General features: G+C 44.2%; 1 protein-coding gene and 3 long non-coding RNA genes across 10 annotated transcripts in view; 3 read left to right on the top strand and 1 right to left on the bottom strand.

Annotated features, from left to right (window-relative positions):
• Positions 1–763: 763 nt before the first annotated feature.
• Positions 764–20053, bottom strand: LOC105712282 (uncharacterized). 2 transcript variants are annotated; one of them, XR_010344800.1, is made up of 4 exons: positions 19760–20053; positions 19183–19320; positions 12478–12568; positions 764–5132 (listed from the first exon to the last, which is right to left on the bottom strand). It is a non-coding gene; the product is annotated as an uncharacterized LOC105712282 (long non-coding RNA). The 2 variants fall into 2 exon arrangements; XR_010344799.1 differs by lacking the exon at positions 19760–20053 and adding an exon at positions 19644–19718.
• On the top strand, positions 19924–29912 carry LOC135268131 (origin recognition complex subunit 6). Of its 4 annotated transcripts, none has more exons than XR_010344797.1 (8): positions 19925–20285; positions 21796–21925; positions 23122–23285; positions 23825–23914; positions 26479–26591; positions 27014–27082; positions 28490–28592; positions 28735–28793. XR_010344797.1 is itself a non-coding variant. In XM_064382980.1 (8 exons), the coding sequence occupies exons 1-7, from the start codon at positions 20080–20082 to the stop codon at positions 28860–28862; spliced, it is 900 nt and encodes a 299-aa protein (XP_064239050.1). In that variant the 5' UTR covers positions 19926–20079; the 3' UTR covers positions 28863–28879; positions 28974–29912. The 4 variants fall into 4 exon arrangements, 3 of the variants coding, with proteins under 3 accessions (XP_064239052.1, XP_064239051.1, XP_064239050.1); XM_064382980.1 differs by lacking the exon at positions 28490–28592 and adding an exon at positions 28974–29912 and having other exon boundaries at positions 19926–20285; positions 28735–28879; XM_064382982.1 differs by lacking the exons at positions 23825–23914; positions 28490–28592 and having other exon boundaries at positions 19924–20285; positions 28735–28965.
• A 16269-nt stretch (positions 29913–46181) lies between these two features.
• Positions 46182–48488, top strand: LOC135277221 (uncharacterized). The gene is made up of 3 exons (XR_010344796.1): positions 46182–47055; positions 47195–47257; positions 48016–48488. It is a non-coding gene; the product is annotated as an uncharacterized LOC135277221 (long non-coding RNA).
• Positions 48489–48543: 55 nt separating this feature from the next.
• The window catches only part of LOC135277220 (uncharacterized), a 20182-nt gene continuing 7777 nt past the window's right edge, over positions 48544–60948 (top strand). For 2 of the 3 annotated variants that reach the window (XR_010344794.1, XR_010344793.1), the window contains exons 1-4: positions 48544–49603; positions 54953–55053; positions 56649–56684; positions 59375–60948. The exon at positions 59375–60948 is cut by the window's right edge and continues 1060 nt beyond it. This is a non-coding gene — a long non-coding RNA (uncharacterized LOC135277220). The remainder of the gene's footprint in view (positions 49604–54952; positions 55054–56648; positions 56685–59374) is intronic. The other variant, XR_010344795.1, reaches the window with a different exon arrangement.

Raw genomic sequence — 60948 nt, 5'->3', positions numbered from 1 at the left:
TATTGCGATTCAACCGTGGCTAGACCAAAGAATCATGTCCCTCTCTGCTCACTTTGTCCCAGTAAATTTGTTGTCATTAAATCTGTTTGACCTACTGTAAATTACTGCACTCTCGCATGAAATATACTCATTAAGCTGAAATTTCATTCAGTTCCAGCATTAATTTCAAGTTACCAATGTGATGTTTTTTTTTTTTTCTTTTTTTTTAAAGAGAAAGAGAGAGAGAATAGGAAGGAGGAAAAAGGAAGAGAAAGAGAGAGAGAGAATGGGGAGGAGGGAGAAGGAAAAAAAAGAGGGAGAGAGAATGGGAGTATTGCTTTCTTGCCCAGGCTAGAATGCAATTTAGTAATGGGTATTGAAAACCTCTTTTATACTGATAATTATACTTAATGATGTAGTCAGGAAGGAATAAGGGAAGAAGATAACAAACAAACAGCCAACCAATATTTAATTTAAACCTATGAAATGCTATGCGATTACTGAGGAGTGATTTACTTCCAATTATATAGTCACCTTTGGAATAGGTGTGAGGTGGTAATGTATGTTTTGTGTATTTGAAGTGGAGAGTTCTATAAATGTTTATTAAGTTTACTTGTTCCGGGTCTGAGTTCAAGTTCTGAATATCCTTGTTAATTTTCTATCTCATTGATCTATAGAATCGTTAGCTCTTCTTGTTGCATTGATCCTTTTGCCATTATGTAATGTCATTCCTCGCCTCTTTTGATCTTTGTTGCTTTAAAGTCTACTTTATCAGAGGCGAGAATTGCATCTCCTGCTTTTTGTTTATTAGTTTATTTTTACTCTCTGTTTGATTGGTAAATCTTCCTCCTTCTCTCTGAGTCTTTGTGTATTGTTGCATGTAAGATGGGCCCGGATGCAGCATACCGATGGGTTTTGGCTTTTTATCCAATTAAAATATATATAAGTTTAATACCGGCGTTTGATGCTAGCTGGCTGTTTTGCCCATTAGTTGATGTAAATTTTTTATTGTGTTAAAGTTCTTTGCTTCTTGATATATTTTTGGAAAGGCTGATATTGGTTGTTCCTTTATATGTATAGTGCTTCTTTCAGAAGCTCTTGTAAAGCAGGCCTGGTGGTGGTGAACTCTCTAAGTACTTGTTTGTTCGCAAAAGATTTAATTTTTCCTTCGCTCATAAAGCTTAGTTTGGCTGGATAGGAAATTCTGGGTTGAAAGTTCTTTTCTTTAAGGATGTTAAATATTGGTCCCCACTCTTTTCTGGCTTGTAGGGTTTCTGCTGAGAGATCTGCTGTAAGTCTGATAGGTTTCCCTTTATGGGTAACCTGACCTTTCTCTCTGGCTGCCCTTAGTATTTTCTCCTTCATTTCAACCCTAATAAATCTGGCGATTATGTGCCTTGGGGTTGGTCTTCTTGAAGAATATCTTTGTGGTGTTCTCTGTATTACCTGGAGTTGAATATTACCCTGCCTTGCCAGGTTGGGAAAATTTTCCTGAATGATATCCTGAAGAGTATTTTCCAACTTGGATTCATTCTCTTTATCACATTCAGGTACACCTATCAAACGTAAATTAGGTCTTTTCACATAGTCCCATATTTCCTGGTGACTTTGCTCATCCCTTTTCATCCTTTTTTCTGCATTCTTGTCTTCTCGTTTCATTTCACTGAGCTGGTCCTCGACTTCTGATATCCTTCCTTCTACTTGATCAATTCGACTGTTTAAGCTTGTGCATGCTTCGTGAAGTTCTCGTGCTGTGTTTTTCAGCTCCATCAATTCACTTATATTCTTCTCTAAATTGTCCATTCTCGTTAACATTTCGTCAAACCTTTTTTCAAGGTTCTTAGTTTCTTTGCATTGGGTTAGAACAAGTTCTTTTAATTCACAGAAGTTTCTTATCACCCACGTTTTGAAACCTGCTTCTGTTATTGGAACACACGTGTAATCTATTAAGCCTTGTTCTGTTACTGATGAGGAATTGCAATCCCCTGTAGAGGGAGAGGCATTCTGATTTTGAGTATTCTCTACCTTTTTACGCTGGTTTCTTCCCTTCATTATATATTTGTCCGTCTGTCGTCTTTATAATTACCGACTTTCTAACTGGGTCTCTGACGTCCAACTTGTTGATTCCCTGCGCCGAAATCTGAGCAATCCACTGAGCCGGCCAAAACAGCGGTATTAAGATTGATGGTGCTTTTCTGCCCGGGAATCTCCGGACTCTGCACCAAGAACTGGCGTGCTAAGACTCCAGCAAAACTGCCACGCCGGCCACAAGAGTCGCCCTGGCGACCTGTGGAGCTCCTCCACTGGGAATCTCCTGGTCCGTGAGCAACTAATATTCGTCTGAAAGTGTGGCGTCCTCTCGTTCTTTGCGCTTTCACTGGGAGGTACGTGCCCGAGCTCCTAATCATCAGCCATCTTGGATCTCTCTCCGTGATGTTTAACTGAAGGTGGAGTTGAGACAAGATGCACAGTGATACACATATACACTTCCTCCATGGAGGTGTAGTAAAGGTTAACAACCTTCACACCATAGATATGGTAAAATGTAGAAAATCAATTAGAAATCAAGAAATCTAGGCTATTTCCTTTTTAAAATATGTATTTAATTTCAAGTTTATATAATTTAATTTTTAATTATTTCCCTGTTTAACAACATGCTTGCAAAATGCCTCAAGTATTAACAATTGATTCCAATAACCTAGTACTAGCTAATGTCAACACACCACTGGCCATGAGGAAGCTTTCTACAGTGATAGTCGTATTCTGTATCTCGTTACATGGGTGTATTCCATTATCAAAATGTATTCAGTTTAACAGACACAAAAATACATGTTAAATTTAATGTATGTCTTTTGAAAAGGTGAGAGGAAAATCAACATCTTTAAAATACTCATTCTTTTCATCCAGGATTATGATATGTCTGTCTTTTTATTTTTATTAAATTTGAAAAATGTTAGTTTTCTTTATTCATTCTTTTCTTTGATATACCAGCTGCAGAACTACTGATTCATAATTATCTTTTTATCCTACTGACTTTTATTTGTAATTTTAAGACTCAGTTAATTCCTTGATTCTCTGAGAACTGCCAGGTTCTATTTGATGTAGATGTATCCCAGCACCCAGGACAGTGCCCTTGGCAAGGCCAAGAAGTTCTATCCAATCTGTTCATGACGTCTAGAAGGCGATCCTAGTGGATCTGTGTGGCTCGCAGGAAACAGAGGGCCCACGTGGACAGGATGATGGGGCAGTTAGTGACACCATTTTTAAAGGGACTGTTAAGTCAGGGCTGTGGAAACTCACGAGGGTGTAATGAGAGGGAGGCAGCTGGAGAAATAAACACCCACCCTCTCTCCTCTCACCCTCCATCTCCTGCCAGCTGAGCCCAACCAGAAGCTCAGCGTGACAGCCAGTGATGAAGGGGGGGGCAGGTCCGGGGTCACAGGATTGGGGAGGTGGTGGGCAGGGGATCTGTCTGGAAGGGAAACAGAGGACAGCCAGCACGTGGAAAGGTTTTTTTTGTTTGTTTTTTGTTTTTTGTTTGAGACGGAGTTTCGATCTTGTTACCCAGGCTGGAGTGCAATGGCGCGATCTCGGCTCACCGCAACCTCTGCCTCCTGGGTTCAGGCAATTCTCCTGCCTCAGCCTCCTGAGTAGCTGGGATTACAGGCACGCGCCACCATGCCCAGCTTATTTTTTGTATTAGTAGAGATGGGGTTTCACCATGTTGACCAGCATGGTCTGATCTCTTGACCTCGTGATCCACCCGCCTCGGCCTCCCAAAGTGCTGGGATTACAGGCTTGAGCCACCGCGCCCGGCCCTGTTTTTTGTTTTTAGGGTTTTTTAATTTTAATCTTGTCTTTCAGAGGTGATAGGAATACCTAGAAGTGTTACAGGAAATAGACTAGATGGATAAGGCAGAATCTAGAACACACAGAAAGTGCAGCGTCATGAACCGCTGGTGCACTAAGGGCTGGAAGGCGCCACGGCGGGAAGTCAGCTCTGGCTGGTGTCTGTTCAGGGCTTGACATGGGAGCACTCTGCCTGCTCTCCAACTACCAGGAGCACTGGGAGTGATCTGTGGACAATTCACAGACCAAGGAGGTTGCGACCCTGGGGCTGGAGGGATTGAGGGCCTTTGGGTCACAAGAACACACCCTGGGTCACTAGCCCGAGTAGGCGGGAACAGCTGACAGTGGTCACAGACACCAATTCATGTCCGCTTTTTAACAGAGGCCTTCTCTGTGTCAATCCAAAATGAGACTCATGGTGGCAAGCTCAGGCAGGCAGGTGGCGGTGAGAAATCTCCCCAGTGGCTGGGCACAGTGGCTCGTGTCTGCAATCCCAAAGCTCTGGAAGGCCGAGGCTGGAGGATCACTTGAACCCAGGTCAAAGCTGCAGGCCACTGTACTCCAGCCTGGGCAACAGAGTAAGACCCTGTCTCCAAAAGAAGAAATGTACCTAGGTGGGGCACACATGTTCCCTCCCCTTTACCTCTGCAGCCAGTGCGAGTTCAGGCCCCGAATCTCTGCGCCTTGGTCTTCAGCCCCAGGAGGTACTAGAGATGTTCCCAACTCTCGGGTACCCCCAGACCCATATGATCTACCCCTGGAAGCTACAAGAAGACTCCCCAGGAGTAGGGGCTCCAGACTTCCCTCAGGGCTCACGTCTAGCCAAGCAACAGCCCCACTTACCCAGAACCACGCTGCCAGCCTCAGCGTCCAGGGATGTCCTCCTTACTGCTTCGGCTCTCCCTGGGGCCCTGGCTGCACGGTCCTCCCCAGGCTCAGGGTTTCCCGCTCCTGGGCCTTTGTCCCGCTGTATGTCCAGGGCCCCAGTCGCGTGGTCGCTGTCATCCCTCCTGGCCAAGCTTGGTCCCGTGCCAGGCTCGGCCCCAGCCCTTTGCTCCTCCTCTGCCTTCGCCCCCCCGGGGCTGCTGCTCTCCTGCAGCAGGGAGAGCTCTCTGGCTCCTTCAGGGGTCTATTCTCTGGACTCAGACCCAGGGGCTTGGAGGCAGCGCCTGGCCCCAGGTGGGCCCTGCCTGCCTGGCTGGGCAGCTGCTGGAGCCTCTGTGGTGGGGGAGGGTCCGAGGCTTCCCCTGCATGTCACCAGCATCTCCCCAGGAGTATCCATCTCTCGCGTGTGGATGGAGATCCTGGGGTGGAGAGAAACAACGTGCCAAGGTTAGAGGCAAGGACTCCAGAGTCAGAACAGACCTGGGTTCCAATGCCCACTGCTGCCATCACTGACAATGGCCCTGGGGCCCTGCCAGACAGGACGCCAGAGCAGGAGCTGGCTTCAGTGGCAGTTAGTGCCATCAGCTCTCAGGGTCCCACTGGATGAGGGTCAAGGGAAGCTTGAGGGTGGACAGGGGTGAGGACCAGACACCCCTGAGAACCTGCTTCTGCCCCAGGAGGACTGAGGCCTGTAGACGGGAGACCCGGGTAGCTCTACCTTCCCCTGGGCCCAGTTTCCCTTTCGCTTAAATAAAGAGAAAGAGAAAGCAAGTCAAACATCACATTGGAAGCCCAGGTCAGAAGTATTTGTTTAAAATCAGTCAATTCCAGCAGGGCACAGTGGCTCACACCTGTAATCCCAGTGCTTTAGGAGGCCAAGGTGGGAGGATCCCTTGAGGCCAGGAGTTTGAGACCAGCCTGGGCAACATGGCGAGATACCATCTCTACAAAACAATAATTTTAAAAAACTTAGCCAGGCTTGGTGGCACCTTAGGTTCCAGATACTTGGGAGGCTGAGGCAGGAGGATTGCTTAAACCCAGGAGTTGGAGGCTACAGTGAGCTATGATCATACCACTGCACTCCAGCCTGGGTGACAGAGTGGGAGACTCTGTCTCAAAAAATAAAATAAAATCAGGCAATTCTCATAAAAGACTAGACTTTCTGTTTCTCTTGAACAAATGTAAGAGCTGGCTGTGCTGGACCCACGTGCCCAGGTGATTGAAGAACAGCTCTGCACCTCAGCACAGGCCCTGCACACCCTGGCAATTCCCCAGCTCACTTCACTCATTTTCACTGCCCAGACCCTGCAGAACTGGGGTTTGTGAGCCCAGATAGAGGTGGGAAAGGCTCTCTGAGCTCCGATCTCCCGAAGGAAGAATCCTGATCCTGGCAGCCACATCACCCAGGAATCCAGACCCTCCCTGTCCGAGTCTCCCCACCTCTGGCTGCCTCTTGGTGGGGCTTCTTTTTGCTGGGCCACAATCCCATAGCATGGGGTCTATGTGTGTTGTGGGGTAGGGTGATGGTGTCTGGCGGGGACTGAGTCTCAGCAGGGAGGCAGGTGGCCTGGATTCTGGGCTTAGCTCTGCCATCGGGTTGCCGGACAGCTTTGGGTAAGTCCAGCCTCAGTACCCTCTTCTGTCATCAGGAACAGTGATACCTCACAGATGCGCCGAGTCAACCAAGAGAGGAAGTCACAAATGCAGGGGTTCAAAAGGCCTAAAATGGCACAACTGCTGTGGAAAACTGGAGGCTCCTCAGAAATTAAAAGTAGGATTACCGTATATTCCAGCAACCCCACTTCTGGGTATATATCCCAGAGAATCCAAAGCAGGGTCTCCAAGAGATATCTTCACACTCATGACTGTAGCAGCATTACTCACAACAGCCAAAAGGTGGAAGCAACCCAAATGCCCAGTGACAGATGATGCACAGACAGAAGATGGTGTGCACATACCTCAAAATACTATTGAGCCTTAAAAGGAGGGACATTCCGACACACACTACAGCGTCGATGGACCCTGGGGACACTGTACTCAGTGAAATGAGCCAGGCACAAAAAGGCAAATCCTGCGGCTGGGCCCAGTGGCTCAAATCTGTAATCCCAGCACTTCGGGAGGCCAAGGGGGATGGATCGCCTGAGGTCAGGAGTTTGAGACCAGACTGGCCAACATGGAGAAATCCCATCTTTACTAAAAATACAAAAATTAGCCAGGTGTGGTGGCATGTGCCTGTAGTCCCAGTTACTTGGGAGGCTGAGGCAGGAGAATCTCTTGAACCTGGGAAGTGGAGTTTGCAGTGAGCTGAGATCATGCCACTGCACTCCAGCCTGGGTGACAGAGCGAGACTCTGTCTTAAAAAAAAAAAAAAGACAAATCCTGTATGATTCCACTGATATGAGGACCCTTGAATACTCAGATTCACAGAGACAGAAAGTGAAATCGTGGCTGTTAAGGGCTGAGGGGCGGGAGGTGTTATTTAGTGGATGATGAATCTCAGTTTTGCGAGATGAAAACGTCCTGGAGATGTGTCTCACAACAACATGAATCAACTTAACACTACTGAGCTGTACACTTTAAAAAGGCTAAGATGGGGCTGGGCATTGTGGCTCAGACTGTAAATCCAGCACTTTGGGAGGCTGAGGCAGGAGGATCGCTTGAGGCCAGGAGTTTGAGACCAGCCTGAGCAACACAGTGGGACCCATCTCTACAAAAAAATTAAAAACTAACCAGGCATGGTGGCACATGCTTGTAATCCCAGCTATACCACAGGCTGAAGTGGGAGGATCACTTGAGCCCTGGAGGTGGAGGCTGCAGTGAGCCGAGATGGCACCACTGCACACCAGCCTAGGTGACAGAGTGACACCCTGTCTCAAAAAAAAAAAAAAAAAAAAGAGGGGGGTGCTAAGATGTTCAATTTTACGTTATGTGGTTTTTATCCCAATTTTTGGAAAGAAAATAGTGACGCCCTTCTCCAGCAGCTGAAAGCCCCGTCCTCATTTCTGAGCTGCTGGACCTCTATGACACATCTGTCCCTGGGTGTATCTGAAAGACTCATTGGGTGGGAGGTAGAAATTCTTCTAACACAGTTCCTTGGGACTGAGCATGGTTCGGTAATGACAGGTAGGAGGGGAAGTGTGGCATCCACGCCAAGCCACTCCAAATGTAGCTCGGGATTCCTGCAAGACCAAGGGACACAGGAAACTGCTGCCAGCAATGGTCGGCAGAGAAGGCCAGCAGTCACGACTTCCCTTTGGGTCTTCACATCCAGAGGCATGGGGTGAAACCCCCAAAGGCACTTCCAAGCAGCTCCTGCCACCTTGAGCACCCAAATCTGTCCACTTGCTGTGCAGCAGACCCATGGCAGACATACTGACCAGTTCCAGCTCAGGGCTGCCCAGCCCAGGCATGGCCTCAGCATCCCTTGGGTTTGTTTGTTGTTGTTGTTTGAAATAGGGTCTCCCTTTGTGTCCCAGGCCAGAGTACAATAGTATGATCATAACTCACTACAGCCTCAACCTCCCAGGCTCAAGTGATCCTCCCACCTCAGCCTCCCCAGTAGCATGGATTACAGGTGCTTGCCACCGTGTCCATGGTAGCCCAGCTAATTTTTGTAGAGATGGGGTCTTGCTTTGTTGCCCGGGCTGGCCTCAAGCTCCTGGGCTCAAGTGATCCTCCCGCCTTGACCTCTCACAGGGCTGGGATCACCGGCATGAGCCACGGCGCCCGGCAGGATGCTCTGCACAGGCAACCACTGCCTGTCAGAGCTGATGCTTGACTTCCAACCTATTTTCCTCAAAATACACCCATGTCCGAGGTGAGGAAGAGCAGGTAGTGATCTCACTTTCTGAGGCCGCCGCAGGTCTGCTGGGTCTGAAATTCAGCTGAAGGCTGAACCTGAGATAGAGAACTTTTCTTCTCTCTCAGAATCTTTTGTGGGCCCCTAACAACTTCATAGACAGTTCACTCCCAGGCCCAGATTCCACATTTAGGTCCTGGTTCTGATCGCAGGATGCCTGCCAAGAACCCCTCCCACCAGCCTGTTAGGCCTCCTGAGGCTCGCATTTCCTAGAACAAAGTCGGACAAATGATTTGGATTTCTGCCTGCCACCACGGCAAACACAGACACCAGATCCACTCCCTGAGCCAGGCCTGCGGTCTCCGAGACAGGTCAGGGCTGCTGCAGGTAGGCGCAGGGAAGGCTGGGAAATACCAGGTCCCTCCAAGAGAAGCCCGGGGACACGGTGCCCTTCAGCAGGGCCGCCCTGGTGACCAGATGCACTGGGGAGGGCGTCGGATTCTGCAGGTTCTTGACTCTGCTACAGACATCTGCCAAGAGCAGGTCCTCAGGCTGCATCCTAGGGGCACGGCAGCTGCCACGACTCTGCCTCCGGGACTTCCGTGTGAGCCTCCCGAAAGTACCCGGGGCTGACTCAGCCTGCACCCCTCTTGCATTCCAGAGGGCCATGTCTTTCTCTCCCCACCATATTATTTAGAACGTAATTAAATGCCGACTTGAGGAAGCAGGATGTGCAGTGATTGTGGCACAGATTCTGGAACCCGGTAACCTGGATTCAGATCCCAACTCTGTGAATTCCTAGCTGTGGGGCCCTCGGCACTAGGAGCCGAAGTGTCCTCATCATGAAATGGGGATGACAACCACATTCACTTCCTGGGGACGGCTTGAGAATAGAAGGTGACGCCGGCGAAATGCCCAGCCAATGGCCAGCACGGGGGAGGTGCTCCGTGAGACCCATCTTTTAGCTACTGTAACTACCGATCTAAGAGCTCGTGGTTCTCAACCTTGTTCCCCATTAGAATCACCTGTCAAAAAAAAATCTAATTCCTGAGACTCGCTCCAGACCAGTCCAATCAACAGCTCCAGGCATCTTTATTTTTCAAACTCCTTCCAGGTACTTCTAGTGGGTGGCTGGTGAGCAGCGGTGCTCTAAGCCCCCAGAGGCAGGGCCCGGGCCTCTCCCTGTTCCCCTCGTGTGGCCAGCCAGGAACGTGTACACAGTGGATACTGTCTGCAGCCGAGCTCCAGTGAGGGGCGGCAGTCCATCCCCTCCCTCGCCCAGCCTGGAAGAGCTCTCCTTACCTTGGAGGTGTTTCTCCACCACTGTGGGCTGCCCTGGCCTGGGCTGGCGGCCCTGGAGGCCCTGGGCACTGGGGGCCGGGCCCTGGAGTCAGCCTCGTGCCTTCCTCTAAGGGCTCAGGGTCAGGCCTGCTGGATGATGCTCCTTGTCCCGCACCTGGTGCAACCTCCAGGCTCGAGGAGACCACACTGACCCTGCCGGGTGCTGGAGCCAATTCCAGGCCAGTCCTGAGGTTCTCTCAGGAGCCTTGGCTTCCACCTCTGTGGGCAGGTACAGGTGGCCAGGGAATGCCTGGCCTGGGCCAGGAATGCCATCTCCCTGGCCTGATGAGGCCCCTGCCTGGGCAGGGTCAGCTCCCAGCCCTGAAGCTCTGATGGGGGGCAGCCTCTCCACTGTCCCCTCCAGCACGTCCACCTTCTGGCTCTCTACAGGAAAACAGGCAGGACAAAAATGCACTCCCATGTGGAGGAGTCTGCCACAAAGATACTGCAAGGAATCTGCACAAGCCATTCAGTGCCCAGGTTTATAACAGCCAAAGACTGGAAACAACTCAGATGAAGGGGGCTGGTTGACTAAACCATGATGCACCCAACAAGGAGAGAGGCATAGCCATGAAAAAAAGAAAATTAATATTCCTATGGAAGCCTGGGCAACATAGTGAAAGCTTGTCTTTACTAAAAAAAAAAAAAAAAAAAAAAAAGAGTTGGGCATGGTGGCATGTGCCTGCAATCCCAGCTACTTGGGAGGCTGAGGCAGGAGGATCGATTGAGCACAGGAGATAGAGGCTGCAGTGAGCCATGTTCATGCCACTTGCACTCCAGCCTGGGCAACAGAGCGAGACCCTGTCTCAAAAACACAATCTCTAAGCACAGCTATGGAGTGATCTCAGGATATACTGTAAGTGGAAGAAAGCAAGGTGGAGAATGGTGTGTCTGGTGTCCTGTTTCTCTAAGAAGGGAGCAGGTGTGAGTGTGCATGTGTGCACGTGTGCACATAACCACCAATCATGTTGTCTAGGTAGACTGGTCCTCAAGGGAAAGAGAAGACAAAAGCTTTTTAAATAGTTACATATGGGGGGAAGAAGCAGGGTGCAGGGAACAAAGGTAGAAGATAATCTTCTCTTTTTATTTATTTATTTATTTTGAGACAGAGTCTCACTCTTGTCACCCAGGCTGGAGTGCACTGGCGTGATCTCGGCTCCCTGCAACCTCTGCCTCCCCAATTCAAGCAATTCTCCTGCCTCAGCCTCCCGAGTACTTGGGTTTACAGGCATGTGCCACCATGCCTGGCTAATTTTTTTTGAGATGGAGTCTCACTCCGTAGCCCAGGCTGGAGTGCAGTGGTGCGAGTTCGGCTCATTGCAACTCCCGCCTCTCGGGTGCCGGTTCAAGCAATTCTCCTACCTCAGCCTCCCAAGTAGCTGGGATTACAGGCACGAGCCACTATGCCCAGCTAATTTTTGTATTTTTTAGTAGAGATAGGATTTCACCATATTGGCCAGTCTGGTTTTGAACTCCAGACCTCATGATCTGCCCTCCTTGGCCTCCCAAAGTGCTGGGATTATGGGTATTAGCCACCGTGCCTGGCTGCTAATTTTTATATTTTTAGTAGAGACAGGGTTTCACCATGTTGGCCAGGCTGTTCTCAAACTCCTGACCTCAGGTGATCCACCCATCTCAGCCTCCCAAAATGCTGGGATTACAGGTGTGAGCCACTGCACTCGGCCTCTTTTATTTGTAAATAAAATAAATTTTCATAGTGATGGAGTCTCACTATGTCGTTGCCCAGGCTGGTCTCAAACTCCTGAGCTCAAGCGATCCTCCTGCCTTGGCTTCCCAAATTGCTAGGATTACAGAAATGAACCACTGTACCTGGCCTCTAGACCTCTCTTAATACACATTGTTTTGTCTATTTGACTTTGGAACCACATAAATATCATGCAAAATTATACAAGAAAATTAAAGGTTAAATGTTAAGCCATAAACATTTAAAGCATTTGAGTACCAAGATGGTGGCATAGCCTGCACAGAAAGGTACTACAGTTGACCCTTGAGAGACACAAGTTTGAACTGCACTGGTTCACTTCGATGCAGATTTTCTTCCTCCTCTGCCACCAAGACAGCAAGACCGACCCCTCGCCTTCCTCGTCCTGCTCAGTCTACTCAATGTAAAAATGACAAGGATGAAGACCCACTTCCACTTAACGAATAGGGATATTTTATCTTCCTTGTGAACATCATAATAACATTTTCTTTTCTCCAGCTTACTCTCTTATAAGAATATCATATTTAATACATAAAATAGTACAAGCACGTGTTAATCACCTATTTATGTTATCAGCGAGACTTCCAGTCGATAGTAAGCTATCAGTAGTTAAATTTTGGAAGAGTCAAAAATCATACTTGAATTTTCAACTGTTCAGGAAGTCAGTGCCCCTAACCCTGGAGTTGTTCAAGGGTCAACTGTATTCCAAGTGGTTTTGAAACATAGCAATTGATTATGTGTCTCTGGTGGGACACATATGACAAAAAAAACCCTGCAAAAACAAAAAAAAGGAAGCTTCGACAGTTGCCCAGGAATCATTCTGTGGGCCATGTTGTTGGGCCCTTTATTCTGAAGCTCTCGTGTCTGCAGTGTTGGATAAAGCAAATGGGGTCCCACTCACCTTCCCCAGGCCCCCTGGCATCAGCCTGCAACCCCCTGGCGCTCAGCACATGCTTTGGTTTTGCTCCCTCCTCTTCCACTCGCTCTTTGTTCTAAAATAACAAGCACAAAAAAAGGTCATCATTATCATCAACACTGTCATTCAGGCCACAGACACTTGTTGAGCACCTCCCGCGTTATTTCGCACAGTCTCACGGTGACATTGGAGAGTAGACACCGCAATTATCACTTTAGAGAGGACGCTGAGCCCTTCCCAAGGTCATAAAACTAAAAAGAGGAGGCGGCCAGCTTCACACCCAGAAGCACCTCCTTTCCAGGGCTTCACCACATTCCCCAAAAGGGATGAACCCAGCCCTGGATACAGGGTTCAAAATAGGCTTGACCCCAAAGGGCTTAGACTAGAGATGGAAAATAATCATTAAAAAAACTTTTTTTTGAGACAAGGTCTTGCTCTGTCACTCAGGCTGCAGTCCAGTGGCACAATCTCATTTCACTAAAACCTCTGCCTGCCAGGGCTTTTTTTTTTTTTTTAGACAGTCTTGCTCTGAAGCCCAGGCTGGATACAGGCAAGTGATCTCGGCTCACTGAAACCTCTGCTCCCGAGTTCAAGTGATTCTCCTGCCTCAGCCTCCCGAGTCAATGGGACTACAAGCTTGTGCCACCACACCCAGCTAATTTTTGTATTTTTAGTAGAGACAGGGTTTCACCATATTGGCCAGGCTGGTCTCGAACACCTGACCTCGTGATCCTCCTACCTCAGACTCCCAAGTACCTGGGACTACAGGCACGCACCACCAGCCCTGGCAAATTTTTGTATTTTTAGTAGAGACGGGGTTTCATCATGTTGGCCAGACTGGTCTCAAAGTCCTCACCTCAGGTGATCCACCTACCTTGGCCTCCCAAAGTGCTGGGATTATAGGCGTGAGCCACCAGGCCCAACCTGAAAATAATCTAAAATGCCAACCCAGATCAACTGGTCATGGTTACTATAGCACTGATTTCAGTTGAATTCTGAAGTCAAATCCATGCTCGGGGGAAACAGCGCCAAGATCAGTTAGTAGTGTGTGCCTGGGAGCTGGGCTGGGGAATCCCACGGTCACCTTGTCACGGTGTAGCACTGTAGCCAGGGGCATGGACTCTGGAGCCAGCCATGCTGGGTTGGAACCCTACCTTCGCCACTTGGCCAAGATCCTGAAATTCTCTGCATCTCACTTTCCTTGTCTGTAAAATGGGATAATCGTGCTGTCAGCGTTGTAGAGTCAGTGGGAGAAGTTGAGAGTTATGTGCAAATGTCCTGAGAAGTATGCCCAGCACATAGTGGGTGCTCAATAGCTCTGCTGATTTTGACCAGCTGGAAACCAGGAGCTATTAGTGTTACATGAGCCCAGTGTAAGGACACTGGCCCAGGTAAGCTCTCGGCAACTTTGCCTTAATTCCAAATGGTCCACACCAGACTCATGCCTGGCCTGCCCATGCTTTCACCCATGCAACGGCCCAGAGCCCTCAGTACGCTTAGCTAGTCCACACTCAAGCAAATATTTCCAGATGGTCTGACCTCTTGCTGGGTTCCCATGCAAGGGCATGGTGCTTCTGGGGGTTTGGATCCTTTGGCGAAGTCCCTAAGACGAATCCTGGCACATGTCACAGCAGCAGTGCCAGCCACAACCCAGAGCCTGGCTTAAAGCACTCACCTATCCTGGGGCTTCTGCGGCCAAGGCAGGAGAGGCCCCTGTATTGGTGAGTGCCTAATGCCTGGGGTACCAGCCAGGGCCTTCCCCGGACTTGCCACAGAAGCCCTTAATTAGAAAGAAGCCTAGAGGCCAAAAACAGCTCAGGACGTATTTTGTTGGGCTTGCAATTTTTTTTTTTTTTTTTTTGAGACAGAATCTCTCTCCATTGTCCAGACTGGAGTGCAGTGGTTGGATTCCAGCTCACTGCAGCCTCGACCTTCCAGGAGTAAGTGATCCTCATACCTCAGCCTCAGGGGTAGCTGGGACTACAGGACCGTGCCGCCACCTCCAGCTAAGTGCTGTTGTTGTTTTGTAGAGACAAGATACTCACCTTGTTACTCTTGTTACTCAGGTTTAAATTTTTCAATTTGTTCCCAACTTTTAAAATCCATGAGATTTTCACATTTAGGATCCCTTTTGGGGTGACATAATTGTTTCCTATTTTTACTGTGGTGACGGTGACAGGTGGAAATGTTTGTGGAGCTATATATTTGAAATGTGCATATGTGTGTATGTGCAGTTTATTATATGTAAATTGTACCACCATAATTATTATGTAATTATTATAGCTTAATAAAACGAGCTAGAAAAGAAATGTAAGTTCCCAGTTTTTCTTTAAAAATCTGAAGATGGGCTGGTGCAGTGGCTCATGCCTGTAATCCCAGCACTTTGGGAGGCCGAGGCAGGCGGATCACGAGGTCAAGAGATCAAGACCATCCTGGCCAACATGTTGAAACACCGTCTCTATTAAAATACAAAATTAGCTGGGCATGGTGGTGCACGCCTGTATTCCCAGCTCCTCGGGAGACTGAGGCAGGAGAATTGCTTGAACCCAGGAGGTGGAGGTTGCAGTGAGCTGATATCATGCCACTGCACTCCAGCCTGGTGCCTGGTGACAGAGCTAGACTCAAAAAAAAAAAAAAAAAAAAAATCTGAAGCCGGCTGGGCGTGGTGGCTCACGCCTGTAATCCCAGCACTTTTGGAGGCTGAGGCAGGTGGATCAACTGAGGTCAGGAGTTCAAGACCAGCCTGGCCAACATGGTAAAACTCTGTCTCTACAAAAATTAGCTGAGTGTGGTGGCAGACACCTGTAATTCCAGCTACTCAGGAGACCGAGGCAGGGACAACTGCTTAAACCTGGGAGGTGGAGGTTGCAGTGAGCTGAGATCGCACCGCTGCACTCCAGCCTAGGGTACAAAATGAGACTCTGTCTCAAAAAAACAAAACAAAACAAAACAAAAAATCTGAAGATCTCGCAACTCTAGGCCCAGATGGCAAAACTCGGCTAGGGCAGTCCCCTCTAAGTGGGGCACGACAGGCCTCACCTGTCCCGAATGTCTCCCCAACCCTAAGGTGCTGGTTCCACTGTTTGTCTACACCATTCCCACTCCTCTCAATTACTACCTGCTCATCGCTTTGCGATTCTAGGATACCAAGCTTTGACCTCTGAATGATAAGGACACAGCACATAGAGAACACACAGCCCAGCACCTGGCGTGGGGGAGGCACTTCATCAAAAATGCTTGCTGCCACTGTCACAGTGATCGCCAGCATCATCAATGTGGCCCAGATCCCCTGCTGGGCAGATGGCTTCCCGTTATCCTTCTGCAGGCTTTGTCCTGCTGCCCCCGGAGCTGGGGGAACTGGAGGCATGAAACAGACCTCCTCTTCTTTCACCCACTGGCAGAAAGGGACTTGGACAGACTGTCCTTTGGCAGACCTTGTTGGGCTCAGATTGTCCTCTCCCTCCCCCATCTGTAGGGTAGGCAGGAGAATATGCATGCACCCCCCACCCCCAGCTGGGTTCTGTCTTCAGGGCTCCACTTGCTAGTCCCTGCCGAGTCTGTGCTTCCTCACACACCATCTAGAGTACTGGTGCCTCTGAACACATACGCCTGGGGCTGTTTTCCAGGAAAGAGCACCTGGCTCCCAGGGATCATTTAATTCACTGCTGGAACCAAATGAAGTGCCGCTGGGCACTTCTGAAGATCTCAGGAGGGCCTTCACAAAGTCCTGGAACAATTTTCAAATTTAACCACCAGTGTTAGGATTTAATTGCATTCCACAGATGGTTGCCATGCCCCACTCTCCCGGGAAACACAGAATCCCCAAGAAGCCTCCATAATGCACGGTGTTCAGCACTGACCATGTGTTTAGCAGCTGTGGCTATGTCTCAGTTCACCGTCCATTCTCTGAGCGCTTCTTGCAAAACCTGCCCTGGCCTCAGAACACGGAGGAAAGAAGAGTCTTCCTGTCATGGGCCAATCAGCAGCCGACAGCCTGATGGGGACACTGGACCAAACCCGAAGACGTTCCTGACATGGATATTAAACGCAAGGAACAAGGAGCGATCCAGCAAGTGCCAGTGGGGCAGGACAGACAGGAAACGGCACAAGAACTCAGAAAAGAGAAAGTTCTATGACTTCCCTTACCCAGAAATGCCTTCATGCGACATGTGTAACAGCTAATTTCATTAATACGTGAAGCGCTCTTGCAAATCAATAGGAAAAAGGAAAAAAAAAATAGGAAAGAGGGGAAAAGATATGAGCAGGCAGTTCACAGAAAATACAAAAGGTTTCAAACCTGTGTGTGAATGTTCAGTCTTCTAGTAAGAGAAATATAAATCAAAACTACGAGACATATTACCCTACCTTTGGTTATATTTGAAATTTTCCATAATAAAAACCTAAAATGTTTTCATAAATTCAAAAGGTTAGCTTTAACAGATATATAACTAATTGTCTTATTTGAGTCTCATGCAACTAAACTGTAAAATTATTTTTTTTTGAGATGGAGTCTCGCTCTGTTGCCCAGGCTGGAGTGCAGGGGCACAATCTCGGCTCACTGCAGCCTCCACCTCTCAGGTTCAAGCAATTCTTCTGCCTGAGCCTCCTGAGTAGCTGGGATTACACGTGCACCCCACTATGCCCAGCTCATGTTTGTTTTTTAATAGAGATAGGGTTTCACCATATTGGCCAGGCTAGTCTTGAACTCCTGATCTCATGATCTGCCCACCTCAGCTTTCCAAAGTGCTGGGATTACATGCGTGAGCCACCTCACCTGGCTTTTTTGTTTTTTTTTTTTATGCAGTTTGCGGCCGGGCGTGGTGGCTCATGGCTGTAATCCCAGCACTTTGGGAGGCCAAGGTGGGTGGATCATGAGGTCAGGAGTTCAAGACCAGCCCAGCCAAGATGGTGAAAACCCATCTCTACTAAAAATACAAAATTAATCGGGTGTGGTGGTGGGCACCTGTAATCCCAGCTACTAGGGACGCTGAGGCAGAGAATTGCTTGAACCTGGGAGGCGGAGGTGGCAGTGAGCTGAGATCGCACCACTGCACTCCAGCCTGGGCGACAGAGCGAGACTGTCTCAAAAAAAAAAAAAAAAAAGATGCAGTTTGCGCTCTTGTTGCCCAGGCTAGAATGTGGTGGCACAATCTTGGCTCACTGCAACCTCCAACCTCCCGGGTTCAAGCAATTCTCCTGCCTTAGCCCCCCGAGTAGCTGGCATTACAGGTATGTGCCACCATGCCCTGCTAATTTTTGTATTTTTATTAGAGACAGGGTTTCAGCATGTTAGCCAGGCTGGTCTTGAACTCCTGATCTCAGGTGATCCCCCTGCCTTGGCCTCCCAAAGTGCTGAGATTAAGGCCTGAGCCACTGTGCCCAGCGTAAAATATGTTTAAAGTATAAGATAATAGGAAAATCTGAACACTGAACTTCAATAATATTAAATAGTTATCATTCGGGCCAGCGCAGTGGCTCATGCCTGTAATCCCAACATTTGGGGAAGCTGAAGTAGGAAAATTGCTTGAGCCCAGGAGTTCAAGACCAGCCTGGGCAACATAGTGAGACCCTGTCTCTATAAATAAATAAATAAAGTTATTCACTTTTTTAGATGTGACGATAGTATCAAGATTATGTTTTTTAAACAAACAACCCCATCAAAAAGTGGGCAAAAAATATGAACAGACACTTTTCAAAAGAAGACACGTATGCGGCCAACAAACATATGAAAAAATGCTCATCATCACTGGTCATTAGAGAAATGCAAATCAAAACCACACTGAGATATCATCTCATACCAGTTAGAGTGGTGATCATTAAAAAATCTGGAGACAACAGACCCTGGAGAGGATGTGGAGAAATAGGAACACTTTACACTGTTGGTGGGAGTGTAAATTAGTTCAACTATTGTGGAAGACAGTGTGGCAATTTCTCAAGGATCTAGAAATGGAAACTCCATTTGACCCAGCAATCCCATGACTGGGTATATACCCAAAGAATTATAAACCATTCTATTACAAAGACACATGCATACGTATGTTCACTGTGGCACTATTTACAATAGCAAAGACTTGGAACCAACCCAAATGCCCATCAACAATAGACTGGATAAAGAAAATGTGGCACATATACACCATGGAATACTATGCAATTATAAAAAAGGACGAGTTCATGTAATTTGCAGGGACATGGATGAACCTGGAAACCATCATTCTCAGCAAACTGACACAAGAACAGAAAACCAAACACCGCATCTTCAAACTCATAAGTGAGGGGAGCATCACACACTGGGATCTATTGGGGAGTAGGGGATAGGGGAGGGACAGCAGCGGGTGGGGAGATTGGGGAGGGATAACATTAGGAGAAATACCTAAAGTAGGTAACGGGCGGATGGAGGCAGCAAAAAACCATGGCATGTGTATACCTATGTAACAGTCCCGGAAGATCTGCACATGTACCGCAGAACTTAAAGAAAAATAAAAATAAATAAATAAATATTGTGTTTTTTAAAAGAGCCCTTATCTTTGAGATATAAATACTAAAACATTTATGAAAGAAATGATCCAACATCTCAGATTTGCATAAAATAATCTGAAGGGAGAAGTGGATGGGGAAAAGAGAGAACAATAGTGCACAATAATTTCCATTTTCATTCACCAGACAGGCAAAGAATCAGAAGCATTCCCATACCTCGATGGTAGGAGACTGACTTGGAGTAACTTCTTTGAAGGCTGGTTTGCCATTATCTGTATAAATTTATCATTTGGGTTGGCATTTCCGCTGCCAGGAGTGTATCATGCAGTCGAGACTGTGCCACTGCACTCCAGCCTGGGCAACAGAACGAGACTCCGTCTCAAAAACAAAACAAAAACAACTAAGACCTAGGGCAACGGGTCCCCTCGTGGCAGGCAGGTGGCCGATTCCACTGAAAGGAGGCCGCAGGCCTTCATGGACCCCAAAGCCTACAGGCCAAGTCACTCCCACAGAGAGGCCGCCCCGTCTCTGAGCAACGGCCGCAGCCAGGAGCCGCCGCTCACCCCGCAGGCCAAGTCGGGGTGGTCTCAGTCCCAACAGGTCTCGGGGCCCCGGTGGGAAAGAGCAGGGGCTACAAGAAGGGTCGGCCCGGGTCCCGCTGCCCCCTCAGCACTCACCGTGGCGGCTACCCAGAGCCTGCAGCAAGCAGCACCCACCCCGCGCGCAGCCTCCCGCGGTCAAGTAACACTGCGGGCCCCTCCAAGCCCCGCCCTCTCTAGCCCCGCCTCCAAACCTTGCAGACGGCTTCTCGATTGGCCTGCTTCTAGGAACCCAAGTTTCGCGTGTTTATTGGGTCTGGCTACTTAACGCTGGCTGGACGGACCTGGGCGCCAGCCAATCTCACCACAGCATGTGAGAATGGGTGGGGCAGTGCAGGGCAGTGGGGATCGCCCGGCGGCAGGCAGTAGACAGCAGGAGGGAAAGGCAGTGTGTGATAAGTTTGTCAAGAAAAAAGGAATGGGTGGCTGGGGAACAGACAGTCCACGTTCTCTGTATCCGCCTTGGCGAGTGCCCTCGTGACGCACGTGCGCAAAAGAAGACCCTGATTGGTTTATGGGACGGCCTCAATCTGGTCCCAACCAATCCAGATGCGCCGGAGGAGAGGCCTGGCTCTCAATGGCTGGCATAGCGTCTGCGCGCAGGTTTCGTCGCACCGCCGCATTCGCCGGAGTTGATCACTTTAGTCGGGGCGGCATGGGATCGGAGCGGATCGGCCGTCTAGCCCCGCGCTTAGGCCTCGCCGAGCCCGAAATGCTGAGGTGAGTTCGGCAGCGCAAGACCAGGGCGGGGCTTCCGCCTCGCGGCCCTGGGCCCGCGCCCTTCCCAGGCGACGGGCGGCGCGGGAGTGACGAGGTGCGCTGGGGCTAGACGGGGTTTAGAACCTACTTCAAGAGAAACTTCCCAGCGGTAGGCTTGCATGAGGTGTCAAGAAGGGCGATGGCAGACGTCCCTGGGAACAGCCAGCCCTGTCTGTGGGTGGCAGGTGGTAGGGAGAAGAACGAGCCCGGGAGAACTTCCGCTCATTCCGCTGACGCCTACTGCGGTCGAGGTTACAGCTGCGAACCTGATATCGTGGCGCAGAGCCCTGCTGTCTGTAAAAGGCGAGGACTGTGTAGACCTTAAACCGGGTAATATGCCAGAGCCACCGGACTTGAGGTGGAGCCCGGCCTAGCGGAAAACTCGGGAAAGCGGATTCCGTTCCCGCTGAGGCCGGATTGATGGAAAGTGCCGGGCGAGGGAAGCTGTGGCAAGAGCAGCCCAGGCAGGGACGACACCTCCTGCAAAAGCCTTCGGATGGGAAGCGGGATCTGGAGTTGGAAATAAAGCCATTGGAGCTAAAACGTGGAGAGCAGGACCAGGCTCAGTGCTTCAACAGTCAGGCGAGCGAAGGCAAGGAAAAGAGTGCTTAAAAGATTTGAAGACACACCTGCAGGACTCGGTAGTCATTTAGAGCAGTGAACGGTTCTCAAAATGTGGTTCCTGGACCAGCAACAGCCATATCATCTTGTCACTTGTTAGAAATACAAATTCTTGGGCCCCACCTCAAGCATACTGATCAGTCACTCAGCCTGGGACCCCGTAATTTGTTTTCACAAGGCCCAAGGTGATTTTCGCATACAATGAAGTTTAAGAACTACTGATTTACGCGGTGACTCAAGCCTGTAATCCCAGCACTTTGAGAGGCCGAGGCGGGTGGATCACGAGGTCAAGAGATCGAGACCATCCTGGTCAACATGGTGAAACCCCGTCTCTACTAAAAATACAAAAAAATTAGCTGGGCACGGTGGCGCGTGCCTGTAATCCCAGCTACTCAGGAGGCTGAGGCAGGAGAATTGCCTGAACCCAGGAGGCGGAGGTTGCGGTGAGCCGGAATCACGCCATTGCACTCCAGCGTGGGTAACAAGAGCGAAACTCCGTCTCAAAAAAAAAAAAAAAGAACTACTGATTTAAAGGAAATCGGGGGGAAAAGAGGAACCCTGATGTAACCTGCCTGCCTCTGAAATAGTTCATGCTTGTTCCAGTAATGGAAGGAGGAAAGAAGGGTCATATTTTTCTCGAAATTTAACTTAACTTTTGTCTGAAAACGTTTGAGCACAGTGATATTTGGAGTCAGTTCTGATTCTGTCTTCCTCTCTTCATTCCCAGCCCCAGATAAATGTGCACTGGAGTTAGGCTTAGTGTGACATTCATCAGGCTGTAGTTGTTTACTAAAGTGTTGAGCAAACTTCTGAATAAGAGTTGTAGCTAACACACTGCCCTTTTAACCAGGAAAGCAGAGGAGTACTTGCGCCTGTCCCGGGTGAAGTGTGTCGGCCTTTCTGCACGCACCACGGAGACTAGCAGTGCAGTCATGTGCCTGGACCTTGCAGCTTCCTGGATGAAGTACCCCTTGGATAGGGTAAGTAGGTCCCACCGAATATCTGAATAATCCAGTGCAACACTGAAGCTCTTTTAACTTTTGGTTGAAATAAACCCCAGTTAAAACTCTTGTTTTGGAATTGTCCTGGCTATCCTTGTATAATTTCTGGAAATACTGTAGAATCATTTTGAGTTGGAAAAAAATTTTTTGCCACGTTTTCTTTACTCTTCACTGTTTTCCCTGACCACCTGTTTCTCGGGAAGAGGCCATCTTCCACATTGCTCCTAGCATTCTTTCAAAACCCCTATGCTTTTCTTCTAATATCACAGTGCTTGAAAGAACAAGCTTTGGGGTCAGGAGGAGTTGCATATTGAGATCAAATCTCCACACTAGCTAGCTCTTTTAACCTCCAGTGTGCTCACCCATAAATCAAAGATAGAATATCCAATTTCGCTAGATTATTATGAGGATTAAATGTACATAACACTGTTAACACAGTACTCGTGTCATAATGATACACTTATTAAATGGTAATATTAAAAACAAAGCTTTGTTGATTACCATCGAACTCTCCAGACTCTTGAATCCTGGCCTGAAGCTACAGTATTGACATAACAGATTCTCCACTTCAATGATTTGTGACTTTGTAAATGCAGTATCTTGTTTTTTCCTGCAGTACTCTTCTGGTAAACTCCTGTTTGTCTTACATGACCCTGCCTGATTGTTATATTCTTTATGAAACTTGCCTTAACTCTCCCAGGCAGAGCTAGTTTCCCACAGTGGATCCTCCTGTTTCCCTTCCTACTTTCCTTTTCCTCTTTCTCTCCTCCATACACACACACCCCTGCCCCCAACTCCACTCCCACTACTTCTCTCCTTCCTTTTCCCAATAAATTACACATTAGCAGCTTTGTATAAACACAAGTAACCATATATGTGTTTCCTGTGGTTTTTTACTACCTGTTTGACTATATTAATATTGTGTTATAATTTTAAATCATCTCTGTATAGGCATGACTGTCTTTGTATAGTTTGAACTCTTTTTGAGAGCAGTACTTCCTCTGCCTGATGTGATTACTAATTTTTTGACTGAGTGAAGCTAAACCTTTAGATGGAGTGACTTGCCACAAAATTAATTTTGAAAAGTTATACCACTTATTAAACAAGTGTTTAAGGGTTCTAATATATAGAACTTAAGGTTTTTATGATTCGTGTATGTGTTTTTCCTTTCACAGGCTTATTTAATTAAACTTTCTGGTTTGAGCAAGAAGACGTATCAGAGCTGTCTTAAATCTTTTGAGTGTTTACTAGGCCTAAATTCGAATATTGGAATAAGAGACCTAGCTGTACAGTTTAGCTGTACAGAAGCAGTGAACATGGCTTCAAAGATACTAAAAAGGTATGGGGCATAAAGAACCTTAATTGAAAATGTATACCGATAGGCTGGGTGCAGTGGCTCATGCCTGTAATCCCAGCACTTTGGGAGGCCAAGACGGGCGGATCACATGGTCAGGAGTTCAAGACCAGCCTGGCCAACATGGTGAAACCCCATTTCTACTAAAAATACAAAATATTATCTGGGTGTGGTGGCACCTAGCTACTAGGGAGGCTGAGGCAGGAGAACTGCTTGAACTTGGGAGGTGGAGGTTGCAGTGAGCCAAGATCATGCCATTGCATTCCAGCCTGGGCGACAGAGCAAGACTCTGTCTCGGGGAAAATAAAAAAAAAAAACCAGAAAATTTATACTGATAGATAAAGAAAAATTATCTACTGTCCTATTCTGGTTAATTTTCGGTCTTGAAAAAAATAACTCATATGTTAAAGTGACAGTGCACATATCTAATGCATTTTAAAAGCTTGTAAGTTCTGGTTTGCACTTTCAGTCTCTTTTGAAATATTATTTTCTGACATATAATTCTGCAATAACCTCTCCTTTAGCTATGAGTCCAGTCTTCCCCAGACACAGCATGTAGATCTTGACTTATCCAGGCCACTTTTCACTTCTGCTGCACTGCTTTCAGCGTGCAAGTAAGTATTTCTTTAAACATTCAGAAAAGTTCCCAATATACAAGTGAGTTTTTCATCCCCAAGGAATACTTCTAATTTAGTTGATTTCAATTCTGAGCATATTTTCCCCTATAAATATTAGGAATATTGGCCAAGTGACCATATTCCCAGTTTGTCACATAATGTAGCTAACAACTTGGAACTAGCGTTACCAGAATTCCACTAGCCAAATAGAAGCTGTATACATAAGCTGGGAATTCTGATTTCAGTCTGCCTTTTATATAAGGATATCTGTCATTAAAACAATGTTCTTGTGTAGTTTTCTGCTTATATTTTTTAAAAGGTACTGGCTGGCGGGAGGCGGAGGTTGCAGTGATCTGAGATTGCGCCACTGCACTCTAGCCTGGTGACAGAGCGAGACTCTGTCTCGAAACAAAAAAAGGTACTAGCTGGGCCAGGCGTGGTGGCTCCTACTTGTAATCCCAACACTGTGGGAAGCTGAGGCAGGAGGACTGCTTGAGGCATGGAGTTCAAGACTATCCTAGACAACATAGTGAGACTCCAATCTCTTAAAAAAAAAAAAAAAAAAAAGGGTCAGGCGAGGTGGCTCATGCCTATAATCCCAACAGTTTGGGAGGCCAAGGCGGGCAGATCACCTGAGGTTGGGAGGTCGAGACCTGCCTAACCAACATGGAGAAACCCTGTCTCTACTAAAACTGTAAAATTAGCCTAGCATGGTGGCTCATGCCTGTAATCCCAGCTACTCAGGAGGCTGAGGCAGAAGAATCACTTGAACCCGGGAGGTGGAGGTTGCAGTGAGCCTAGATTGTACCATTGCACTCCAGCCTGGACAACAGAGCAAGACCCTGTCTCAAAAAAAAAAAAATAAAATTAGCTGAGTGTCAGCACATGCCTCTAGTTGTGGTTTCTCAACTACTCAGGAGGCTGAGGCTGAAGGCTCACTGGAGCCTAGGAGTTCTTGGTTAGAGTGAGCTATGGTCACTACTGCACTGCAGCCTAGGCAACACAGCAACAGCCTGTCTCCAAAAAAAAAAAAAAGTACTGGTCACAACTGTTCTTCAAGGAATTTATAACATATTTCAGTGATAAATTCTCCCATCTGAATCTTAGAATTGTGGGTTATCTATATATACTGAAATGTTACTTTGGAAATGTTAATAATTATTGATATCTTTGTCTAAAGTTGTCTTTTTTTTTTTTTTGAGAGGGAGTCTTGCTGTGTTGCGCAGGCTGGAGTGCAGTGGTGTGATCTCAGCTCACTATGACCTGTGCCTCCCGGGTTTAAACTATTCTCTGCTTCAGCCTCCCGAGTAGCTGGGATTACAGGTGCATACCACCATGCCCAGCTAATTTTTGGATTTTTAGCAGAGACAGGGTTTCACCATCTTGGCCAGGCTGGTCTTGAACTCCTGACCTTGTGATCCACCCACCTCAGCCTCTCAAAGTGCTGGGATTACAGGCGTGAGCCACCGCACCCAGCCAAGTTGTCTTATTTATCTTGCCGGCAAACTCCTTAGAAAACAAAATGTAGTTGGCCCGAATGGATTTCTCACTACCTAACCACTAATTTTGGTATGTTGACTCTATTAGCTACATACCTAGGAGTATTAATTGGCATTTGTAGAAAACATCTCTTTAATTCAACAAAATTGTGTGCATATAGGCAGGAAGTGTAGCTGTTATGGTAGAAAACAATAAGAATTGTCAACCCTACTTTTGAAACCATATCATACCAAGTAAAAAAAAGGTCTTGGCCGGGCGCGGTGGCTCAAGCCTGTAATCCCAGCACTTTGGGAGGCCGAGGCGGGTGGATCACGAGGTCAAGAGATCGAGACCATCCTGGTCAACATGGTGAAACCCCGTCTCTACTAATACAAAAAATTAGCTGGGCACGGTGGCGTGTGCCTGTAATCCCAGCTACTCAGGAGGCTGAGGCAGGAGAATTGCCTGAACCCAGGAGGCGGAGATTGCGGTGAGCCGAGATCGCGCCATTGCGCTCCAGCCTGGGTATCAAGAGCGAAACTCCGTCTCAAAAAAAAAAAAAAAAAAAAAAAAAAAAAAAAAAAAAGGTCTTGACAGGTCTATTGTCCTGAAGAAAAAGTTTATCTTGTGTTTTTAATTAGTGGTTGCTGTGGAGTGTTATTAGGAGACTTCATTTTCAGGGTGAGTTGGCGTTGTTACATCCCTGTAATATAAATGTAAATATCCTGCGGGTTAAAATGAGTTGAACATTAAAAAGTCCTATGATTGTCGTTCAGCAAATTAATCTGAGATTTACTAAAGAGTTCAAAAAGGCATGAAGCACTACAGCAAATGTCTTTTATGTGCCCCTTTTGTTATAAAACAGATCCCATGTGCATTTTAACTCTCAGTCCAATAAACAACTAAATAAACAACTTAGCCAAATTTGCATGATTATAGATAATGACGTGTTTGAATGAAGGAAAATCTAGACAGAGGGCTCTTAAAGCATGGGCAAAAAGAAAATAAGTTAATTATCTGGTTGGCCAGAGAAGAAAACTGTACTGGTCTTGAGAAAAGCAACTTACGAAATTGTTTTGTAGGATTCTACAGCTGAAAGTGGATAAAAACAAAATGGCAGCCACATCCGGTGTAAGAAAAGCTATATTTGGTCGACTGTGTAAACAACTAGAGAAGATTGGACAGCAGATTGATAGTAAGTATTCTGTAGTTGAAGAATGTGTCATTTGAAAATGTAGTACTTTTGCTTATAAAAGTCAAGTATTTTCAAATGTAAACTGGCTGCTTCCTAAATTCTGTATTGCATGTGGACCAGGTATATTTTTAATGATCTTTCTAACCTATGATTCCATGAATCTATGCCTGGAAAATAGATTCTCCATTAACATGTTCCCATGTTAAATACCAGCCTCTAGATACATAAACCAGGACAGAAATGATTCTCAAGTCTGACAAGAGAGGCCAAAGAAAAGAGAAATCTAAGATCATTTGTCTTCTTGTCTTCATATTTTATCAGTTAAGGTGTCTAATTTTGTTTGTGACCCAAAACATGCCCAAATACTGAAATTGAGGATAGGAGAAAAATTAACCTTGATAACACTTTTTTTTTTCTTAAAGGAGAACCTGAAGATTTAGCTCCTCCACCACAGAAGAAAAAGAAGATAGTGGTTGAACCCCCAGCAAAGGGTAGTTTTACTAACACAGTACTGACATTGACATTTTATTCAGTACAGTCCAGTGGTGCCCTAGCAGCTTGCCTGCGAGGAGTACAGTTTTAAGTAAATTCTGACTGTAAATCATTTGATAAGACCAGCTTTCCAAGCTATCAATAATGGAAGTAACATAGGTATTAGGTAATTAAGAATATGGCTGGCCTGGCACAGTGACTTATTCCTGTAATCCCAGCACTTTGAGAGGCTGCAGCGGGAGGATTGCTTGAGCCCAGGAGTTCGAGACCAGCCTGGGCAGCTACAGTTAGGTATTTGTCTTACCTGGGCATGGTCTGATAGGAAGTCCCTAGTTGTATAGCCAATCAGCTGGTTGGCAGTTTCTGATTGACTGGGATTATTTTTGTCTTTTGGAGGTTCTTTCCCCCCACAAAAAAAAAAAAAAGTTTTTAAGTTAAGTTCCAGTTTGCTTATAAGAGCTTTAGCTACAGAGACAACCTCAGGCAAATGGCTGCCTTACTGTTTTAATACCACCTACTGGCTGTGTGATTTTTTTGTTGTTGTTGTTTGCGACATGGCCTGGCTCTGTCTGTCACCCATGCTAGAGTGCAGTTGCATGATCTTGGTTCACTGCATCCTCCGCCTCCTGAGCTCAAACCATCCTCCCACCTCAGCCTCCTGAGTAGCTAGGACTCCAGGTGTGTGCCACTTCACCTGGCTTTTCTTTTTTTTTGAGACAGAGTCTCGCTCTGTCACCCAGGCTGGAGTGCAATGGTGCCATCTCAGCTCACTGCAACCTCTATCTCCCAAGTTCAAGCAATTCTCTGCCTCATCCTCCTGGGATTACAGGTGCCTGCCATCATGCCAGCTAGTAATATTTTTTTTTGTATTTTTAGTAGAGGCTGGGTTTCACCATCTTGACCAGGCTGGTCTTGAACTCTTTACCTCGTGATCCACCCACCTCAGCCTCCCAAAATGCTGGGATTACAGGTGTGAGCCACCTCACCCAGCACACGTGGCTAATTTTTGTATTTTTGGTAGAGATGGGGTCTCACTGTTGCCCAGGCTGGTCTTGAACTTCTGGGCTCAAGTGATCTGCCCCCCTTGGCCTCCCAAAGTACTGAGATTACAGGCATGAACCACTACACCTGGCCACTGGCTATATGATACTAAGAAAGTCTATAATTTCTGTGAGCCTCAATTTCCTGATCTATAAAATGTGATTAATATTCTTACCTATTATGGAGTATAGTAAGGGTTAAATGAAATAATGCTATTTAAAGTACTTGGATCGGTGCCTATTAAGCACCAGTTAAGTGCTTGATAGATGTTAGTGATTACTAGATGTCTTGGAATGCTTGGAGTGTAAGGGAGAGAAAATAGTGATAGCTAAGCTGGGTATGGTAATGTGAGCCTATAATCCCAGCCACAGTCCCAGCTGACCAGGAGGTGGAGGCGGGAGAATCAGTAACCTAGGAGTTGGAGTCCAGCCTGAGCAACATTGCAAGACCCCATTTCAAAAAAAAGTGGTAACTGCTCTTTCTCCACTTCATTTCAGTATCTTATTTACTACTACTTTCTTCAAGTAGACAATTTAAATAAGTTTACCTTTTAAAAATTTCATTTCTAAGCATAACAATTTTGAAATTGCTTTTGATAATTTTTTCTCAGAAATGGAGAAGGTAGAGGAGATGCCACATAAACCACAGAAAGATGAAGATCTGACACAAGATTATGAAGAATGGAAAAGAAAAATTTTAGAAAATGCTGCAAATGCTCAAAAGGCTACAGCAGAGTGATTTCAACTTCCAGACTGGTATGCATTGCAAACTGATAGTACATTGCCACCTCCAGGAAGGCTTGAGGGCTTTGGAATGTTGTTTAAACTTTTTTTTTTTTTTTTTTTTGAGATGGAGTCTCCTTCGGTCGCCCAGGCTGGAGCACAATGGCGCAATCTTGGCTCCCTGCAACCTCTGCCTCTCCGGTTCAAGCGATTCTCCTGCCTCAGCCTCCTTAGTAGCTGGGATTACAGCGCCTGCCACCATGCCTGGCTAATTTTAGTATCTTTAGTAGAGATGGGGTTTCACCATGTTGGTCAGGCTGGTCTCAAACTCCTGACCTTGTGATCCACCTGCCTCAGCCTCCCAAAGTGCTGGGATTACAGGCGTGAGCCACCGCACCTGGCCTTGTTTAAACTTTTATAACAAGGATCCTAAGACTATTGCCTTAATAGCAAAGCAGCCTGCCCGGAGGCTGAGTCTGGGCAATTGCCTGGTCCCTGGTGTGGGCAACATCAGACCAGCCACAGTGCCTGATTGGTATAGCTTCATGCGCTTTCCTACAAAATGGAATTGGAGGCCCGGTGCAGTGGCTCACACCTGTAATCCCAGCACTTTGGGAGGCCAAGGTGGGTGGATCACCTGAGATCAGGAGATCGAGACCAGCCTAGCCAACATGGAAAAACCCCGTTTCTACTAAAAATATAAAATTTAGCTAGGTGTGGTGGTGCATGCCTGTAATCCTAGCTCCTCAGGAGCCTGAGACAGGAGCATCACTTGAACCCAGGAGGCAGAGGTTGCAGTGAGCTGAGATTGTGCCACTGCACTCCAGCCTGGGCAACAGAGTGAGACTCCGTCAAACAAACAAACAAATCAATAAATAAATAAATGGAATTGGAGCCATTTTGCTTTGTTTCAAGTGAATGGCTGTCCCTTGTCTTATTCAGAATATAAAATTCAATCTGAATGGCCTCATACAGATTTTACTTCAGTTTTTGTGTAAGATATTTTTTATTTGACTGAATCAATCTATTGTACAGCCTAAGTTAATAAATGTTATTTGTATATGCATTCAAGTTGTACTTGTCATCAGTTTGGCGGAATCCTCCTTATGCTAAAAGCTATGTCTACTGTAACAGGAAAAAGCCCAGGTTCCTGTCCTCTGAGCCACACTGCCCACCAGACCACAAACTCAAATCGGACTTCCTGGGTTTGAATCTCTGCTCAGCCATTTACACCTGTGAAACCTTTAGCAAATTAGTTAACTTCTTTATGCCTCATCTATAAAGTAGCAGTAGAAATGGTACCACCTCATAGATAATGCAGAAGAGTATCTGAGCCAATACATGTAAAGCATTTAGCACAGTACCTGCTATGAATAAGTATTTAGAAAATAATCAGAATAGAGAAAATCTCACATCTGGAGGTCTCTTAATGAATTAAACATTAGCACCTTTTTATAAAATTAAGATTTTAAAAAAATATCTACATATTGAAAAATGTAACCTTAGTAAATATTGCTTATTTTAAGACTATGGAAAAGGACCTTTTCATGGATGGTAAGAAGTTGCTAAAGGCATCATGCCAGACATGATTTTAACTAAATTTAAGAATATATGATAAAATTAAGTATTTCCATGGTAAGGCGATTGCATCCAAATGTTTAAAATCTACTTAGAATTGCATCAGTAGTAATAGTGGTTTCCTTTTTTCTGCTACAGGTAATGAATAATACCTGCTACATAAACCTAGAATGACTAAAGGTGCTATCTCTTTTTTCCCCCTACCCTTTTTAGTTTTAGAACTTCAGCAGACCAAGGCTAAAGAAATACCACAATGAAATGATCCCAACATAAGCATGTCTGGCAAGGCCTGTGGTATTGGGGAATGAACAGGAGCTTTGGAACCACACACAATCCAGTTTAAATTGTGGCTCTGCCACTTCTCCCCTAAAAAAAGCCCAAAACTTTACAGAGCCTAAGATTTCTTATTTATAAAATAGAAAAGCTGGGCACAGTGGCCTATACCTACAGTCACAGCTACTCAGGGGCCAAGGCAGGAAGATCACTTGAGCCAGAGTTTAAGTAAGTCTGTAGTATGCTGTGATCACACCTGTGAATAGCCACTGCACTCTAGCCAGGGCAACATAGGGAGACCCCATCTCTTAAAAGAAAAATAGCTAAAATAGAAATACCTGCCTTGTGAGGATTAAAGGTACTACTATATTTGTGAAGTACATGGCATTTAGAAGGCATTCACTAAATAGCTTTTGTTACGGCTTTGATCCAAAATAAATCCTCGTTTATTAAGAAGGTATGTAATATGAGACCCATCACAGTGGCTCACCCCTGTAATCCTAGCACTTTGGGGGACTGAGGCTGGCAGATTGCCTGAGCTCAGGAGTTCAAGACCAGCCTGGGCAACATGGCAAAACCCCAACTCTAGTAAAGATACAAAAAATGAGCCAGGCGTGGTGGCACGTGACTGTAGTCCTAGCTACTTGGGAGGCTGAGGCACGAGAATTGTTTGCACCCAGGAGGCGGAGGTTGCAGTGAGCTGAGATTGTGCTGCAGCACTCCAGCTTGGGTGACAGAATGAGGCTGTCTCAAAAACAAAAACCAAAAAAAGGTATGTAATTTGTTATTTGGTGCCAAGACTTAAATTTCTAGCTTTGAGTCAAAAGCAATGTACTTATCACCCTGTAAAATTAAGCACATTCACTTTCTTTAAAATTGTAATAAAATGTATGCAACAAAACATACTATCTTAATCTTTTTAAAGTGTATATGGTTAAATATTATATAGTCACTTTGTTTTGCAAGCAGTCTCCAGAATTTTTTCATCTTGCAAAACTGACTTACGATTAAACAACTCCCCATTCCTCCCCGCATCCCCTGACAACCACCACTGTACTTTCTCTGAATTTGCCTAAGGATTCATATAAGTGGAATCACAGTATTTGTCTTTGTCACTGGCTTTTTTAACTTAATATAACGTCCTCCAGATTCATCCATGTTACAACATGTCAGAATTTCCTTCATTTTTAAAGCTGAATAATATTCGGTTGTATATACCACATTTTGTTTATTCATCCATCAGTGGGACACTTGGGTTGCTTCCTCTTGGCTGTTTTGAATAATGCTGCTATGAACATAGGTGTACAAATACTTCTTGGGGACCCTACTTTCAGTTCTTTTGGGTATACACCAGAAATTGGATTGCTAGATCATACGGTAATTCCATTTTTATTTTTATTGATTTATTTATTTTTTGAGACGGGAGTTTCACTCTGTCGCCCAGGCTGGAGTGTAGTGGCACAATCTCAGTTCACTGTAATCTCTGCCTCCTGAATTCAAGTAATTCTGCCTCAGCCTCCTGAGTAGCTGGGATTACAGATGCCCACCACCACGCCTGGCTAATTTTTGTAGTTTTAGTAGAGACAGCGTTTTGTCATGTTGGCTGGGCTGGTCTTGCAAGTGATCCACCTGCCTTGGCCTCCCAAAGTGTTGGGATTACAGGCATGAGCCACTGCGCTCGGCCTCTATTTTTAAATTTTTGAGGAACTCCCATAGTGTCTGTAACTGTACCGTATTACGTTCCCACCCACAGTTCATAAGGATTCCAATTTCTCTACATCCTTGCCAACACTTGTTATTTTCTAGTTTTTCTTTCTTTTTTTTTTTTTTTTTTTTTAATAGTAGCTATCCTAATGAGTGTAAGGTGTTATTGTGGTTTTGATTTGCTTTTCCCTAATGATTAGGGAAAAGATGTTGGGCATCTCTTCATGGACTTGAACAGACATTTTTAAAGAAAATATACAAACAGCTAATATTTTGGCCCTTTTTGAATCAGGTTGTTTGGTTTTTGTTGTTAGATATTAACCCTTATCAGATATGATTGGCAAATATTTTCTCCCATTCCTTAGATTTCCTTTTCACTCTGTTGATTATGGCCTTTGATGCACAGAAGCTTTTAATTTTGATGTAATCCAATTTATTTTTATTTCTGTGGCCCGTACTCTCGCTGCCATATCCAAGAAATCATTGCCAAATCCAATGTCATGAAGCTTTTCCCCTATGTTTTCTTCTAAGAGCTAAATGCTTTTAGCTCTTACATTTAGGTCTTTAATCCATTTTTAGTTAATTAGGCACATTCACTATTAAATTACCCTATTAAAATGTGATTCTGATAAATCTAAAATTTCTGAGCCTTGTTTAAATACCATATGAGAATAAATATAAGTAATATTGCCTGTTAGTGTTTTTCTTTATGCCATGAAAGCGAGTAATGGTAATTATTTTTATTATTTGGAATATAATACATACTTAGTTATTTTTTAAATTAGCTGGGGAGTGAAGGAATTAAAGCAATCTTGCCCAAATGCCCTCCTAGGAAGCCTTTCTGCAGTTTTCCAACACAATTACAATCCCAGTGATGTATGCTGTGATGGTTAATACTGTCAACTTGATTGGATTGAAGGATACAAAGTATTGATCCTGGGTATGTCTGTGAGGCTGTTGCCAAAAGAGATTAACATATCTGGGATTACAGGCACGTGCTACTACTGCCTGGCTAATTTTTGTATTTTTAGTAGAGACGAGGGTTTCACCATGTTGGACAGGCTGGTCACCTAACTCCCAACTTCAAGTGATCCACCCGCCTTGGCCTCCCAGAGTGCTGGGATTACAGGCGTCAGCTGCCGCACCTGCCTCCTGGTCTGGCACGCTTCAGCTGCGTAGAAAAAGAAAGGGCAGACTCTGGAAACAGCTCGGATACATGGGAAACAATTTGGAATCACCACCTGCTTCATCTATTGCAAAGAAAAATCTGTCGCATCTGGGCAATTATCATAGAAACATGAAGCAATTTTCTATGTGTACTTTCTAGATATGTTAGATATAAAACATCAAGATAAGTATCAAAGATCCAAAGATCACTTGGAGAGCAGATCGATTTGGGCATTAAGATATAACCCCTCCCAGTCCAAGTGCAGTGACTCACGCCTGTAATTCCAGCACTTTGGGAGGATGAGGCGGGTGGATCACCTGAGGTCAGGAGTTCGAGACCAGACTGGCCATCGTGGTGAAACCCTGTCTCTACTGAAAATACAAAAAACTAGCTGGGCATGGTGGTGTGCACCTGTAGTCCCATCTGAGAGGCTGAGGCATGAGAATCGCTGGAATCTGGCAGGTGGAGGTTGCAGTGAGCTGAGATCGCACCACTGCACTCCAGCCTGAGCGACAGAGCAAGACTCTGTCTCAAAAAAAGAAGACACAACCCCCACTGAAACAACCCAATTGAATGGTTGTTCTCAAAAATGGGCAAATGATTTAAATAGTCATTTCTATAAAAAGGACATAGAAACTCCTCCCCGTAATATGCCTAAATAGGTATATATTCTCAAGACTCTCCCTGCAGGTGAGGTAGCATCTAGCTCTGGCCAATGACAGGCAAGTGAAACTGGGTAAGGTTTCCAGAAAAATTCTTTCTCTTTCTGTCTTTCTGTTTTTTTTTCTTTCTTCCTTCCTTTTCTTCCTGTCTCTCTCTCTCTTCCTTCCTCCCTCCCTCCTTCTCCCTTCCCTTCCCTCCCTTCCTTTCCTCTTTCTTTTCTCCTTCCTCCCTTCCTTCCTTCCCTCCCCCCCTTCCCCTTTCCCTCCTTTCTTCCTTCCCTCCTTCCCTCCTTCCTTCCTTCCTTCAGTCTCACTCTGTTGCTCAGGCTGGAGTGAAGTGGCATGATCTCGGCTCACTGCAACCTCTGCCTCCCGGGTTCAAGCAATTCTCCTGCCTCAGCCTCCTCAGTAGCTGGGATTACAGATGTGCGACACCACACCTGACTAATTTTTTTTGTATTCTTAGTAAGATGGGGTTTCACCATGTTGGTCAGGCTGCTCTCAAACTCCTGACCTTGTGATCCACCCACCTCGGCCTCCCAAAGATTTTTTCAAGGGAAGAAGCATAGCTGGCATGCCCCTTAGTCTCTCTGCCCTTCCCACTTCTTCCTTCTTGAAATGTGTACAGGATGCCTAGAGATGCAATAAGAACTACCTCAGAACAATGAGGATAAAAGCCACATCTTAAGGTGGAAGAAAGAGAAGAGAATAAGTCTTTGATGACAACATTAAGCCACTATCCTTGTACTGCCTATCTTTATCCTTCTTCCAATACAGTGTCAGTTTCTGTACAATGCAATCCTAACATGATCCAATAGGCATGCCAGAATGAAAAAAAGAGAAAAGAAAATGGGGGAAAAGCAATAATGGATAAAAACTGCCCTGAGTTGAAGACTTCAACTTTCAGATGGAAAGGACCCACTGAATGCCAATGAAGAATGAGAACAAAATTAAAGTGTGAACGAAACCAAAGGCACTCTCCACAATAGAAGATAGGAAATGTACCATTATGTCTTTTCTGAAAAGTTTTTCCAGGAATAAAATAATTTCTGGGAAATTTGTTCCAAAAGTAAAAACACATGGTTTAAAAAGAACACAGACACGGTATGTAATTAACAGTGGTATCAGACACGGTGGCTCACCCATGTAATTCCAGCACTTTGGGAGGCTGGGGTGGGTGAAGCTACCTGAGGTCAGAAGTTCAAGACCAGCCTGGCCAACGTGGTGAAACCTCATCTCTACTAAAAATAAAAAAATTAGCCGGACATGGTGGTACATGCCTGTAATCCCAACTACTAGGTAGGCTGAGGCAGGAGAATCACTTGAACCCAGGAGGTGGAGGTTGCAGTGAGCCAAGATTGGGCCACTGCACTCCAGCCTGGGTGATACAGAGAGACTCTGTCTCAAAAAATAAAAATAAAGAGTGGGATTATCCTGGGAGTACAATGGAAAGAAACCCTAATACCACAGCTATACAGCAGACCTAAAAACAATCAGTCTTGATTAGACATCAAAGAACTCTATGAAAAGTGTTTTAAAGACGAACATAGATATCATAAACTATATGGTTAAGAACTTAAAAGTACAAGCTCTGAGGTAAAGCAATGCATTTTTTTAATCAAAAGGCAAAAATAACCCACAAAAATCAACTATATAAAAGCCACGTTCCATAAAGGAACGTATAGCACTTTTACACAATTAGCATATAAGGAATGATGCATGATGCTTACTTTTTTTTAAAAAAAAACTTTTGTATTTTTATTAGAGATAAGCTTTCACCATGTTGGCCGGTTGGTCCTGAACTCCTGACCTCAAGTGATCCACCTGCCTCAGCCTCTCAAAGTGCTAGGATTACAGGGGTGAGTCACCGCACCTGGCTGGCAAGTAAAGAACAAGCTTTCCGAATAACAAAACCAAACCTCCCACAGTCAATTCAGAGTTGAGGACCACTTATACTACTGAATTAATACTTAATCACTTTAGATTTATAAAAGGTACCGGTGATAATCATTTCTCCTTTTTTTTTTTTCCTTAACTAAAATCGAACTTGTCATTTATGAACTTCTTTGCTTATCAACCTTTGCCTATTAACTTATATTAAAGAATAATTTGGGCCACGCACAGTGCCTCACACCTGTAATCCTAGCACTTTGGGAGACCGAGGTGGGGGTGGATCACGAGGTTGGGAGTTTGCGACCAGCCTGACCAACATTATGAAACCCCGTTTCTACTAAAAATACAAAAAATTAGCAGGGCATGGTGGCGCGTACCTGTAATCCCAGCTACTCAGGAGGCTGAGGCAGGAGAATTGCTTGAACCCGGGAGGCAGAGGTTGCAGTGAGCCAAGATCGCGCCACTACACTCCAGCCTGGGCGACAGAGTGAGACTCTGCCTCAAAAAAAAAAAAAAAAAAAAAAAAAAACACAATAATTTGAAAACTAAGTTGAGGTTTAATTTTTTCCCCTTTTTTCTTGTTTCCTTCTCCCAATAAAAAATGAGGAGGTTGTTATTTGACTATACTTACCCTAAACGTTAGACTCACTGAAAATTATAAGTTAAAATACTAATAAGCAATTATAATTTCCTACTGTCTCAACTATTTTTTCTTACCTTTACAGGAACTCTACATTTTAAATGTTATTAAATTTTAAATTCTAAATTTTATGAACTAGTATCTCATTTAGAAATTCACTTTTTCTTTTATAGTTTTTATAATTAAAATTTTATTTTTTAAATTTTTAATTTTTTAAAATTTTTAGTAGAGATGGGGTTTCACCATGTTGGCCAGGCTGGCCCTGAACTCCTGACTTCAAGTGATCCACCTGCCTCAGCCTGTCAAAGTGCTGGGATTACAGGCATGAGTCACCGCGCCCAGTGACTGGCGAGATCACTGCTCACTACAACCTCGGCTTCCCAGGCTCAAGCAATCTTGCCACCTCAGCACCCCAAGTAGATGGGACAACAGGCACGCACCACTGAGGCAGAAAAATAGGATCTGGAGGCAGGGAACATAAAGTCGATCTCACACTTCAGCTGTAAACAGGAAATATCCTCTCCATAGAGAATAAGCCAAGTAAATGACTTTGTAACCTTACTTCATCCTCTCCATAGGGCGTAGGCCAAGTAAATGACTTTGTAACCTTATTTCATCCTCTCCATAGGGCGTAGGCCAAGTAAATGACTTTGTAACCTTACCCTTTATCTGAAAATGTAGGAGATGTCTCCACTTGTCCAGGGTGCATTCCAAGGGAGTTCTGCCATATTCTACGAGGAATTGGGGTCCGATCTAAACTCTTCATAGGAAAAGTACTGTGGTCGTGGGATGAAGTTACGTAGGAGTAAGGAGACAAACTATCTCGCCGAAATGACCGGTGAAATTGTCCTACAGTCACTGGTCCGTGCGGCTCGGGCCGGGACCCCGCGCGGGCGGCGGCGGCTCCTGGTGCTGCAGCGGGGTCGGGGCGGCGGCGGCGGCAGCTCCTGGTGCTGCAGCGGGGTTGGGGCGGCGGCGGCGGCGGCTCCTGGTGCTGCAGCGGGGTCCGGGCGGCGGCTCCTGGTGCTGCAGCGGGGTCGGGGCGGCCGCCGAGGCGGCGGAGGCAGAGGCCGAGGTGATGAGCAGCCGCTGGAAGCGGTTGGGTGGGCGGCAGGGCACCTCCAGGCCGGCCGCCAGCTTGGCCTTGTTGGCACTGGTCAGGCGCTTGAGGTGCACGAGCAGCTGCTTCTGGTCGCGGCGGAAATGCGGGCTGTGGAAGTGGTGGAAGGGCCCGTCCCCAGCCGGCCCGCCGCCGCCCGGCCCCGGCCCCCGCCCCCGCCCGGCCCTGCCGCGCCCGACCCGCCCAGCACCACCTTGCGGAAGCCGTCGAGGTTGAGCTGACGGATGAAGCTGGTGAAGTTGGTGGTTTTGAAGAGCTCGGTCTCGGCCCCGGGCCCGGCGACCACGCCGCCGCCCCCCGGCCCCGGCCCCGGCCCCCGCCCGTCCCTGCCGCGCCCGGCCCGCCCAGCACCACTTTGCGGAAGCCGTCGAGGTTGAGCTGACGGATGAAGCTGGTGAAGTTGGTGGTTTTGAAGAGCTCGGGCTCGGCCCTGGCCCCGGCCCCCGCGACCACGCCGCCGCCCCCCGGCCCCGGCCCCGGCCCCGGCCCCGCCCGGCCCTGCCGCACCCGGCCCGCCGAGCATCACCTTGCGGAAGCCGTAGCGGTTGAGCTGACGGATGAATCTGGTGAAGTTGGTGGTTTTGAAGACCTCAGACTCGGCCTCGGGCCCCGCGACCACGCCGCCGCCCCCCGGCCATGGCGGGCTGAGCAGCTCGGCCTCGAAGAGCGGCTGGTCGATGAGCAGCCCCTCGCCGCGGCCGTCCCAGCTGATGGAGGGGTAGCGCGGACTGTTCACCAGACGCCACGCCACAGTTTGGCGGGTAAGTTGTTGGGGTTGATGGGGGTGGAGAGCAGCGCCTCCTCCATCGTCCTGCCCGGCCCGGGCCTCGCCCCCGCCGAGCCTAGCTCTCCCACCCCGTTCTCGATTCCCCACCCCGTCCCCCGGCCCGGGCCTTCGCCTCGCCGTGTCCGCTCCTGCCGGCGCCCGGCCGCCGCGGACCCCATGAATGTCTTTTGAGAAGTGTCTGTTCCTGTCTTTTGTCCATTTTTTAATGCGGTTGTTTTCTGCTTAAAATTTTGTTTAATTTCTTTATAGATTCTGGATGACACGTTTGTCAGGTGCATAGTTTGCAAAATTTTTCTCCCATTCTGCAGGTTGTCTGCTTGCTCTGTTGATAGTTTCTTCTGCTAAGCATAATCTCTTTAGCTTACTTAGGTCCCATGTGTCTATGTTTTTGTTGCAATTGCTTTTGGAGACTTGGTCTTGAAAAATTGGCTATGCTTTATGTCCAGAATGGTGTGTCCTGGTGGGTTTTTGTTTAGGATTTTTATAGTTTTAGATTTTGTAATGTAGGTCTTTAATTCATCTTAAATTGATTTTTTATATGATAAAAGGAAGTGGTCCAGTTTGAATCTTCTGCATATGGCTAGCCAGTAAAGTTTGAAGAGTTAGGTAGTGTGTTGCCTCCAGCTGTATTCTTTTTGTTTAAGATATCTTTAGCTATTCAGACTACTTTTTGGTTTTATATAAGTTTTAAAATAGTTTCTTTTCTCATTCTGTGAAAAATGACTTGGTAATTTGATATAATAGTATTGAATCTGTAAGTTACTTTGGGCAGTAAGGCCATTTTAACATTATTTCTTCCCATTCACGAGCATAGAATGTTGTTCCGTGGGTTTGTATCATCTCTGATTTCTTTCTTTCTTTATATCCTTCCTTCTTTCTTTCCTTCCTTCCCTCCCTCCCTTTCTTTCTTTTTTCCCTTCCTTCTTTCCTTCCTTCCTTTCTGATGGAGTTTCGCTCTTGTTGCCCAGGCTGGAGTGCAATGGCACGATCTCAGCTCACTGCAACGTTCACCTCCCAGGTTCAAGAGATTCTCCTGCCTCAGCCTCTCTAGTGGCTGGGATTACAGGTATGCACCACCACACCTGGCTAACTTTGTATTTTTAGTAAAGATGGTGTTTCTCCATGTTGGTCAGGCTTGTCTCGAACTCCTGACCTCAGGTGATCTGCCTGCCTCGGCCTCCCGGGGTGCTGGGATTACAGGCGAGAGCCACCGCGCCCAGCCATCATCTCCAATTTCTTACAGCAGTGTTTTATAATTCTCGCTGTAGAGATCTTTCACCTCCATGGTTAGTTGTATTCCTAGGTATTTCGTTCTTCTTGTGGCTGTTACGAATGGGGTTGCAGAATTGATTTGGCTCTCGGCTTGGACATTGTTGGTGTATAGAAATGCCACTGAGGAATGCCATTGAAGAATTGCCACATAGGTTTTGACAATGGTTGAACTAATTTACACTCCCACCTGCAGGATATACATGTTCCTTTTTCTCCACATCCTTGGAGAGAAAAAGAATGCCACTTTTTGTACATTGCTTTTGTATCCTGAGACTTGATAAACAACTGAAGTTATTTATCTGTTCTAGGAGCCTTTGGGCAGGGACTGAAGGGATTTCTAGGTATGGAATCATATTGTTACATTGTTTGTGAAAAGAGATATTTCACTTCCTCTCTCCTCCTTGGATGGCTTTTATTTCTTTCTCTTGCCTGGTTGCTCTGGCTAGGACTTCTGGTACTGTGTTGAATAGGATGACAGTTGACATCCTAGTCTTGTTCTAGTTCTCTGGGGAATGGTTCCAGCTTTTGCCCATTTGGTATGATGGTGGCTGTGGGTTTGTTATAGATGGCTCTTGCTATTTTGTGATACATTTCTTCAGTGCCTAGTGTTTTGAGGATTTTTAACATGATAGATGCTGAATTTTATGGAAAGCCTTTCTGCATCTTTTGAGATGACCATGTGATGTTTGTTTTTAGTTCAGTTTATGCGATGAATCGCATTTATTGATTTGCATATGCTGAACCACTCTTGCAGGAATAAAGCTTACTTGATCATGGTAGACTAACTTTTTGATGTGTTGCTGGATTTGGTTCGTCAGTATTTTGTTGAGGTTTTTTTTTTTCTTTTTTTGAGACAGAGTCTCGGTCTTGTCACTAGACTGGAGTGCAGCAGCACAATCTCGGCTCACTGCAACCTCCGCCTCCCAGGTTCAAGCAATTCTCCTGCCTCAGCCTCCCGAGTAGCTGGGACTACAGGTGTGCGCCACCACGCCCAGCTAATTTTCTGGTGTTTTAGTAGAGATGGGGTTTCACCATGTTGGCCAGGATGATCTCGATCTGCTGACCTCGTGATCCACCTGCGTCAGCCTCCCAAAGTGCTGGGATTACAGGTGTGAGCCACCGCATCTGGCCTTTGTTGAGATTTTTTCATCTATGTTCATTAGGATAATGGCCTGAAATCTTTCTTCATTGTATCTTTGCCAGGTTTTGGTATCAGGATAATGCTGGCCTTATAGAATGAGTTAGGGAAGAGTTTCTTCTCAATTTTTGAACAGTTCCAGCAGAAATAGTATCAACTCTTTTTTGTACATCTGGTAAAATTCAGATGTGAATCCATTTAGCCTTGGGATGTTTTTGGTTGATAGACTATTACTGCCTTGATTTCAGAGCTCATTATTGGTCTTTTTGGGGATTCAATCTCTTTTTCATTCTGTCTTGGTAGGGTGCATATGTCCTAGGAATTTATCAAATTTTTTCTCGATTTTATGTGCATAGAGGTGTTCATAATATACTCTGATGTTGTTTGTATTTCTTTGGGGTTAGTGGCGATATCCCCGTTGTTGTTTCTAACTGTATTTATTTGGATCTTCTCTCTTTTCTTCTTTATTAGTCTAGCTAGCAGTCTATTTGATTAATTTTTTCAAGAACAAGCTCCTGGATTCCTTGATATTTTGAATGGTTTTTAACATCTCAATTTCAAAAGGAGGCTGAATAGTTAAGGCAACTATAATCAAAAAGAACAAAAGTGGGGGCATCACATTACCCGACTTCAGACTATGCTACAGTAACCAAAACAGCATGGCACTGGTACAAAAACAGACACATAGGCCAATAGGACAGAATTCAGAGCCCAGAAATAAGGCTGCATACCTACAAACATCTGATCTTTGACAAAACTGACAAAACAAGCAATGGGGAAATGATTTTCCATTCAATAAGGAGTGCTGGGATAAGTGGCTAGCCAGATGCAGAAGATTGAAACTGGACCCCTTCCTTACACCATTTACAAAAATTAACTCAAGATGGAATAAAGACTTAAATGTAAAACTCAAAAGTATAGAAATCCTAGAATACAATGTAGGCAATACCATTCTGAACATAGAAATAGACAAAGATTTTATGATGAAGATACCAAAAGCAAAAATTGACAAATGGGACCTAATTAAACTAAAAAGCTCTGTACAGCAAAAGAAACCATCAAGAGAATAAGCAGACAACCTACAGAATGAGAGAAATTGTTTTGCAAACCACAGCTGACAAAAGTCTAATATTCAGCATCTGTAAGAAACATAAACAAATTTATAAGAAAAAACAAACATTATAAAGTGAAAAGAGGTCATGGACAGACACTTTTCAGAAGAAGACATACATGTGGCCAAGAAGCATATGAGAAAAAGCCCAACATCACTGATCATTAGAGAAATGCAAATCAAAACCACAATGAGATGCTATCTCACACCAGTCAGGATGGCTATTACTAAAAAGTCAAAAACTAACAGATGCTGCAATATTTTAGAGAAAAAGGAATACCTATGTCTTGTTGGTGGGAGGATAAATTAGTTCAACCATTGATGGAAACTGTGTGACAATTTCTCAAAGACCTAAAAGCAGAACTACCATTGAACTTAGGAATCACATTACTGGGTATATACCCAAAGGAATATAGATCATTCTGTCATAAAGACACATGCACGTGTATATTCATTACAGCACTATTCACAGTAGCAAAGATGGAATCAATCTAAATGCCTATCAGTGTAGACTGAATAAAGAATATTTGGTATATTTACATCATGGAATAGTATGCAGTTAGGAAAAAGAATAATATTTTGTTCTTTGCAAAAACCTAAATGGAGCTGAAGGTCTTTATCCTTAGCAAACTAACACAGAAACAGAAAACCAAACACCACATGTTCTCAATTATAAGTGGGAGCTAAATGATGTGAACACATATAGGGGAAAAACACACCCTGGGCCCTACTGGAGGGTGGAGATCGGAAGGAGGGAGAGGATCAGGGAAAATAACTACTGGCTACTAGGCTAATACCTGTTGGACATTAACGTTGAGCTCTAAAACTGTTTTCCATGGTGTTGACATGTAACTTCCCCATGTCATACTACGTGTTGTTTCCCATGTTTTCATAAGACGATGGATTCGGGGTGTTGCAAGCATTGGGAAAAGAAAACTGAACTGGCTTAATGTTGCTGTGTTTCAGCAGTTGAATGTTTTTATGATTTCTCTGTGTTTTTCTTTGTATGATTATTTGGTTAGTATTTAATATCGTGTAGTGCTCTGTCTTCTCCCAAAAAGGTGTATTTAACTTAGGAAAGAAATGTAACGTGGTAAATATGATGGGTCATCAAGGTGCAGTGAGACCGACTCCATCCTACATTCAGGGATAGGCCATCCCTCTCTGACAGTGAAAAGAGACACTATCTTTATACCATAGTACCACACAGGGCTAGAGCTTCCTGAACCAGCTGGGGATTGTTACCTAGACCCAATGTTGTTTATTGTTAAATCTTGTGGCTTGAAACATCTACTAATTGAATTGGATATCTTAGTCTAGGTTACTATTTTTGACATAGATAATTGAATAAAATGCAGGATATATATTTTAATTTTTTTTAATTTACCACTTTATTTCAAGTTATTCTACCAAGCTCATGAAATATTTCACTATTTGTCGTAAAAGTGAGGTTGTGGCACATGCATTCTAAGATTTAATACATTGTTTCTAGGGGAGGTTGAAATATAGTATCCTGAATCTTAAATATTATAGAACTTTTAAACAATTTGGCTTAGTTGGAGAAGACTGTGGCATATTTAAGGATGTTATGTATTCTACATTACTCCTTAAGAAGCAGATTTTCAGGCTTGGTGTGGTGGCTCACGCCCATAATCCCAACACTTTGGGAGGCTGAGGCAGGAGGATTGCTTGAGGCCAGGAGTTTGAGAGCAGCTTAGGCAACAGAGCAAGACCTGGGTTCTATGAAAAAAAAAAAAAAATCAAAAAAGAAACATGCTTTTGAGATACTAGTGAGAAACATTTGATTCTGTTACATATCACACTAAGACTAATTGAAGATAAGAAAAATTGATTCTGGAGATAACAGAGACAAGTTAGACAGAACACATTGATTTCTGATCTAACAGTCAGTGTTTGATGAAACTGTTTATAGAAAGTAAAGCCAGAGTGCCTTATTTTACTGAGATACCTTTTTTTTTTGTTTGTTTGTTTTTGAGACGGAGTTTCGCTCTTGTTACCCAGGCTGGAGTGCAATGGCGCGATCTCTGCTCACTGCAACCTCCGCCTCCTGGTTTCAAGCAATTCTCTTGCCTCAGCCTTCCTGAGTAGCTGGGACAGCAGGCGTGTGCTACACGCCTGGTGAATTTTTTGTATTTTTAATAGAGACAGAGTTTTATCGTGTAAGCCAGGATGATCTTGATCTTCTGACCTCATCATCCACTCACCTCAGCCTCCCAAAGTGCTGGAGTTACAGGATTGAACCACCCCGGCCGGCCCAGTTTTCTTTTACATAAGCCTTTTCATTTGTTGAAACCATAGATTCTAAGAAGTTGCTCTATCCAAGTGATAATTAGAAAAATGTGATGTACTTAACATATAAATTTTAGGAAATTTCCCTCACTACTCCTGTTTGATTGAATATGTGTGGTAATTTTAAAAAAATGTAAACTGAATAAATATATATTGAATCTATATATGTATTGAAAATATAAGTTGACATCACAGAGTACACTTAGTTCATTTCAATGCTTTCTCTGAAAGCAACTGCAGAAATTTACTCTCTCTTCTTTCTAGTTTGTAAGAACTCAGAGGACACGGGGAAAGGGAGTTCTTTGGATAGCAGATAAGGCATGAAGCAGATGTGGTTACAGTAATTTTAGTATAATTCATTGTAAGGTGATGATCTCTAGGAACGTCATCACAGTGGAGAAACCTGAAAGCTCCCAGCAGCCAGCAGGGTGGGGGCGGGGCTGCCAACAGGGTGGGGCCTGGTGAGCCACGTGCCTGGGCTTCCACATCACAATGGGGGTGGGGACGCCTCTGATTGGTTCCTGGGCACCAGGTTGGAGGAGACTCTGATTGGTTCCTGGGCACCAGGTTGGAACTCTGGTGGTTGGTAGGGCAACCTCCTTCAGTTGGTAGCAAACAGTGGAAGGAGGAAGTCCGTGTGTACTGTCTTCTCCGAAATCTCCGCTCTCAGGCTTGTTGTATCTAGACCCATTTTAAATCAAGCAGGTTCCCTTCAGACCAGTCATCTTAGGGGAGGCAGCTGAGGCGGGGAGTGAGCTGTTAGTGGGGTGCAGCCCCGTAGCCAGGGGCTGGCCCTGCCAGCGTGCCTGTGTTTGAAAGAGGTGAAGTGCTGAACTCTGCAGACTGGGAGGCAAAGGAAGGTCCAAGTTGCTGGAGAGGAGCCAAGGTGCCCCATGGGGAACACGCTGAGCTGTTGCTTGCGCCCCAAAGTCAGGCGCAGGCGAGATCGGCGTAGGCGGTCTGAGGATCTGTCCTTCAGCTCTGACATCAGTGAGGCGGTGGCAAGCAAAGGTGCAGGCCAAGACAGAAAGAACATGTCCAACACCCGTTCCAGACCCATTTTTGGCCCGAGTTGGTTGTGTGGGCAGGTGTCTGGCAGCAGTGACATCTATGAGGCAGTGTCAAGCATAAGTGCAGACCAAGGCAGAGAGGAGCAGAGGCTGGGCAGAGGGATCTTGGCGCTCCCCAATGCCAGACCCAAGCAGAAGCAGCACAGGGTGCACTGGGCAGAACCGATCTGCAGCTGTAACATCATTGAGGGGGAGGTGGTGGAAGCGCCAGACCCTACTGCTGTGAAGCCTGCCCTATGGGATTTGGGAGCTGCGGATGGCCCTGACCTGCAGCACATCAGCAACCGGGAGATGCCCAAATGTAAGGCAATGAATGATACTGTTTGCCCTCAGGCATGCCTCTGGCTGACACTGATATCAGTTCTCACCCCTCCCCTCACCCCAGAGGCATCCACAGCCTCGGGCTCCTCCCTCCTGCCCCTAGCCAGCTTTCCCAGGCCTATGCACCAGGCAGGAGGACTGGCCCTGCCTCATGCCTGCCCCCACCCTTCATTCTTTTTCCCTGCTGCATCTCATGGTTTCTTTCCTCCTCCCTACCCCATTGCCCAGTTCTGGCCCCTTTCTCAACCCCAGGCTGGCGGAAAGCTAAGTTTTCCAAATATAAAATGTATGCTACAGATTTCATTGCTGTAGAGGAAGTGTCTTACAGCTCTTCTGTTTACTTTGGTTGGCCTCTTAATTTATTTAAATGTTAGAATAATTAAGCTTCATGATGAATGTGACTTTGTAGCTGAAAGGTATTGTTCTCTCAGAATATTCAAAAATGGTGAAAGAATGAACAAAGATAGTATATGAATGAATTGTGCCTTTATACACAAAGCATGCAAGTGCTTGTGAAAGCTTTTGTTTGTTTGGTGGTGTAAGGTAAGCCTCTGAGTGCTTTCACGCACCAGGTAGCAGATGGGTAGTGTTGGATGAGGGCCCAAAATAGACTCTTCATATCATTTTTTGGAATTTATAACACATTTACAGGTATGTCTCATTTGACCCTGTCTCTAGAAAAAAATGGTTAAAAATTAGCCAGGTGTGGTGGCTTGCACCCACAGTCCCAGCTGCAAGAGAATCTCTTGAGCCCAGGAGTTTGAGCCTTCAGTGAGTTATGCTGGCTCCATCTCACCATTGCACCACTCCAGCCTGGGCAACAGAGTGAGACTTTGTCTGTTTAAAAAACTGTTTTTGCCCAAAACAGCTCTTTGTTTGAAGACACTTGAAATATTGAGCCGGTGTCTGACCACAGTAATTGGCCACAGCATCTCTTACTGCTTGAGACTTTCCCTGAAATGTGCTGGTAATAGCAGCCTAGAGGAAGGTGGTTATATTTGATAAGTGGAGGGAGGAGGGCCTATATGTGATTCATCTAAAAGTTGCATCCGTTTATTTAGGTGCAAGTTTGAAAAAGAAGTCCCAGCCCCAGCCTGGTTTTATTCCACATGCATGGAGAGATTCTGTGATTTTTGCATTCTCCAGTAGAATTGGGACATTGGTGGCCTTATTTTCTTGACATTTACTACTAAAAGCTCTTCTCAAGACTGTTAAAAGTGATTAAAATGGTTATGTAGCTTTAAAAAGAATCTTTTTTACTCACCTCACTTGTGACATTGTTTCCACTTCTTCCTCTACAGATATTGCTTCTGACCATCCAAGGGCAAGCACACTCTTCCTGAGAAAGTATCAACTGAGTGGTGGTGACACAATGTTGTTTCTGCCTTCAGGGAAAACCGAAACATTTTCTGTCTTGTGTATTACAGAAAGTATTTAGAGAAACTCAGATATGAATTAAAAATGTTCAACTTTTCATAGATTTACTTGTCTTCTTTTCATATGTGATGTGATTTCCTTCAGTTGTCACGTTTTTGGAAACATACAGACTTTGTGTTTACAGATTTGGTGACATTTTTACCAACACAATTAATTGGCCACATGATGTAGTTTAGTAGTCAGGGATTTATGCCTTTTTCTTCCTATGTCTTTGCCATTTTTCCCTTGCTCTAAAGGGTGTGTTTTAATAATGACTGAAAGGATTTAGGCCACAGCTTGGATTTCACTTGAGCAAATCAAAAGAATCCATTGTTCTAGATTGGATCTGTGATTTTGGCCTCTTTTTTCACAGTGCTCTAACCACTGTCACATCCAAGTCAATGCTAGACCTTTTTGATTGGAATGTAATAGAAATGTAACATACCCTGTGCTGTTTTCCATATTAGCCTTAGTGTGTGAAACTAGTGTCAAGTTTCCAAATCCTGCCTGTTTTAGGATGAGAATTAGAAGGGTAGGATTTTTCTGTACTGTTGCTTATATTTCATAATGTTCTGTTATCTTACTTTATTTTCAAAAAAGCCACACACCATGTTTTTCAGTTAATTTTAACTGCATTTTCATAGTTTGTGTGGACTTTGTCTGACTTGAGCTAGTAATTTCTGGTTAGGATTGTTATATTTTTCAGTTTCTTCCAAGAGCCATGGGCTTCTCACACATAGAGTGTATGGAAGTAGAAGAAAACCGATCCCCTGCCCCGTCACGTCAGTGGTGAGAAATGTGTGTCAATGGGACCAGTTCAACTTGAAAGGAGGAGGCATTGTAGGGAAGAAAGTGTGGCCCAAGTCCCTCTTTGGAGCTTTTGTTCTTTGGACCTTTTTTAGAACAAAATGATTGTGTGTGCTGAGGGTACCCTGTTCAGTTAGGTTGGCACACTCATTTTGACATCGAAGTTTACGATAGGCTACTTTTCAGTTGAGTAAAGACCCATTTATTTTTTCAGTAATGTATGAACAGATGACCGAGAAGTCATTAGGGATGCTTATTCTAGTGCATCTCCAGATTGACTCCTGGCCAGAAACTGGTTCTTAGAGCTGTCAGCTGTTAGATCCTGGTAATGAAAGTAAGTTATGTGTAAATGTAGAATCAGAAAACAAAACAGTGCTGCATAGGGGTTCAGAAATATAATAAACGTTTTTATTAGCTAAATTTCTCATCTGTCCCCCCCACATTTTGGCATTTTTATGAAGGAATACTTGAGATGGGATAATTTATAAAGAAAAGAGGCTTTATTGGCTCACAGTTCTACAGGCTGTACAGGAGGTGTGGTGCTAGCATGTGCTTCTGGCAAGGGCCTCAAGAAGCTAATGATTGTGGTGGAAGGTGAAGAAGTCATCTTCCACATGGTAAGAAAAGGAGCAAGAGAGAGAGGGAGGTGCTGCAGGCTTTTAAATAAGCAGATCAGGCCAGGTGCAGTGGCTGACACTTGCAATCCCAGCACTTTGGGGTGCTGAGACGGGCAGATCACTTGATCCTGGAGTTTGAGACCACCTTGGGCCAACATAGTGAGACCCTGTCTCTATGAAAAATTTAAAAATTAGCCAGATGTGGTGGTACATGCCTGCAGCCCCAGCTACTCTAGAGGGGAAGGTGGGAGGATCACTTGGGCCTAGGAGGTTAAGGCTGTGGTGAACCATAATCACACCGCTGTACTCCAGCCTGAGCATCAGAGTGAGACCCCGTCTCAGAACAACAACAGTAACAACAACAAAACCCCAAGAAGATCACGCATGAACTCAGAACAGGAACTCACTCATCACCAAGGGGATGGCGCTAAGGTATTCATGAGGGATCTGCCCCCGTGATCCAAAGACTTCCCCCCTCCAACACTGGGGATTATATTTCAACATGAGATTTGGAGGGCACACACATTTCCTAACCTAATTTGTTTTGCCTTTCCTTATGTACATGGGGATTCTTTCATTTGAATGTAATAGAATATGTGTTAGGTCAAAAAGTAAAACTGTGCTTTTAAATTTTACATTATGAGATTCATCATGCCAGATTATTTAAATGTTAAATTTTGTTTAAATTTAAAAATTTTTTAAAGTTGATTTATTTTTATATAGTGATAATCAGATTGATCTTGTTTTATATAGTGATGATCAGATGATTAGCAATTACTTTTATTCTATGGTATTTTATTATACCAGAATTGATTGGTTATATTTTTATTTTTAGTGCAAGGAAAGAGGAGAAGCTTTTGCCTATATTCTGTGAGTAAGCTTTTGAAAAGTTAAGAAATTAATTGTTTAAATTAAAAGTCTATCTGTCATGATTCCTTAGAAATGTAACAGGGACCCAGTGCTGTTAGCATGATCCTTTTTTGGTGGATTTTCTAACCCTTTTCTATTTTCCTAAGTGTCAGATTTATGCAGGAAAGTCTTTAACTTACTGTGCCCATTTTTCATGCTGTCTGACATTTAAGTTAAATTTAAATAATTTGGTTGTGATATAAAGATCTGCCTTAAATATTTACTCTTTTAAAATCACATAAAATTGAAAATAGCTGAGTCCATTTTCAACACTTTCTGCTGACTCCCTGTCATAGCAGCTGAAAGCATAGCATCCTCACTCCACTGTGACCTTATTTCCCTCCCTGTTTCTTCCACCTGTAACACATTTTTAATTAAATCATGAATTGATATTTACATGATTACGACTATGCACATATTATTCACTGCTGAGTCATATAATGTTCTGAGTGTGCCTCCTCCTTGTACATCCTTCATTCTTTCTCTTAAATATTTCTGAAACCTGAACACTTCTGCACTTCTCCCAGATAACCTCCCTTTTCCTAGCCCATGATGGCTCATGAAGCCAAATGCGACCATTAGCCTCCGACTGGTCTCTTTGTTTTCACATCCTTCATTTGTGTGTGTGTGTGTGGAATTGATTTTCTGACTATATTCCTTTGGCTCTCTAACAACTATTCTTCCCCAAGAGTTGTAACATTTGTCACATGCCTATCAAAAATATGTTTTATCTACTAAAAAAATACATTCCATGTTTTCGTCTTGAAGCAAGTTTCCTTGGCCTTTCATTATCCTCCTCAGGATAGACTGTGTTTTCCTAGGCTGCCCTGTGCCTGTTGGCCTGGGAGCTCTCTCCGAAATCTTCTGGGACCACTACTGTTGGGTCCCTGAGTCCTAGACTGTGCATTGCCCTCTGCCTTGTGTTACTCCCCAGTGGTGCTGGAGCGCAGTTTCTGAGGAAAGGCTCATGGACACACATGTTTAGAGATCTGGGCTTTCTTAAAATCCTTCCTTTGATGTAGAGTATAAAATTCTGGAGTGAAAACTAAATGTCATGGCTTGAAGACATTTTTCTATTGCATTTTTATTATACTGTTTTTGAAAGTATTAACATTGTGTGATATGTCATATGTAATCAATGTTTCCATCTGTCTAGTTTGTGGGACCTTCTCTATCCCTAAGATTCTGAAATTGTATCACAGAGCTTGGTAGGCACCTTTTATTCTACTGTGGCCATTAAGTCTACAGTAAAATTTAGAGAATTTTTCTGTGTTCTCAGTTTTATTATTATTATTTTAGTCGAATGATTCAGATGTTGGACCTCTTAGACCAGTATTTCTGCATTGATCTGTAATTTCCTCACCTCCGATTCTCCAGTTTGTCTTTTGTTCTGTTTCTTAGAGATTCTTTGACTGTCCACGCTAACTGTTCTATTGAATTTTTAAAAATCTCCTTAAGAGTGTTTTAAGATTTTAAAAAAAGTTTTGCTCCTGAATTTTTACTGGTCCCAGGAATTCCTTTTTCTTGTTGTTTTGATCTTGTTGTTTGATCCCATTGGAGGCTTTCTTCAAATGTGTGGTGGTCTTTGGCTTTCTCGCATTGAAAGCAGTACCTTTTTTCAACTGAGGGGTCTCACTGTAGGGATTTGGATGTTGGGGCAGCTTTTCCTTTGAGGGACATCAGTGTATCATATGAGGGAGTGAGGGTATTTTCTTTGCCATGATTCAGTTTTCTTCCCAGAAGGACCTCCCAGTTTTCCGCCTGGGCAGTGCAAGCATGGCTATTGGCTTTCCAGAAGCAGGGTTGGGAAGCAAGGTGGAGTTTCACTTTGTGTGTGCCATTTACTCCCATTTCCCATGTTTCAGCCCTGGTAGGTCTGAGCTCAGAAACCTTCAGGTATAATATATCCAGAGAATACACATCCACATTCCTTGTAAGATGGGAGGACAGGTGGACCTGGGGTTCTAACCACAGATTGACTATTGACCTTGCCGGCTCTGTTGTATGTTTCACCCTACCTTCCCAGGTACCATGACCATGTGCTCTGATTTTGGAGACTGTGTTGGGTTCTTCAAAATACACAGGATTGCTTGTTTCTGTTCAAGTCACTCCCTGTGGGCACCAGGGTTGTGCTTTCATGTCAGTTACCACTGCTCTATCTGCTTGTCACCTTGCAACATTGACTCAGAATCATCTGCTGTCAATCCTGTCTCCTGGTCCTGTGTATAATGTTTATTTTATAACTAACTCTCATGAGATTTCAGAAGGAAGAGAAAATAAATTTGTGGTCAATCCATCATATTTAACTCAAATTTAGAACCTATATGTAAGTGTAAATCTAAGTTTAAATTGAACATAATTATGACATTAATTCAGACAATTTTCTAGTTACACCTATAATAAGCATATTACACTTTTCCACTCAGGCGTTGTGTAATAATTCTATTCAAACTCCATACCTGCCATGTGGTCCCATTGCTGTGCAACATAGATGGAGCTGATTTGTTAGTGCACAAAGTATTGGAAATTTTCAAATAGCTAAAAGTCATTACTTATTTTAAAAACATCTAAAGCATGTCTTGTAAAAAAGTGGGGGGAAAAAAGTGATCTTGAGGGCCGAGTGTGGTGGCTCATGCCTGTAACCCCAGCACTTTGGGAGGCTGAGGCAGGTGGATCTCTTGAGGCCAGGAGTTCAAGACCAGCCTGGCCAACATGGTGAAACCTCACCTCCTGTCTACTAAAAATACAAAAACTAGCCAGGCGTGGTGGCACATGCCTTTAGTCCCACCTACACGAGAGGCTGAGCTAGGAGAATTGCTTGAACTTGGAGGTGAAGGTCACAGTGAGTGATAGGAAATTTTAAATAAAAAAAAATGGGGACAGATATCACCTAAAGCTGTACCTACTAGTCTGTGTTTTGATGCTTTTTTCCTGTTATTTTTATTCTCATATATGGAATTTTCCTCAGAATGGACTTTTGTTATGTTAAAGTATTACGCTGCATTACCCCTAATAGTAGTGATCTTAAGGGATACCTGCTTTCCCTTTGAATGAAAGTGTCTGAATGAGTCCATTTTTATTTTTTATGCCATATTTGTTTTTGAGACAATAAAAGTATATTCATTGACACACATACACTGTTAATGTAAACTATAACAGAATAGCTTAAGAAACATAAGAGTTTAGCTAGAGTTAAAACATTTCTGTCTTGAAGGGTAATTTGGTCCATCAAATAGTAATATTGTTCAAAAACATCTTGGATTTTGGTTAAGAAATAAGTGAATTTGCAGTAAAAAGCATCTGAAGCAGCAAAATGCTGTTGGACTCTATGGATATTTCTGATTATTGGCTACTGGCAATGTTTAAATGCAGTGTAGTTTTATAAACAACCACTAGATCTTCTCCCTACCCTGCCTTTTTGTTCATACTAGCTCATTAGTAGTAGATCCAAACCTGTTCTGTCTCTAATGTGTTTGTGAGGGACCCTGATGGAAGAGTGCGATAACATGATGCAAACAAGCATATTAAGAGGAGGAAGCAAGGCTCATCTGAGTTAGTTTTTTTTCCAGTTAAAATAATGAGTATTTTGTGATTCTAAATAATGCTGTTGATCTTTTCAACAATTTGGTGACTGGCATTTGGCCACTGGGACTATTTTTAAGGAAGAGCACTTTCTTTCTCTCTCTCTCTCTCTCTCACTTTCTTTTTTTTATTTAATTTGAGATGGAGTCCTGCTCTGTCACCCAGGCTGGAGTGCAGTGGCACAGTCTCAGCTCACTGCAACCTCTGCCTCTGGGATTCAAGCAATTCTCTGCCTTAGCCTCCTGAATAGCTGGGATTACAGCCACCCAATACCACGCCTGGCTAATTTTTGTACTTTTAGTAGAGATGGGGTTTCACCATCTTGTCCAGGCTGGTCTTGAACTCCTGACTGTGTGATCCACTCACCTCAGCCTCCCAAAGTGCTGGGATTACAGGAGTAAACCACCTCACCTGGCCAGGAGGAACACTTACTTAACATAGTTGAGGCAGTTTCCGTATTGACTATTGCACTCTCAACAAATGAATAGATAATTTGAAAGTGTTTTAGAGATAGTTTATTTTCTACAGGGCTCAAAAGTTCACTGTCATATCTCTGATAGCACTGTGGATGAATTTTCACTGATTGGTATCTGTAGGAAGATTTACTTTCCAAATTGTAACTGATTTAAATATTTGTCAAGTTCTTATTGAACTCCTTAATTTCTCCCACCTTCTGTGCTCAGCAGCTGCAGGTAGGAGAGAAGGGGTCCTCCCTCCCCTGGAAAGGCTCACTTCCTCATGAGGGGGATGCTCTGCAGGCAATTGTATCATGTAACACACGGTGAATTAGACTGATGGGTACACAAAACCAGAAATGTTTTGTGGTGTGGCTGCAGGCAAAGGGATCCCAGAAGGTGGATGAGGTCAAGCTTGCTGGGACAAGGGGGAAAGGAATCAATATTCCAGACAGAGAGCAGCACGAGTGAGGCAGGAATGTGCCATAATGTGCATCAAATAACTTAAAGAATGAAATCAATTAACTTTTGAAATGAATGCAGAGTATTGTCAGAAGTTCTCATTTGAGTAGTGTAATAGCAGTCTTATGTAAACGTGAAGTGAAAGTGAAATTCCCAAAGTTGTTTTCATCATCTGATTTTTGGATGTGAGAGAGTCTTAAAGCAGTACTTTTTCCATCCTCCCACAGGGAGACAGGCCCAGGGATATGTACGGCCCCTCACTTGTTTGGTGACTGAGCAGCTCTGGCACACACAGTCTCTGACTCTAACACGCTGGTTCCATCGCACTGTCTCTTGAATTCACACACTTAGGATTAGTAACTTAGTAAATGTAGTATTAGGTCTTCATTTACTGCAATCAAATGCTCTCGTGTCAATATTATTTAATGTATGACATTTTGTTGCAGTTAATGAATAACAGAAATAGAAAATCTCAGTGCTTTTTACTGCATAAGAAAAAAATGTGAAATCCCATTTAAAATGTTTCCCATTATTTATAAAGGGAATTTATCATAGAGGCTTGGCAGGTTTGATGATCAGTGTCATATCAAAGACAGCATTTTATAACCCATTTCTCAAACATCATCTGTGAAAGTTAAGAACCTCCAATGAGTTTCCCATAGAGCTGCACGTGATACCACACTCAGGCAGGTCATGGGGTATAAAAAATACCTTAATGCTATTGTTTGACATTTTGACGAAGGGGAAAAACCCACACTTTTGTTAAGTTCAGCCTACTGTGATATTTTTCTCTATCTTCCTTCTTCTTCAGATACCTCCGTGACATCTTGATAGAAAATACAGCTCGTGTTCCACCATATTGCTAGATAACAGCACACTCAGCAAGCCCAATCTCAGCCACATACTAGAAAGGTGAGTACAACGAGGCTGCCAAGGGCCAAGTGACAGACCCCCGTATGCTAAAAGCATCCCAGCCATCCGCTGTTATTTCAGCCATTTGGTTGCCCTTTTCAGCAAGCAGTTGAAGAAGTTGATGTCAATGATATATGGATTTTTCAGGACCTAATACGAATTTTCTGTTTCTCTTTTAATCTTAGACACTGCGTGGTAAAAGGGAAAGCCAGTTAGCAAATAAGCAATCTCAGCAAAAGCATGGCTATTTATTTGATGCATTTATGTTATGACAGTATTGAACCTAATGGACAGGAGAGGTGCTTTTTATTGGATGTTTCTAGGAAAAATTATTAGTTCTTTATGGGCCATAAGCCTAAGATAATGGGCACTACTTTGGAAACTACTCTTGGAAGAAGGAACAGTTTGTCCTCCATGGCACCATAGTGTATCTGTATTTAAAATTTCTCATCATGCACCAGCACTTCATAGGCCACGATCAGAGATGCCCTTCTAAACGCCCTTGAAAGATGAGTTCAAGTTGGTTTAAAAAGCCAGCTCCAATGGAGATGTCCAGATTAACATCTCCTTCGCTTATGAGTGTTGATTTTCAGAAAACAGTTTGACAAGCGGTACCTCAGAATGTTAATCTCCTTATCCCTAACTTGACTTCCCAGTCTATAAACATGACCAAGTTACAAGCTTAATTTTGTCTCTAATGTAGTAGTTTTTAAGCTAACTTGTCAGTAACTTCTGCTTTAATGAAAAATGTCAGTTTATACTCATAATAATGTGACTTTCCTCTCTCATGTATAACAATACTTGAGATCCAATTGTGTTTCAGCAAGAACTGGACTCTGCCTGTGTCTAAAGCCCTGAGCTTTGACCTCTCTGGTGTCATCACCTAATGTTCGTACTCAGTCCTAAGTAAAAAGCCACCCTTCTTTGGCTAGAGTCCCTGGCTTCTTCTTATTTCAAAAGATCCTAATGTTTCGCTGTGCAATTCAAAAGTAGTTTTTAAGCTTACCCTTGTTAAAACAAGTCAAAGTCCTGCTTTTTCTTCCAGCGTAGTCTAAATTTTACAAGTTTATAATATTTACTAATAAATTTTCTGCTAATCATGCATAGGTGATTTTAAATTACTTTATTTGGTATAAAGCACATTCATTCTATGCTTTTAGGGAAATAATGACAAATGGGTGAGTAGGTGATGGTGAACTAAATCAGCCGAAATGCAGGGCCTAGCAACTTAAAAAGAGAAACACTGCTGTCTGTCCTAAATGTAAGCATATGTACATATAGATATAAGTAACTTGCACAGAATGAAAGGTTCTATGGGCAGAAGAGCAAATGACAGGGAAACTACATCATTATTTATACATAATAACCATCTGCAGACACAAGTCTTCTAACAGCATATTGCCTGGCATTTTGGTTCTCCTATTTTTGCTGTAAAACCAGAGGACTAAAACAAAAGGAACGTGCTCCTATGGTACTGTTTAGAATAGAGGATTTCAGGGCCACTGAGAGGGTTCCCTCCCTCCCCGTTAGAAATATAGTTTCAGGCCTAACAAATGATAAAATCAGTTCTTACAATTTTTTTTTTCCCTCCACAGCATCGCTTTGGCAATATATTACATCATAAAGCACAGGTGAGCTCTTTGAAACCTGTCTTGTTATTCCAGCTCATCACTTTGTGTCATATGAAACATGCTGTCAGGTCATAACTCTAGACATTATAAGCTGTAGAGTGCTTATTTTACAGTGTTACCGTGAATCATCTGTGGGTTTTTTGGTCCATAAGACTCTTTTAAATTATTAAGGGTTCCAAAGTGTATTTGTTTATGTCTTTGTTTGCAATTTATTTGTAAAGAAGCAGTAAAAAGATGCCCTAGCCTCATGCAAATATGTAGTAGGAAAAGGTGTATTTTTAAAGCTTCCAGGTAACTGTGGGTATTCTTTAACCCCACCAAAACTCCAGAAGTGCTAACTGATTAAAATAGTTATAGCAGGATTGTACATATCAATGAATTCGTTCACTAATAGTCACTGATCTTGTACAATAAATGGATCTTTCCCCTTACTGGCTTTTACAATATTACACATTGGCTACTTGGTTTATTTATAGTGTCACATCTCACTGTCATTAGTATCACCACCATTATAAAAATGTCTTCAAACATGGAGATGCTGTCAAGCTCACAGTAGTAGGTATAAGTTTTCAAAGTCCTGATTTTTAGCTTGAAAGTTTTAGCTTTATTATGGACAAATACTTGTTATTTTCCTTGAAATGACAGACTCACTTGACTTAATTTTATGGATAATAGTCAGTCATACTTTCAGATAAAAATGGTGTTCTGTGAAAAATTGGCTTGTCCAGCTCACAATTTAATCACAAGTGCTTTTCTTTAACATGACCGTAGTTCAGTATGCAGAAGCACTTTATGTGAACTTTCTACTTAGAATACTAAAAAGAGAGGTCAAGATTTAATAACACCATTAATTTTTACTGTTTCATCAAGGACATTCTTCATTGAAACATGCTACTTTAATAAAAACTGCAAGGGGCAGTGAAGAGTGGAATGAATACTGGTATAATTTGGTACCACTGCCCTTATTCATACTGAGAAACCATCAGTTTTACCCACTTTTGCTTTTAAACAGTCATTACAAATGTTGAACAGGGAGAAAGCAATCAATGTCTTAATACTTTTAAAAAGTAATAAATTGTATGTTTTCTTTTCAATCAGCTTCTCAGGTTGAATTAGTATTCTTGTAAGAACAGTTTGGGCCATACATGGTGGTTGACACCTGGAATCCCAGCACTTTGGGAGGCTAAGATGGAAGAATTACTTTGAATCAGGTGTTTGAGACCAGCCTGGGCAATGTGGCAAGACCCCATCTATCAAAAAACAAAGATCAGCTGGGCATGGTGGTGTGGACATTTTGTCCCAGCTACCTGGGAGGCTGAGGCAGGAGGATTGCTTGAGCCCACGGAGTCAAGCCTGCAGTGAGTCAGGTGTGTACCACTGTGCTCCATCCTGGGTGAAAGAGCAAAACCTATAACAACAACAACAATAAGAACAACAACAACCAGTTTTGACATCGTGGGTCTCCTAGGGAATCTCAGGGGTCCACAAACCACATTGGGAGAACCACTGGTTTCCTAAATGATCACATAATGTGTTAGTTTTTAAAGTTCATTAAAGACTGGCCTCTTTTAAAATAAAAAGGCAATTAAGTCTGTAACTCAAATTACATCAGCAAACACAAAGTATAATAAAGAAAGATTTGGGAACTCTTAATTGATTCTAAAAAGTTCTAAAATATTTATTGTCAACAACTAGTGCGTTCTAAAATGTTCTTGTGTTCCACTGTGAGGCTAGAGGAGTAAAAATAGATACAGCTTATTACCATTGCCTGTTAGCGGGAGTCAGTATTTAAAGGCAAGTCTGGCTCATCAATGTAGGAAAGACTTCCCAGTTCAGAATGTGATGTGCTGATGAAAAAGAGGTCAAGAAACCCTCTGAAGGCCAGGACCAGGAGGAAAATTAGCAACAACTGCTTTGGTGAACAAATTTTACCAAAGCAGATGAGAAGTATCTCCCTCCACCCTCCATGCCCTACCCCCAGCCGATAGTTTACTAAGATATTAACAATTCCTGAATTAATTTCTTAAATGCACATTCTTCTTTTATAGATATGCGAATAGATCTCTGGCTATTTTTGATGAGCCAATACATCCATTTTCATTAAGTATCACTTTCTCTGAGGTTCTGTTTATGTCTTATAGGGTTGTGTTTATTTCATGATGAAGTCAAAATTATCCACCATGAAGTCTTCACTAAGTTGTGTCTAATCATCTTATGTAAGGAGTGTTGTAAATTGGACACACTGGAGTAACAGCTGACTTACAGCTTTGTTTAATTTGTGTGCTAAGGGGAATAAACATACCATCCAAATAACAAAATGTGTCATTTTAAAAGATAATATTTTATAGCAGCAAACAATAAAAATATGTGTAAGTAGTCCTAACAAATATACACAAACTGTGAATAGAATTAGAAAGCAATTTAAATTTAAATTTGTTAAATGCTATAAAAACTTAAAAACTTCCTTCTTCAGGCATATGATAGCCACAAGGCCACCTTAGCACCTATGTTTACAGAAAACCAGAAGTATTTTAAGATCCTACTGTTTATATTTTTAAAACTAAAAGACATTTTATCCCAGCAAAATTATTGTAAGGGACACGTGGGCACAAATTTGAGCATTCCCATCTTAAGAGTACTTAAGAAGTTTTCTTGAATGAATATTTATATTGCCTTTTTTCTTCTTTCAGCAAGAAAAGATTCCAGGGAATTCCTTTGAGGATGATCCCACATGCAAATGCATTTTTGATTATTTATTTCATCTTTTTATACACATAGAACCAAAACTAAATACTCAATGTGTGATCGTAGCATTGGTAAGCTATTTCTTATCTGTAAAGCATCTTTAATAACTGGTCTCCTACACAGCATATGGCCCTAAATAAAAGTCAGTTCCTAAAGTTATCATCAGATCTTTTAAGAGAAACCTATGCAAGCAAAGTAAATACACATCTTAGAGTTTAATCATCATCAGGTTTTAAAATGATGCCATTGCTTTTCTTATCACAGAGTAATTGCTACTAAAAGCAGCAAGAGAGACTTCTGGTTTCTCCCTCAACAGATTCCAATGTAGGTCTAGGAAGAGACAGCAGGGAGCCCGCCTGTGAGAGAAATGAAGGAAAGAATGGAAGAGATGAGGCCGCACAGGCGGTGCCGTAGCTCACAGGGCCCTTTGGCTTGCAGAGCAGAGGATGAAGTTAAGGTTTTATTTCAGTTTGAAGCGGGGACTAATGGTAGATCTTGAGCAGGGGAGTTCAGTGTTCTTAATTTAGAGGTTATCCCAACTGCTTTGGGGAGAGTAGACCATAGCTGGGAGGAGGGTTGGGGCAGAGAAGAGGACTAAGAAGCAACTAGGCTGTTACAGGTGAGCCGTGACACATGGCGGCCCAGAATCTGATGCAGTCAGCCTACCAGTGAAGGTAGCCATAGAGGGATCGCACATGGATTGGAGGAGGGTGACTCACATGTAAGTATTAGTCCCCAGGAGCTAGGCCAATGGCAATTCCCTGGACAAGATTAGGGCCAGGTTGGGGAGTGGAGCCTTGCGGTGAAGGGCTCTGGTTTGTGGGTGTGAAGGCTCCAGGGACCTCAGCAAGAGGAGTCTCAGGTGAGTGATGGGGGTGGGGGGTGGTTAAGGAGAGATGGGAGGTGAGGAGCTGGCACCAGGGCATGACACTGTGAGCAAATGAGAGGATGTCCTGGGGGAACTGGGAGGAGCAGGATGGGAACAGGCAAGACATTTGTATTGGGGAAATCTCTGGCAGAGAGGGAGAAAGTCTTCAAAAAGAGGTGATTTGGGGAACAGTGTTCTGCAAAAGTGGGATAGGATCCATCATGCTGGTAGAAGAGTCGATGTTAAAAGAGGAACTTTCTCACTGACCCAGGAGGGCAAGTGGTATCAATGAGTGTCAGCAGGTCACTGGCTTACCAGTAAAGGTGACAGGAAGTTGAGGGCTCACCAGTGCTGTTCCAGTGCTCTCTAATGAGTCCTGTGGATTTGAACCCTGGGAGGGAGGGTTATTCCTTGGATACCCGACAGTGCAGAGTTTTGGAGAAAGGGAGCAGCATCTCTCACAAGAACATTTCATGTTCAAGGGCCATGTGATTTGGAAAACACAGTTGACTTTGGAGAACATTGCCAGATCTGAGCCGCCAATCTGATAATGTTCAGACAATAAATGAACTCTCTTAAAATGAACTGTTTTTCTTTCACCTTGATACGAAGACTTCAAGTAGCATAGAGTCATACTCTTCTACAGAGCAG

This window comes from Aotus nancymaae, unplaced genomic scaffold (assembly GCF_030222135.1).
Source record: "Aotus nancymaae isolate 86718 unplaced genomic scaffold, 86718_ANA_hifiasm-v0.15.2.pri h1tg000030l, whole genome shotgun sequence".
Lineage (NCBI taxonomy): Eukaryota > Metazoa > Chordata > Mammalia > Primates > Aotidae > Aotus > Aotus nancymaae.
Note: the sequence above shows the minus strand (reverse complement) of the source record. Positions and strands in the feature narration are given on the sequence as shown.

Bases quoted from the DNA above. Each gene is read 5' to 3' on its own strand.
- LOC135268131 (XM_064382980.1), top strand. From the start codon at position 20,080: ATGGGACGGCCTCAATCTGGTCCCAACCAATCCAGATGCGCCGGAGGA. The intron at 20,286-21,795 runs GTGAGTTCGGCA...CCTTTTAACCAG, and splicing joins GCCGAGCCCGAAATGCTGAG to GAAAGCAGAGGAGTACTTGC. The intron at 23,915-26,478 runs GTAAGTATTTCT...ATTGTTTTGTAG, and splicing joins GCACTGCTTTCAGCGTGCAA to GATTCTACAGCTGAAAGTGG.